This window comes from Coccinella septempunctata, chromosome 7, assembly GCF_907165205.1.
Source record: "Coccinella septempunctata chromosome 7, icCocSept1.1, whole genome shotgun sequence".
In the NCBI taxonomy this organism is placed as follows: Eukaryota; Metazoa; Arthropoda; class Insecta; order Coleoptera; family Coccinellidae; genus Coccinella; species Coccinella septempunctata.
This window is the reverse complement of record NC_058195.1, coordinates 31192298-31262947: the sequence shown is the minus strand read 5'-3', so window position 1 is coordinate 31262947 and position 70650 is coordinate 31192298. Positions and strand designations below refer to the sequence as shown.

General features: G+C 33.6%; 8 protein-coding genes across 8 annotated transcripts in view; 7 read left to right on the top strand and 1 right to left on the bottom strand.

Annotated features, from left to right (window-relative positions):
- Positions 1-2040, top strand: part of LOC123317783 (ubiquitin carboxyl-terminal hydrolase 10-like) — a 4535-nt gene extending 2495 nt beyond the window's left edge. Inside the window, exon 6 of the mRNA XM_044904393.1 lies at positions 1280-2040. Within this exon, the coding sequence (XP_044760328.1) occupies positions 1280-1981 (702 nt within the window). The 3' untranslated portion in view covers positions 1982-2040. The remainder of the gene's footprint in view (positions 1-1279) is intronic.
- Positions 2041-7741: 5701 nt separating this feature from the next.
- LOC123317782 (ubiquitin carboxyl-terminal hydrolase 10-like) lies at positions 7742-12364 on the top strand. Its single transcript, XM_044904392.1, has 6 exons — positions 7742-7844; positions 8073-8196; positions 8296-8835; positions 8991-9189; positions 9249-9489; positions 11489-12364. The coding sequence occupies exons 1-6, from the start codon at positions 7824-7826 to the stop codon at positions 12188-12190; spliced, it is 1827 nt and encodes a 608-aa protein (XP_044760327.1). The 5' UTR covers positions 7742-7823; the 3' UTR covers positions 12191-12364.
- A 5317-nt stretch (positions 12365-17681) lies between these two features.
- LOC123317781 (ubiquitin carboxyl-terminal hydrolase 10-like) lies at positions 17682-22483 on the top strand. The gene is made up of 6 exons (XM_044904391.1): positions 17682-18058; positions 18287-18410; positions 18510-19049; positions 19205-19403; positions 19463-19703; positions 21730-22483. Exons 1-6 carry the CDS (start codon positions 18038-18040, stop codon positions 22429-22431), a joined length of 1827 nt encoding a protein of 608 aa, XP_044760326.1. The 5' UTR covers positions 17682-18037; the 3' UTR covers positions 22432-22483.
- A 5176-nt stretch (positions 22484-27659) lies between these two features.
- On the top strand, positions 27660-32851 carry LOC123317780 (ubiquitin carboxyl-terminal hydrolase 10-like). The gene is made up of 6 exons (XM_044904390.1): positions 27660-28303; positions 28533-28656; positions 28756-29295; positions 29451-29649; positions 29709-29949; positions 31976-32851. The coding sequence occupies exons 1-6, from the start codon at positions 28283-28285 to the stop codon at positions 32675-32677; spliced, it is 1827 nt and encodes a 608-aa protein (XP_044760325.1). The 5' UTR covers positions 27660-28282; the 3' UTR covers positions 32678-32851.
- Positions 32852-38168: 5317 nt separating this feature from the next.
- Positions 38169-43089, top strand: LOC123317779 (ubiquitin carboxyl-terminal hydrolase 10-like). The gene is made up of 6 exons (XM_044904389.1): positions 38169-38545; positions 38774-38897; positions 38997-39533; positions 39689-39887; positions 39947-40187; positions 42214-43089. Exons 1-6 carry the CDS (start codon positions 38525-38527, stop codon positions 42913-42915), a joined length of 1824 nt encoding a protein of 607 aa, XP_044760324.1. The 5' UTR covers positions 38169-38524; the 3' UTR covers positions 42916-43089.
- A 5404-nt stretch (positions 43090-48493) lies between these two features.
- LOC123317778 (ubiquitin carboxyl-terminal hydrolase 10-like) lies at positions 48494-53333 on the top strand. The gene is made up of 6 exons (XM_044904388.1): positions 48494-48786; positions 49015-49138; positions 49238-49777; positions 49933-50131; positions 50191-50431; positions 52458-53333. The coding sequence occupies exons 1-6, from the start codon at positions 48766-48768 to the stop codon at positions 53157-53159; spliced, it is 1827 nt and encodes a 608-aa protein (XP_044760323.1). The 5' UTR covers positions 48494-48765; the 3' UTR covers positions 53160-53333.
- A 5593-nt stretch (positions 53334-58926) lies between these two features.
- On the top strand, positions 58927-63141 carry LOC123317777 (ubiquitin carboxyl-terminal hydrolase 10-like). Its single transcript, XM_044904386.1, has 6 exons — positions 58927-59029; positions 59258-59381; positions 59481-60020; positions 60177-60375; positions 60435-60672; positions 62431-63141. The coding sequence occupies exons 1-6, from the start codon at positions 59009-59011 to the stop codon at positions 63139-63141; spliced, it is 1833 nt and encodes a 610-aa protein (XP_044760321.1). The 5' UTR covers positions 58927-59008.
- Positions 63142-65022: 1881 nt separating this feature from the next.
- LOC123317776 lies at positions 65023-65690 on the bottom strand. Its single transcript, XM_044904385.1, has 3 exons — positions 65649-65690; positions 65298-65421; positions 65023-65198 (listed from the first exon to the last, which is right to left on the bottom strand). Exons 1-3 carry the CDS (start codon positions 65667-65669, stop codon positions 65023-65025), a joined length of 321 nt encoding a protein of 106 aa, XP_044760320.1. The 5' UTR covers positions 65670-65690.
- Positions 65691-70650: the final 4960 nt, after the last annotated feature.

Sequence of the window (70650 nt, the reverse complement as noted above, 5' to 3'; positions counted from 1 at the left end):
TGCAGGGACGTTGTCCTGCAAAAACAAAACACCTTTGGATAGCTTTCCGGGTTTTTTCTCCTCAATTTTTTCCCGTAGAATGGTCAGAAATGTCTAATAGTAATCTCCGGTTATAGTTCTACCCTTATCCAAAAAATCAATCATGGTTACTCCATGCCAATCCCAAAAAACTGAAACAAGAACTTTTCTTGCCGATTTTTGGACGATTTTGGGTCTTGAAGAACCAGAGTTTTGCCATTTCATCGATTTTTGCTTCGTTTCTGGATCGTAGAAATGTACCCAAATCTCATCCATAGTAACAATTAGGTTTAAGAATTCTACATCGTTTTCAAATCGAGCACAGATCGAACGCGATGCTTTTACCCTCGCACGCTTTAGGTCAACATTCAAACATTTGGGGATCCATTTTGCAGCAATTTTTCTCACGTCCAAATTGACGTAAACTATATGATGAACGCGTTCGCATGAAATATTCTGTGCTTCAGATATCCGTTTTAGCCTAATTCGACGGTCTGATAAAATCATGTCATGAACTGCATCGATATTCTCGGAGACTCACACATAAACTGTCTTTCCCGATCGGTCATCATCTTCAATGGAAAATTTACCTCTTTTGAAGCTTGCAGTCCAATTTTTCATGGTCGCATACGGAGGACATTGATCATCAAGGATATTAAGCATATCTTCGTAAATCTGCTTACCCCGTAACCATTTTAAATACACGTACTTGACGATGGCTCGATACTCAAATTTTTCGATTTTCACAATTTCGGTGGACATCTTCTTTCTTTTGATTTATTGCGTAACTCTGGTTTACTTTTTTGACTTCAAACTTCACACTGACACTTCTGATGAGTTATTTTGTTCGTTGCTATGGTAACGCAATAATTTTTTATGCATGGAACTGGTCTATGCTAACTAGATATCAATACATCCTCTTGTATCGACATCGATTCATTCACTCTTTTAATCTGAATATTTAAGAAATACAAACTTCCTCTACCTCCAAAGTGAACTCAACTATAGTCTTTTAAAACTCCTCACAATTAAATTGCAGTTTGAATGAATGCTGAATTGAATTTTGAAAATGAAAATGATGAATTTAAGATCAATATTTTTTAATGACAACAAATAGTTCAATTAAAATTGTGAAACTTAGTCAAGTATTTCCTTCTCTTCTTTTATTATTCGAATGTACGTGGTGTTTGGCATAAGTTCACATTATTACATTCAAAATATTATTGCTTGTCGTATCTCACAACTTTTTTTGTCCTTTCAGATAATCGAATCCTGCAAAACTGAGAACAAAATAGAAATGAATCACGACTCCGAAGACTGGAAACAAATGGGACCAAAGAACAAGCGTAACATCACGAGAAAGGTTCAATTCGACAAAACTCCAATCAGCGACATATTCGGCGGACTCTTGTGCTCAAAGATCCACAAAACGGGAGATGAATCCACAGAAAACATACAGCCGTTCCTGACTCTTCAGCTGAACATCAGGACGGCCAAAACCATCACGGAAGCCCTGGAACAGCTGACGATAAAGAATCAACTTGAAGGAATAACTTCGGCCAAGACGAATCAAAAGGTGGAAGCGTGGCAGCAGGTGCTGATCGAGAAACTGCCGGCTGTTCTTGTCCTCCATCTGCAATGTTTCCGTTACAATGGGAACGGTTGCACGAAGATTATGAAGAAGGTGGAGTTCCCCATCGACCTCCAGGTTGATTCCAAGATCCTGTCGGGAAAACCTAGCAGTTCTTCAGAGAAACAGTACAAGCTTTTCGCTGTCGTTTACCATGAAGGTAAAGAGGCCAGCAAGGGACACTATGTGGCGGACGCGTTCCATTCTGGACATCATACTTGGTTGAGGTTTGACGATGCAAAAGTGAGGTCAGTGTCAGTGGAAAGTGTTTTGAAACCGCATGGAGACAGAGTTCCTTATCTTTTATTTTATAAAAGAGGTGATATAGTTTAAGGTGTATAAATTGAACTATAGAATAATAAATTTGTACATATTAGCGAAAAGGATCGACTAAAATTGTTTTTTGTTATTTTATGAGTAATGTATTGTAAATCTGAAAAATTATAATTATATTTATGATGTTATGTAAATATATACTATATTTAAATAAACAGACTTTATAATATATTTCCTCAGTTTTATTGAGCAGAATTTCCCCGGAATGAACGATTGAAAAAAGCCTAAATTAGCAGTGAATGAAAAAAAAAACATAGACTAAAAGATAATCTATATATTAATAAAAGAGGATCTATGGTTTACTTCAAAATGCTTTATTTGTTGTGTTTATTATTGTAAGGGCAAGGTTTATACAGGGTGTCCCGTAAAGACCACGTCAAACTAAAACGGAAAGTAGATCAGAATGTACTCTACCTGATGTGAAAAAATCGTTCATATGAAAGTCTCACAGTTTTCGAGATATTTGATGTTTTATGAAAATGTTGAATTTTTTCACTTAAACTGCTTTCTCTCTTGCGGAAGCTACAATTAAATACTTTTCGTATCAGTTTTTTTCCGTAAATTTTGTTGAATGATTACTCCAATTCATGCAATGAAAAATACCACGAAATATTATACAGGGATTCTGGAAAAAAAAATTGAAATTCATGTTCTGAAGGAAGTGTTTTTTTGTGCTGAATTCTATCTGACGTGGTATAAAAAAAAGACACTAGACCTTTTCTGCATATTACGTTGAAATGTTGCCTATTCTGTGAGGATTCCGAAAAGGTAAAATACAGGTGATAACCTTCGTCACGAAAAAAGATATTTGAATGTTTATCGAGAATGGAACATTTCTATGAAAAACTGCTTTTCTCACCTTTTCCATAAATACTTTAATTTTGCACTTCCTGCTGAAAATAATCAATCAACAAATCAACAAAATGTTATTAAGATGCTAATTCACTGAATGAGTTTTATTATTTCTTTTTCTTTGCCTAAAGAACTCTCGAACATCGATATGATGTGATGCGATTCAATGATTCACCAGACTTAAATCCTCTGGAATTTTTTACTGGGGTTTTTTGAAAAAAGGAAATTCATTCGAATCCCATAAGAGATGAAGCACACCGCATTCGTATTTCACCAGCCAAAATAGCGGGGAGAAGTTTGTATGGTTTTAAAAAAGGTATTTCTCAATAGATGATGGGCATGTATTAGCGAAGGGGGTGGTCATTTTGAGCATTTGCTCTCATAAGAATCCTGAATTTTTATTATTGATATTTTTATGAAGTTTCTTCACAATAGATTTGTTGATGTTGAAGGTCCTGTGCGTTATTATTATTATATCATTGCAATTAAAGAAAAAAAACAGAATAATTTCATTTTATAAGTAATTTAGGGACTAACTGACATTTTTCAAGCGAATCATTCAATATGTTACAGCAGAATCTGCAAAATGAAAGAATTTGTGGAAAAGGTGACAAAATCAGTTTTTCACAGAAATGCTCCATTCTCGATAAACATTCAAATATCTTTTTTCGTGACGAAGGTTATCACCCGTATTTTACCTTTTCGGAATCCTCACAAAATGTGCAACTTTTCAACGTAATATGCAGAAAAGGTCTAGTGTCTTTTTTTTATACCACGTCAGATAGAATTCAGCACAAAAAAACACTTCCTTCAGAACATGAATTTTAATTTTTTTTTTCAGAATCCCTGTATAATATTTTGTGGTATTTTTCATTGCATAAATTGAGGTAATCATTCAACAAAATTTACGGAAAAAAAACTGATTCGAAAAGTATTTAATTGTAGCTTCCGCAAGAGAGAAAGCATTTTAAGTGAAAAAATTCGACATTTTCATAAAACATCAAATATCTCGAAAACTGTGAAACTTTCATATGAACGATTTTTTCACATCAGTTAGAGCACATTCTGATCTACTTTTCGTTTTCGTTTGACGTGGTCTTTACGGGACACCCTGTATAACAAATTATTCCCAAAAAAAATTGTAGAGTACAGAAAAAAAGGCATTCCTTTTTCTTACGACCAATCGAGCAATCATAGAGTACTTATAGGTTTTCATATGCCACATTGTCACACAATCACGATGAGTTAGTTATTATTATCTACCCTAGAAATAATTTAAATGGCAAAACTAGGTTTGCCGGGTTAGCTAGTCTATATATAATAATAAAAGAGGGTCTATGATTTACTTCAAAATGCTTTATTGTTCAAACGATCGCACCAAATTGGATAATTCTTTATTTGTTGTGTTTATTATTGTTAGGGCAAGGTTTATATAACTAAATATTCTGAAAAAAAATTGTACAGAACAGAAAAAAAGGCATTCCTTTTTCTTACGACCAATCGAGCAATCATAGAGTACTTATAGGTTTTCGTATGCCACATTGTCACACAATCACGATGAGTTAGTTATTATTATCTACCCTAGAAATAATTTAAATGGCAAAACAAGGTTTGCCGGGTCAGCTAGTATGTAATAAACTCCTTAGCCTTCTAATGACCAAGAATTGCGAAAGTTTAAAACTGGAAAAGGAATAAAACTATTGTAAATAGCATATTTCTCAAGAAAATTATCATGAGTTTTCTCTCTCATCAAAAAAATGAATAGTGACAAAAAATTTTATTATCTCATGAATAATGAATATTTTTCTATTATCCATTGTGTTTCATATGTTGGAGGACTTCGAATTGAATCTTAGTGAATATCTTGAATAGAAATGGACAACAAACTTTTTGGAAAAACATTCCCTGTGATTTATTATTGAAAAAGACCCGAAATATTTGAGTTAAAAACTGTTTTTTCTGAAAATCTCAATTTTAATGAAAGTTTACTCTACATTGACTGTATAGTTTTTTTTTTATATTCTCTCGGGAAGGTTTTGAACGAAACAAGACACATTAAATGGAAGTAAAATTCAGGATTTCACCGAATCTTATGTGGAAGAAGAGAAATGAACCATTTTCAAAATACTGAAATGCTGATTTAAAACTTTCGTTCTCCACCGTGGAAAAATGCTGTGTTGCTCTGATGAGGCCAAATGAGGTCGAAACCATGGTCAGCATCTGCTTTTCTTCGGTGGAGCGTACTCCATTTGGGGCCTTGACGATGGCAAATTGGCTAGCTCAATTCAGATCGTAACACTTGTCGATATTCATATCGTCGGGTGGTATGCATCTGAATTTATCCTCAATAATGTTTAAGTTCACCCATATTAACTTTCTTGACCGAAATATTGGGAAATGAATTAAGACTCTTTTATCTGTATAATCCGTTCATTGAAATTTCTTAGAAAATGGGTAGGTAGGTAATAGTTCCGATTAACGGCGGTAAAGGGATACAAACCCTTCGGAGAATGACCATTTTCAAAAGGGATGTGGTGTAATTATGAATATCGATAAGAAATAGAATTCAGAAAAATAATAAAACGTTAAGTCTGAAAAGACATGCTTTTCAAAAGAAATGAGTTATGGAACAATATTGTTTGATTTTATGAAGGGCAAAAGGGTTCCTTCAGAGAAATCGATAATGAAGATGTTAAGCTTACGAGTAATATAGGTACCTGAATAAACTGTTCAATTACGTATCCTTCAGATTAGTTGACTGTTCAAAATCATTTTTCATGATATAATATACAGGGTGTCCAAAAACTATTCGTTAAATATAGAAACGACAACAAAACTAGGAGAATAAACTCTGTAATCTATCCAAGTCATAGATTACCTATGACCTAAAAAACTGCATTTTATTGCTCAATAAGGTTTTTCAACTGCCTTCCAACGAATATCAGGAAAGAGAGAAATTTTGTAGTCTTTTAAAAAACCATATTGTCCTTAATTTTGAGAATAGAACCATATAGCATTGAAGAATTTTTTTCAGCATGTTACAGATTGAGATGAATATGTTTGTTACCTATATATTGTGTTTTTAGATTAGTTCAAATTTTGAATGTGACGTATTTTCTTTTCATTTGTATCTTTGTTGAGCTGCAGTGATGTGAAAATAAAGTTATCTATCTATCTAGTGAATCAAACGTCACACCACGATAGAGTAGACCAAATATTATCGAATGACACCAACATTAGTTCAACGAAAATGCACCGTTTCCAAAATAATCAGCATTTTATTAAAATACCTAAAGTTGTCGATTTTCGAAATATTTTTCTTGATCACAGGGCCAGTTTATGAAGAAGGATATCGATTTTAAATTATATTGAACTAAGATGGCATTTATGCCTCCTTTGGGTCCTTCATTTATTGTAAATTTTTGAGGAATTTTGGTCAATAAACTAAACTGAACTAAGTTTATTGTTTTATCTCCCCTTATTGAAATTATTTCAAGTAGTTGATCAATAACCTAAGTAAATCTAAATTAAAACAATTGTTTTTTTTACATGATTTTCATTACTCAAGATAAACCCCCTCTATAGGGGTGACAATATGGGAAAAAAACGCTATCCTTCCACAAATTGGCCTTGTGATTGAAAATCAGCAACTTTAGGTTAGGTTTATTTCAGAAACGGTACATTTTCGCTCAACTAATGTTGGTGCCATTCAATATTTGATCTACTCTATCGTGGTATGACGTTTGATTCACTAGTTTTTGGACACCCTGTATACCTACCTATTATTTTAAAGTCTTAAGTTTTGATATTCAATTGTTTTTACTACTTAGAAGTATGAGGATTTAAGATTAGTTACCTAATCTTTTCGAACACAAGATATCACCCCCCGTCTTCCAGTTTTTTTAATTTAAACATTACGTACCATGAAAAATACCAAAAAAAAGAATTAAACGCTTGAAACTAAGTTTGACGAAAGTTTTGTAATATGAAAGTGTTCTTCATATTTTCTCTCATAATGCGACGTTTTCGATTAATTTGATGTTGAAAAATTGAAAAGTATCTGTGAATTTTTAAAAATTGGGTACTTTGGCTGATTACAACTCTTTTTAGAAGATATACAGATGTGTCACCAGTAAACTAATAACCCAAATTGAGTTATTAGATCACCTATCTCCTTATGAAAATTCAAAATTACTAAATCTATTCATCAGGGTCGAATCGAAAAAAATGATATGGGAAAAGAGCGTTTTTTTAACTCAAGAATCTACTTATGAAATTATTGTACGAGTTAAAGACTTACCCTGTATAGATTTAAAAAAATATGGAAAACTACAAATTTCACACAATTCAACTATTCATTTTAGGCCTTAAATTGTTTCGAAAAAATTAAGAGTACCTATCCACTAATCCAACAGGCAAAAAAAGTTTAGGGCATACCGTTTGAGTCAAATAGAAAAGAATATGATAAATATTGAAGAATTAGATTTCATTGAAATGATTCCTTTTCTTCGACGAAACTTACATCTTAGAAGAGTTCCGGTATGTTCCATTTTTGAATTTTACGCGATAAAATAATAAAAATGATTTGTGACGAAAACGAAAATACAAAAATTAGATGAAATAAAACTCAATTTTTCTAGAAAAATATCAGTATGCGCTTTTAACTGAAGAAATAGATATTGTAATATCTATTATCAAATATAGAATAACAACATTTGAAATCGAAAAGTAGTCAGATTTCCAAATTGTGCGCAAGGGGGCGGTCCCAACCCCAGGTAGAAGCATGATGCCATTGGTCAGAAACGACGAAATTAGGTAGAAAGGTAGAAACGGTAGCGTGCTGTATAACCTAGCAGTCATTTTTCGGTCAGTCAGTTGAGTTAACCTTAATGGTGTTAAGATTGTTTAGACTGTTTGAATACTCGCAAGTTTTCGAATATTATAAACGAACTTTAAGGTGATATTACAGTGTTGTGATTGATGATTGATGAATTTTCAAGTTATGGATGTAAGTAATTCTTTTTTTTTATCTCTAGTCAGTTGGTTGCTATTCAATAATTTGTTTGTTGTTCAGATTTTCTGTTTCAAACAGGTATGTGTTATTTTTTTATTTGAAAATGATCATGTACCTATATGGTAGTATCTCTAGAAGTTCAAAGATATTTTCAGCACTTTGAATATAACATTATATCAACTTCAATATCTGAAATGACATTAATATTAATTTTATTTTCAGAATATGCAGTTTTTAGATATAACAGGGTTGGAAGTGGACGAGATTCGTCACATAAATTCTTGTCTGTCCGATACCCCTCAAAGAATCTCCTTGCCTTGGACTCTCAAGAAGAAATCTCCCCAAAGTGAGTATTGTGATGTATTTTTCAATAATAATATCCTTGCAAATGTAGTCCAAGAAAGATTTGTTGTAACTAGAAATTTAATAATCGACTTATTTTCAGAAAAATTACACAGAAAACCAAATGCAGCAGTCGAATGTAAGAAGCCATCAGACGTTGATGAAGAAACACTGATCTCATACGACAATGCTATATCTGTTGATACACCCACTTCTAAGACGGATCATTTCATTCCCACACAAGTTTCTACAACGGCTGACAAAGAAACAGTTCCCTCCAATGAAATTGCGGAAGAACTTCGCAATTCACCGAGTGCCCCAATATCGAACCTGATCGAAAGTAATACCGAAGTGATGCCTGTTAAAGTTGAAAATATTGTGGCAACATCCTCGAACAAGACTGAAGAAATGAAGAATAAGCCTGTGAAGGTCCAGACGTGTGATGTGAAAAAAAATGGAGTCAAATCAGATGTTAATGAACCTGTAAACGTATGGGCGAAGAAATCATGGACGAGTCTCTTCAAGAAGGAGGAACCCACGACAAATGGAGAGTTAGTGACTGAACGCAGTGATGAGAAAGTTAAATCGTTGGACACTGTTGAAAAAAGCAGAACTATTGATCCAGCCACTCACAGACTAGCAGGTTAGTTGTTGAAGAGACTTTGATTAAATTTTTTGAGTAGAAAAACGTTTAGGTTTTACATAGTCAGTTGTTTGAGTTGAAGAATCAATTATTTTTGTTGTGATATCAATAAACTTTTTATATATTTGTTACTCAACATTTCATTTTATTTCCAGAATTTCTATCGAACTTCGAAATTGATGGAAAAAGTGCTAATCTACAACCAAGAGGCTTAATCAATAGGAGCAATTATTGCTACATCAATTCGATTTTACAAGCTTTGCTGGCCTGCCCACCTTTATGCAATCTGCTGATAGGACTTTCGAAGAATTTGACGGAGAATGGACACGGCCTACCACCCATCATAAAGAACATGTAAGTTTTATAACAATCCTTCGCTTTGACAGCATCTAAATCAATTTGAAATCTTCCAGGTGCAAATTCATCAATAATTTCGAGAAGCTGCCCGATTCCTACCTAAACCGTATATCGAAAAGGAACAAGAAGAAACAGGGGAGTTTCGACTTCTCCTGCGGCGACTCGATCGAAGCCTCTTCGATCTACACCATCCTGAATGATACCAGAAGCGACTCGTTTCTTGTCGAGGGACGTCAAGAGGACGCTGAGGAATTTTTGGGTCTACTGCTGAACGGACTGAAGGACGAAATGATGAATGTAAGTAGTCGAAATTATTGATTAATCGCATGACTCTTGGTTAAACATGATGAACGAGAACACTTGACTCGGTTTCGCAATTTTTAATTAAGATATTTGTTGATACGCGTGTTTCCGGTTTCATATCATTAAACTCATGTTGAAATCGGAGATAGGCGGAAATTTAATTGATCGTTTACAATTGGTATACTTTGTTTTTTGGCTGAGGATATTTCTAGGAATTTTCAAAGATCTAAACGTTTACCTTTATCACCTTTATGTACAAATTTTACATGATAGAAATCTACGAAGTGGTTGGGAGTTATACAGAGATTAGAGAAACCAGTTGTTGATTCAATCTGCAGAATAGATCTTTACCATTGAAAAATATTCATCTTAAATTCTTCTTATTGGTACATACGAGGATATATTGAAAAATTCTTAGTCTACTATAAAACCAAACAAAATTTCAATGTCAAAATATTTTATTAATCAACATACTCTCCTCTTAATTGGATATGCATTTATTACAAAGAACCTGCAACGTCTCTAGACCTTTCAAAAAGATGTTTCTTCTTGCTCTCAAAACCAGAACTCCACAGCTTTTATAACCTCCTCGTTGAAAGAAAATTTACGACCTTTAAAACGTTCTTTCTGTTGAGGAAAGAGATGATAGTCGGATGGAGCCAAATGTGGTGAATAAAGGGGGTGTTCTAGTAATTCAAACTCTTGATCACGGATTTTTTTCATGGCAACATTAGATTTGTGTGCAGGGACGTTGTCCTGCAAAAACAAAACACCTTTGGATAGCTTTCCGGGTTTTTTCTCCTCAATTTTTTCCCGTAGAATGGTCAGAAATGTCTAATAGTAATCTCCGGTTATAGTTCTACCCTTATCCAAAAAATCAATCATGGTTACTCCATGCCAATCCCAAAAAACTGAAACAAGAACTTTTCTTGCCGATTTTTGGACGATTTTGGGTCTTGAAGTACCAGAGTTTTGCCATTTCATCGATTTTTGCTTCGTTTCTGGATCGTAGAAATGTACCCAAATCTCATCCATAGTAACAATTATGTTTAAGAAGTCTACATCGTTTTCAAATCGAGCACAGATCGAACGCGATGCTTTTACCCTCGCACGCTTTAGGTCAACATTCAAACATTTGGGGATCCATTTTGCAGCAATTTTTCTCACGTCCAAATTGACGTAAACTATATGATGAACGCGTTCGCATGAAATATTCAGTGCTTCAGATATCCGTTTTAGCCTAATTCGACGGTCTGATAAAATCATGTCATGAACTGCATCGATATTCTCGGAGACTCACACATAAACTGTCTTTCCCGATCGGTCATCATCTTCAATGGAAAATTTACCTCTTTTGAAGCTTGCAGTCCAATTTTTCACGGTCGCATACGGAGGACATTGATCATCAAGGATATTAAGCATATCTTCGTAAATCTGCTTACCCCGTAACCATTTTAAATACACGTACTTGACGATGGCTCGATACTCAAATTTTTCGATTTTCACAATTTCGGTGGACATCTTCTTTCTTTTGATTTATTGCGTAACTCTGGTTTACTTTTTTGACTTCAAACTTCACACTGACACTTCTGATGAGTTATTTTGTTCGTTGCTATGGTAACGCAATAATTTTTTATGCATGGAACTGGTCTATGCTAACTAGATATCAATACATCCTCTTCTATCGACATCGATTCATTCACTCTTTTAATCTGAATATTTAAGAAATACAAACTATAGTCTTTTAAAACTCCTCACAATTAAATTGCAGTTTAAATGAATGCTGAATTGAATTTTGAAAATGAAAATGATGAATTTAAGATCAATATTTTTTAATGGCAACAAATAGTTCAATTAAAATTGTGAAACTTAGTCAAGTATTTCCTTCTCTTCTTTTATTATTCGAATGTACGTGGTGTTTGGCATAAGTTCACATTATAACATTCAAAATATTATTGCTTGTCGTATCTCACAACTTTTTTTGTCCTTTCAGATAATCGAATCCTGCAAAACTGAGAACAAAATAGAAATGAATCACGACTCCGAAGACTGGAAACAAATGGGACCAAAGAACAAGCGTAACATCACGAGAAAGGTTCAATTCGACAAAACTCCAATCAGCGACATATTCGGCGGACTCTTGTGCTCAAAGATCCACAAAACGGGAGATGAATCCACAGAAAACATACAGCCGTTCCTGACTCTTCAGCTGAACATCAGGACGGCCAAAACCATCACGGAAGCCCTGGAACAGCTGACGATAAAGAATCAACTTGAAGGAATAACTTCGGCCAAGACGAATCAAAAGGTGGAAGCGTGGCAGCAGGTGCTGATCGAGAAACTGCCGGCTGTTCTTGTCCTCCATCTGCAATGTTTCCGTTACAATGGGAACGGTTGCACGAAGATTATGAAGAAGGTGGAGTTCCCCATCGACCTCCAGGTTGATTCCAAGATCCTGTCGGGAAAACCTAGCAGTTCTTCAGAGAAACAGTACAAGCTTTTCGCTGTCGTTTACCATGAAGGTAAAGAGGCCAGCAAGGGACACTATGTGGCGGACGCGTTCCATTCTGGACATCATACTTGGTTGAGGTTTGACGATGCAAAAGTGAGGTCAGTGTCAGTGGAAAGTGTTTTGAAACCGCATGGAGACAGAGTTCCTTATCTTTTATTTTATAAAAGAGGTGATATAGTTTAAGGTGTATAAATTGAACTATAGAATAATAAATTTGTACATATTAGCGAAAAGGATCGACTAAAATTGTTTTTTGTTATTTTATGAGTAATGTATTGTAAATCTGAAAAATTATAATTATATTTATGATGTTATGTAAATATATACTATATTTTAATAAACAGACTTTATAATATATTTCCTCAGTTTTATTGAGCAGAATTTCCCCGGAATGAACGATTGAAAAAAGCCTAAATTAGCAGTGAATGAAAAAAAAAACATAGACTAAAAGATAATCTATATATTAATAAAAGAGGATCTATGGTTTACTTCAAAATGCTTTATTTGTTGTGTTTATTATTGTAAGGGCAAGGTTTATACAGGGTGTCCCGTAAAGACCACGTCAAACTAAAACGGAAAGTAGATCAGAATGTACTCTACCTGATGTGAAAAAATCGTTCATATGAAAGTCTCACAGTATTCGAGATATTTGATGTTTTATGAAAATGTTGAATTTTTTCACTTAAACTGCTTTCTCTCTTGCGGAAGCTACAATTAAATACTTTTCGTATCAGTTTTTTTCCGTAAATTTTGTTGAATGATTACTCCAATTCATGCAATGAAAAATACCACGAAATATTATACAGGGATTCTGGAAAAAAAAATTGAAATTCATGTTCTGAAGGAAGTGTTTTTTTGTGCTGAATTCTATCTGACGTGGTATAAAAAAAAGACACTAGACCTTTTCTGCATATTACGTTGAAATGTTGCCTATTCTGTGAGGATTCCGAAAAGGTAAAATACAGGTGATAACCTTCGTCACGAAAAAAGATATTTGAATGTTTATCGAGAATGGAACATTTCTATGAAAAACTGCTTTTCTCACCTTTTCCATAAATACTTTAATTTTGCACTTCCTGCTGAAAATAATCAATCAACAAATCAACAAAATGTTATTAAGATGCTAATTCACTGAATGAGTTTTATTATTTCTTTTTCTTTGCCTAAAGAACTCTCGAACATCGATATGCTGTGATGCGATTCAATGATTCACCAGACTTAAATCCTCTGGAATTTTTTACTGGGGTTTTTTGAAAAAAGGAAATTCATTCGAATCCCATAAGAGATGAAGCACACCGCATTCGTATTTCAGCAGCGAAAATAGCGGGGAGAAGTTTGTATGGTTTTAAAAAAGGTATTTCTCAATAGATGATGGGCATGTATTAGCGAAGGGGGTGGTCATTTTGAGCATTTGCTCTCATAAGAATCCTGAATTTTTATTATTGATATTTTTATGAAGTTTCTTCACAATAGATTTGTTGATGTTGAAGGTCCTGTGCGTTATTATTATTATATCATTGCAATTAAAGAAAAAAACAAAATAATTTCATTTTATAAGTAATTTAGGGACTAACTGACATTTTTCAAGCGAATCATTCAATATGTTACAGCAGAATCTGCAAAATGAAAGAATTTGTGGAAAAGGTGACAAAATCAGTTTTTCACAGAAATGCTCCATTCTCGATAAACATTCAAATATCTTTTTTCGTGACGAAGGTTATCACCCGTATTTTACCTTTTCGGAATCCTCACAAAATGGGCAACTTTTCAACGTAATATGCAGAAGAGGTCTAGTGTCTTTTTTTTATACCACGTCAGATAGAATTCAGCACAAAAAAACACTTCCTTCAGAACATGAATTTTAATTTTTTTTTCAGAATCCCTGTATAATATTTTGTGGTATTTTTCATTGCATGAATTGAGGTAATCATTCAACAAAATTTACGGAAAAAAAACTGATTCGAAAAGTATTTAATTGTAGCTTCCGCAAGAGAGAAAGCATTTTAAGTGAAAAAATTCGACATTTTCATAAAACATCAAATATCTCGAAAACTGTGAAACTTTCATATGAACGATTTTTTCACATCAGTTAGAGCACATTCTGATCTACTTTTCGTTTTCGTTTGACGTGGTCTTTACGGGACACCCTGTATAACAAATTATTCCCAAAAAAATTGTAGAGTACAGAAAAAAAGGCATTCCTTTTTCTTACGACCAATCGAGCAATCATAGAGTACTTATAGGTTTTCATATGCCACATTGTCACACAATCACGATGAGTTAGTTATTATTATCTACCCTAGAAATAATTTAAATGGCAAAACTAGGTTTGCCGGGTTAGCTAGTCTATATATAATAATAAAAGAGGGTCTATGATTTACTTCAAAATGCTTTATTGTTCAAACGATCGCACCAAATTGGAGAATTCTTTATTTGTTGTGTTTATTATTGTTAGGGCAAGGTTTATATAACTAAATATTCTGAAAAAAAATTGTACAGAACAGAAAAAAAGGCATTCCTTTTTCTTACGACCAATCGAGCAATCATAGAGTACTTATAGGTTTTCGCATGCCACATTGTCACACAATCACGATGAGTTAGTTATTATTATCTACCCTAGAAATAATTTAAATGGCAAAACAAGGTTTGCCGGGTCAGCTAGTATGTAATAAACTCCTTAGCCTTCTAATGACCAAGAATTGCGAAAGTTTAAAACTGGAAAAGGAATAAAACTATTGTAAATAGCATATTTCTCAAGAAAATTATCATGAGTTTTCTCTCTCATCAAAAAATGAATAGTGACAAAAAATTTTATTATCTCATGAATAATGAATATTTTTCTATTATCCATTGTGTTTCATATGTTGGAGGACTTCGAATTGAATCTTAGTGAATATCTTGAATAGAAATGGACAACAAACTTTTTGGAAAAACATTCCCTGTGATTTATTATTGAAAAAGACCCGAAATATTTGAGTTAAAAACTGTTTTTTCTGAAAATCTCAATTTTAATGAAAGTTTACTCTACATTGACTGTATAACTTTTTTTTTATATTCTCTCGGGAAGGTTTTGAACGAAACAAGACACATTAAATGGAAGTAAAATTAAGGATTTCACCGAATCTTATGTGGAAGAAGAGAAATGAACCATTTTCAAAATACTGAATTGCTGATTTAAAACTTTCGTTCTCCACCGTGGAAAAATGCTGTGTTGCTCTGATGAGGCCAAATGAGGTCGAAACCATGGTCAGCATCTGCTTTTCTTCGGTGTAGCGTACTCCATTTGGGGCCTTGACGATGGCAAATTGGCTAGCTCAATTCAGATCGTAACACTTGTCGATATTCATATCGTCGGGTGGTATGCATCTGAATTTATCCTCAATAATGTTTAAGTTCACCCATATTAACTTTCTTGACCGAAATATTGGGAAATGAATTAAGACTCTTTTATCTGTATAATCCGTTCATTGAAATTTCTTAGAAAATGGGTAGGTAGGTAATAGTTCCGATTAACGGCGGTAAAGGGATACAAACCCTTCGGAGAATGACCATTTTCAAAAGGGATGTGGTGTAATTATGAATATCGATAAGAAATAGAATTCAGAAAAATAATAAAACGTTAAGTCTGAAAAGACATGCTTTTCAAAAGAAATGAGTTATGGAACAATATTGTTTGATTTTATGAAGGGCAAAAGGGTTCCTTCAGAGAAATCGATAATGAAGATGTTAAGCTTACGAGTAATATAGGTACCTGAATAAACTGTTCAATTACGTATCCTTCAGATTAGTTGACTGTTCAAAATCATTTTTCATGATATAATATACAGGGTGTCCAAAAACTATTCCTTAAATATAGAAACGACAACAAAACTAGGAGAATAAACTCTGTAATCTATCCAAGTCATAGATTACCTATGACCTAAAAAACTGCATTTTATTGCTCAATAAGGTTTTTTAACTGCCTTCCAACGAATATCAGGAAAGAGAGAAATTTTGTAGTCTTTTAAAAAACCATATTGTCCTTAATTTTGAGAATAGAACCATATAGCATTGAAGAATTTTTTTCAGCATGTTACAGATTGAGATGAATATGTTTGTTACCTATATATCGTGTTTTTAGATTAGTTCAAATTTTGAATGTGACGTATTTTCTTTTCATTTGTATCTTTGTTGAGCTGCAGTGATGTGAAAATAAAGTTATCTATATATCTATCTATCTAGTGAATCAAACGTCACACCACGATAGAGTAGACCAAATATTATCGAATGACACCAACATTAGTTCAACGAAAATGCACCGTTTCCAAAATAATCAGAATTTTATTAAAATACCTAAAGTTGTCGATTTTCGAAATATTTTTCTTGATCACAGGGCCAGTTTATGAAGAAGGATATCGATTTTAAATTATATTGAACTAAGATGGCATTTATGCCTCCTTTGGGTCCTTCATTTATTGTAAATTTTTGAGGAATTTTGGTCAATAAACTAAACTGAACTAAGTTTATTGTTTTATCTCCCCTTATTGAAATTATTTCAAGTAGTTGATCAATAACCTAAGTAAATCTAAATTAAAACAATTGTTTTTTTTACATGATTTTCATTACTCAAGATAAACCCCCTCTATAGGGGTGATAATATGGGAAAAAAACGCTATCCTTCCACAAATTGGCCTTGTGATTGAAAATCAGCAACTTTAGGTTAGGTTTATTTCAGAAACGGTACATTTTCGCTCAACTAATGTTGGTGCCATTCAATATTTGATCTACTCTATCGTGGTATGACGTTTGATTCACTAGTTTTTGGACACCCTGTATACCTACCTATTATTTTAAAGTCTTAAGTTTTGATATTCAATTGTTTTTACTACTTAGAAGTATGAGGATTTAAGATTAGTTACCTAATCTTTTCGAACACCAGATATCACCCCCCGTCTTCCAGTTTTTTTAATTTAAACATTACGTACCATGAAAAATACCAAAAAAAAAGAATCAAACGCTTGAAACTAAGTTTGACGAAAGTTTTGTAATATGAAAGTGTTCTTCATATTTTCTCTCATAATGCGACGTTTTCGATTAATTTGATGTTGAAAAATTGAAAAGTATCTGTGAATTTTTAAAAATTGGGTACTTTGGCTGATTACAACTCTTTTAAGAAGATATACAGATGTGTCACCAGTAAACTAATAACCCAAATTGAGTTATTAGATCACCTATCTCCTTATGAAAATTCAAAATTACTAAATCTATTCATCAGGGTCGAATCGAAAAAAATGATATGGGAAAAGAGCGTTTTTTCAACTCAAGAATCTACTTATGAAATTATTGTACGAGTTAAAGACTTACCCTGTATAGATTTAAAAAAATATGGAAAACTGCAAATTTCACACAATTCAACTATTCATTTTAGGCCTTAAATTGTTTCAAAAAAATTAAGAGTACCTATCCACTAATCCAACAGGCAAAAAAAGTTTAGGGCATACCGTTTGAGTCAAATAGAAAAGAATATGGTAAATATTGAAGAATTAGATTTCATTGAAATGATTCCTTTTCTTCGACGAAACTTACATCTTAGAAGAGTTCCGGTATGTTCCATTTTTGAATTTTACGCGATAAAATAATAAAAATGATTTGTGACGAAAACGAAAATACAAAAATTAGATGAAATAAAACTCAATTTTTCTAGAAAAATATCAGTATGCGCTTTTAACTGAAGAAATAGATATTGTAATATCTATTATCAAATATAGAATAACAACATTTGAAATCGAAAAGTAGTCAGATTTCCAAATTGTGCGCAAGGGGGCGGTCCCAACCCCAGGTAGAAGCATGATGCCATTGGTCAGAAACGACGAAATTAGGTAGAAAGGTAGAAACGGTAGCGTGCTATATAACCTAGCAGTCATTTTTCGGTCAGTCAGTTGAGTTAACCTTAATGGTGTTAAGATTGTTTAGACTGTTTGAATACTCGCAAGTTTTCGAATATTATAAACGAACTTTAAGGTGATATTACAGTGTTGTGATTGATGATTGATGAATTTTCAAGTTATGGATGTAAGTAATTCTTTTTTTTTAACTCTAGTCAGTTGGTTGCTATTCAATAATTTGTTTGTTGTTCAGATTTTCTGTTTCAAACAGGTATGTGTTATTTTTTTATTTGAAAATGATCATGTACCTATATGGTAGTATCTCTAGAAGTTCAAAGATATTTTCAGCACTTTGAATATATCATTATATCAACTTCAATATCTGAAATGACATTAATATTAATTTTATTTTCAGAATATGCAGTTTTTAGATATAACAGGGTTGGAAGTGGACGAGATTCGTCACATAAATTCTTGTCTGTCCGATACCCCTCAAAGAATCTCCTTGCCTTGGACTCTCAAGAAGAAATCTCCCCAAAGTGAGTATTGTGATGTATTTTTCAATAATAATATCCTTGCAAATGTAGTCCAAGAAAGATTTGTTGTAACTAGAAATTTAATAATCGACTTATTTTCAGAAAAATTACACAGAAAACCAAATGCAGCAGTCGAATGTAAGAAGCCATCAGACATTGATGAAGAAACACTGATCTCATACGACAATGCTATATCTGTTGATACACCCACTTCTAAGACGGATCATTTCATTCCCACACAAGTTTCTACAACGGCTGACAAAGAAACAGTTCCCTCCAATGAAATTGCGGAAGAACTTCGCAATTCACCGAGTGCCCCAATATCGAACCTGATCGAAAGTAATACCGAAGTGATGCCTGTTAAAGTTGAAAATATTGTGGCAACATCCTCGAACAAGACTGAAGAAATGAAGAATAAGCCTGTGAAGGTCCAGACGTGTGATGTGAAAAAAAATGGAGTCAAATCAGATGTTAATGAACCTGTAAACGTATGGGCGAAGAAATCATGGACGAGTCTCTTCAAGAAAGAGGAACCCACGACAAATGGAGAGTTAGTGATTGAACGCAGTGATGAGAAAGTTAAATCGTTGGACACTGTTGAAAAAAGCAGAACTATTGATCCAGCCACTCACAGACTAGCAGGTTAGTTGTTGAAGAGACTTTGATTAAATTTTTTGAGTAGAAAAACGTTTAGGTTTTACATAGTCAGTTGTTTGAGTTGAAAAATCAATTATTTTTGTTGTGATATCAATAAACTTTTTCTATATTTGTTACTCAACATTTCATTTTATTTCCAGAATTTCTATCGAACTTCGAAATTGATGGAAAAAGTGCTAATCTACAACCAAGAGGCTTAATCAATAGGAGCAATTATTGCTACATCAATTCGATTTTACAAGCTTTGCTGGCCTGCCCACCTTTATGCAATCTGCTGATAGGACTTTCGAAGAATTTGACGGAGAATGGACACGGCCTACCACCCATCATAAAGAACATGTAAGTTTTATAACAATCCTTCGCTTTGACAGCATCTAAATCAATTTGAAATCTTCCAGGTGCAAATTCATCAATAATTTCGAGAAGCTGCCCGATTCCTACCTAAACCGTATATCGAAAAGGAACAAGAAGAAACAGGGGAGTTTCGACTTCTCCTGCGGCGACTCGATCGAAGCCTCTTCGATCTACACCATCCTGAATGATACCAGAAGCGACTCGTTTCTTGTCGAGGGACGTCAAGAGGACGCTGAGGAATTTTTGGGTCTACTGCTGAACGGACTGAAGGACGAAATGATGAATGTAAGTAGTCGAAATTATTGATTAATCGCATGACTCTTAGTTAAACATGATGAACGAGAACACTTGACTCGGTTTCGCAATTTTTAATTAAGATATTTGTTGATACGCGTGTTTCCGGTTTCATATCATTAAACTCATGTTGAAATCGGAGATAGGCGGAAATTTAATTGATCGTTTACAATTGGTATACTTTGTTTTTGGGCTGAGGATATTTCTAGGATTTTTCAAACATCTAAACGTTTACCTTTATCACCTTTATGTACAATTTTTACATGATAGAAATCTACGAAGTGGTTGGGAGTTATACAGAGATTAGAGAAACCAGTTGTTGATTTAATCTGCAGAATAGATCTTTACCATTGAAAAATATTCATCTTAAATTCTTCTTATTGGTACATACGAGGATATATTGAAAAATTCTTAGTCTACTATAGAACCAAACAAAATTTCAATGTCAAAATATTTTATTAATCAACATACTCTCCTCTTAATTGGATATGCATTTATTACAAAGAACCTGCAACGTCTCTAGACCTTTCAAAAAGATGTTTCTTCTTGCTCTCAAAACCAGAACTCCACAGCTTTTATAACCTCCTCGTTGAAAGAAAATTTACGACCTTTAAAACGTTCTTTCTGTTGAGGAAAGAGATGATAGTCGGATGGAGCCAAATCTGGTGAATAAAGGGGGTGTTCTAGTAATTCAAACTCTTGATCACGGATTTTTTTCATGGCAACATTAGATTTGTGTGCAGGGACGTTGTCCTGCAAAAACAAAACACCTTTGGATAGCTTTCCGGGTTTTTTCTCCTCAATTTTTTCCCGTAGAATGGTCAGAAATGTCTAATAGTAATCTCCGGTTATAGTTCTACCCTTATCCAAAAAATCAATCATGGTTACTCCATGACAATCCCAAAAAACTGAAACAAGAACTTTTCTTGCCGATTTTTGGACGATTTTGGGTCTTGAAGAACCAGAGTTGTGCCATTTCATCGATTTTTGCTTCGTTTCTGGATCGTAGAAATGTACCCAAATCTCATCCATAGTAACAATTAGGTTTAAGAATTCTACATCGTTTTCAAATCGAGCACAGATCGAACGCGATGCTTTTACCCTCGCACGCTTTAGGTCAACATTCAAACATTTGGGGATCCATTTTGCAGCAATTTTTCTCACGTCCAAATTGACGTAAACTATATGATGAACGCGTTCGCATGAAATATTCAGTGCTTCAGATATCCGTTTTAGCCTAATTCGACGGTCTGATAAAATCATGTCATGAACTGCATCGATATTCTCGGAGACTCACACATAAACTGTCTTTCCCGATCGGTCATCATCTTCAATGGAAAATTTACCTCTTTTGAAGCTTGCAGTACAATTTTTCATGGTCGCATACGGAGGACATTGATCATCAAGGATATTAAGCATATCTTCGTAAATCTGCTTACCCCGTAACCATTTTAAATACACGTACTTGACGATGGCTCGATACTCAAATTTTTCGATTTTCACAATTTCGGTGGACATCTTCTTTCTTTTGATTTATTGCGTAACTCTGGTTTACTTTTTTGACTTCAAACTTCACACTGACACTTCTGATGAGTTATTTTGTTCGTTGCTATGGTAACGCAATAATTTTTTATGCATGGAACTGGTCTATGCTAACTAGATATCAATACATCCTCTTGTATCGACATCGATTCATTCACTCTTTTAATCTGAATATTTAAGAAATACAAACTTCCTCTACCTCCAAAGTGAACTCAACTATAGGCTTTTAAAACTCCTCACAATTAAATTGCAGTTTAAATGAATGCTGAATTGAATTTTGAAAATGAAAATGATGAATTTAAGATCAATATTTTTTAATGGCAACAAATAGTTCAATTGAAATTGTGAAACTTAGTCAAGTATTTCCTTCTCTTCTTTTATTATTCGAATGTACGTGGTGTTTGGCATAAGTTCACATTATTACATTCAAAATATTATTGCTTGTCGTATCTCACAACTTTTTTTGTCCTTTCAGATAATCGAATCCTGCAAAACTGAGAACAAAATAGAAATGAATCACGACTCCGAAGACTGGAAACAAATGGGACCAAAGAACAAGCGTAACATCACGAGAAAGGTTCAATTCGACAAAACTCCAATCAGCGACATATTCGGCGGACTCTTGTGCTCAAAGATCCACAAAACGGGAGATGAATCCACAGAAAACATACAGCCGTTCCTGACTCTTCAGCTGAACATCAGGACGGCCAAAACCATCACGGAAGCCCTGGAACAGCTGACGATAAAGAATCAACTTGAAGGAATAACTTCGGCCAAGACGAATCAAAAGGTGGAAGCGTGGCAGCAGGTGCTGATCGAGAAACTGCCGGCTGTTCTTGTCCTCCATCTGCAATGTTTCCGTTACAATGGGAACGGTTGCACGAAGATTATGAAGAAGGTGGAGTTCCCCATCGACCTCCAGGTTGATTCCAAGATCCTGTCGGGAAAACCTAGCAGTTCTTCAGAGAAACAGTACAAGCTTTTCGCTGTCGTTTACCATGAAGGTAAAGAGGCCAGCAAAGGACACTATGTGGCGGACGCGTTCCATTCTGGACATCATACTTGGTTGAGGTTTGACGATGCAAAAGTGAGGTCAGTGTCAGTGGAAAGTGTTTTGAAACCGCATGGAGACAGAGTTCCTTATCTTTTATTTTATAAAAGAGGTGATATAGTTTAAGGTGTATAAATTGAACTATAGAATAATAAATTTGTACATATTAGCGAAAAGGATCGACTAAAATTGTTTTTTGTTGTTTTATGAGTAATGTATTGTAAATCTGAAAAATTATAATTATATTTATGATGTTATGTAAATATATACTATATTTTAATAAACAGACTTTATAATATATTTCCTCAGTTTTATTGAGCAGAATTTCCCCGGAATGAACGATTGAAAAAAGCCTAAATTAGCAGTGAATGAAAAAAAAAACATAGACTAAAAGATAATCTATATATTAATAAAAGAGGATCTATGGTTTACTTCAAAATGCTTTATTTGTTGTGTTTATTATTGTAAGGGCAAGGTTTATACAGGGTGTCCCGTAAAGACCACGTCAAACTAAAACGGAAAGTAGATCAGAATGTACTCTACCTGATGTGAAAAAATCGTTCATATCAAAGTCTCACAGTTTTCGAGATATTTGATGTTTTATGAAAATGTTGAATTTTTTCACTTAAACTGCTTTCTCTCTTGCGGAAGCTACAATTAAATACTTTTCGTATCAGTTTTTTTCCGTAAATTTTGTTGAATGATTACTCCAATTCATGCAATGAAAAATACCACGAAGTATTATACAGGGATTCTGGAAAAAAAAATTGAAATTCATGTTCTGAAGGAAGTGTTTTTTTGTGCTGAATTCTATCTGACGTGGTATAAAAAAAAGACACTAGACCTTTTCTGCATATTACGTTGAAATGTTGCCTATTCTGTGAGGATTCCGAAAAGGTAAAATACAGGTGATAACCTTCGTCACGAAAAAAGATATTTGAATGTTTATCGAGAATGGAACATTTCTATGAAAAACTGCTTTTCTCACCTTTTCCATAAATACTTTAATTTTGCACTTCCTGCTGAAAATAATCAATCAACAAATCAACAAAATGTTATTAAGATGCTAATTCACTGAATGAGTTTTATTATTTCTTTTCCTTTGCCTAAAGAACTCTCGAACATCGATATGATGTGATGCGATTCAATGATTCACCAGACTTAAATCCTCTGGAATTTTTTACTGGGGTTTTTTGAAAAAAGGAAATTTATTCGAATCCCATAAGAGATGAAGCACACCGCATTCGTATTTCAGCAGCCAAAATAGCGGGGAGAAGTTTGTATGGTTTTAAAAAAGGTATTTCTCAATAGATGATGGGCATGTATTAGCGAAGGGGGTGGTCATTTTGAGCATTTGCTCTCATAAGAATCCTGAATTTTTATTATTGATATTTTTATGAAGTTTCTTCACAATAGATTTGTTGATGTTGAAGGTCCTGTGCGTTATTATTATTATATCATTGCAATTAAAGAAAAAAACAGAATAATTTCATTTTATAAGTAATTTAGGGACTAACTGACATTTTTCAAGCGAATCATTCAATATGTTACAGCAGAATCTGCAAAATGAAAGAATTTGTGGAAAAGGTGACAAAATCAGTTTTTCACAGAAATGCTCCATTCTCGATAAACATTCAAATATCTTTTTTCGTGACGAAGGTTATCACCCGTATTTTACCTTTTCGGAATCCTCACAAAATGGGCAACTTTTCAACGTAATATGCAGAAAAGGTCTAGTGTCTTTTTTTTATACCACGTCAGATAGAATTCAGCACAAAAAAAACACTTCCTTCAGAACATGAATTTTAATTTTTTTTTTCAGAATCCCTGTATAATATTTTGTGGTATTTTTCATTGCATGAATTGAGGTAATCATTCAACAAAATTTACGGAAAAAAAACTGATTCGAAAAGTATTTAATTGCAGCTTCCGCAAGAGAGAAAGCATTTTAAGTGAAAAAATTCGACATTTTCATAAAACATCAAATATCTCGAAAACTGTGAAACTTTCATATGAACGATTTTTTCACATCAGCTAGAGCACATTCTGATCTACTTTTCGTTTTCGTTTGACGTGGTCTTTACGGGACACCCTGTATAACAAATTATTCCCAAAAAAAATTGTAGAGTACAGAAAAAAAGGCATTCCTTTTTCTTACGACCAATCGAGCAATCATAGAGTACTTATAGGTTTTCATATGCCACATTGTCACACAATCACGATGAGTTAGTTATTATTATCTACCCTAGAAATAATTTAAATGGCAAAACTAGGTTTGCCGGGTTAGCTAGTCTATATATAATAATAAAAGAGGGTCTATGATTTACTTCAAAATGCTTTATTGTTCAAACGATCGCACCAAATTGGACAATTCTTTATTTGTTGTGTTTATTATTGTTAGGGCAAGGTTTATATAACTAAATATTCTGAAAAAAAATTGTACAGAACAGAAAAAAAGGCATTCCTTTTTCTTACGACCAATCGAGCAATCATAGAGTACTTATAGGTTTTCGTATGCCACATTGTCACACAATCACGATGAGTTAGTTATTATTATCTACCCTAGAAATAATTTAAATGGCAAAACAAGGTTTGCCGGGTCAGCTAGTATGTAATAAACTCCTTAGCCTTCTAATGACCAAGAATTGCGAAAGTTTAAAACTGGAAAAGGAATAAAACTATTGTAAATAGCATATTTCTCAAGAAAATCATCATGAGATTTCTCTCTCATCAAGAAAATGAATAGTGACAAAAAATTTTATTATCTTATGAATAATGAATATTTTTCTATTATCCATTGTGTTTCATATGTTGGAGGACTTCGAATTGAATCTTAGTGAATATCTTGAATAGAAATGGACAACAAACTTTTTGGAAAAACATTCCCTGTGATTTATTATTGAAAAAGACCCGAAATATTTGAGTTAAAAACTGTTTTTTCTGAAAATCTCAATTTTAATGAAAGTTTACTCTACATTGACTGTATAACTTTTTTTTTATATTCTCTCGGGAAGGTTTTGAACGAAACAAGACACATTAAATGGAAGTAAAATTCAGGATTTCACCGAATCTTATGTGGAAGAAGAGAAATGAACCATTTTCAAAATTCTGAAATGCTGATTTAAAACTTTCGTTCTCCACCGTGGAAAAATGCTGTGTTGCTCTGATGAGGCCAAATGAGGTCGAAATCATGGTCAGCATCTGCTTTTCTTCGGTGGAGCGTACTCCATTTGGGGCCTTGACGATGGCAAATTGGCTAGCTCAATTCAGATCGTAACACTTGTCGATATTCATATCGTCGGGTGGTATGCATCTGAATTTATCCTCAATAATGTTTAAGTTCACCCATATTAACTTTCTTGACCGAAATATTGGGAAATGAATTAAGACTCTTTTATCTGTATAATCCGTTCATTGAAATTTCTTAGAAAATGGGTAGGTAGGTAATAGTTCCGATTAACGGCGGTAAAGGGATACAAACCCTTCGGAGAATGACCATTTTCAAAAGGGATGTGGTGTAATTATGAATATCGATAAGAAATAGAATTCAGAAAAATAATAAAACGTTAAGTCTGAAAAGACATGCTTTTCAAAAGAAATGAGTTATGGAACAATATTGTTTGATTTTATGAGGGGCAAAAGGGTTCCTTCAGAGAAATCGATAATGAAGATGTTAAGCTTACGAGTAATATAGGTACCTGAATAAACTGTTCAATTACGTATCCTTCAGATTAGTTGACTGTTCAAAATCATTTTTCATGATATAATATACAGGGTGTCCAAAAACTATTCGTTAAATATAGAAACGACAACAAAACTAGGAGAATAAACTCTGTAATCTATCCAAGTCATAGATTACCTATGACCTAAAAAACTGCATTTTATTGCTCAATAAGGTTTTTCAACTGCCTTCCAACGAATATCAGGAAAGAGAGAAATTTTGTAGTCTTTTAAAAAACCATATTGTCCTTAATTTTGAGAATAGAACCATATAGCATTGAAGAATTTTTTTCAGCATGTTACAGATTGAGATGAATATGTTTGTTACCTATATATTGTGTTTTTAGATTAGTTCAAATTTTGAATGTGACGTATTTTCTTTTCATTTGTATCTTTGTTGAGCTGCAGTGATGTGAAAATAAAGTTATCTATATATCTATCTATCTAGTGAATCAAACGTCACAGCACGATAGAGTAGACCAAATATTATCGAATGACACCAACATTAGTTCAACGAAAATGCACCGTTTCCAAAATAATCGGAATTTTATTAAAATACCTAAAGTTGTCGATTTTCGAAATATTTTTCTTGATCACAGGGCCAGTTTATGAAAAAGGATATCGATTTTAAATTATATTGAACTAAGATGGCATTTATGCCTCCTTTGGGTCCTTCATTTATTGTAAATTTTTGAGGAATTTTGGTCAATAAACTAAACTGAACTAAGTTTATTGTTTAATCTCCCCTTATTGAAATTATTTCAAGTAGTTGATCAATAACCTAAGTAAATCTAAATTAAAACAATTGTTTTTTTTACATGATTTTCATTACTCAAGATAAACCCCCTCTATAGGGGTGATAATATGGGAAAAAAACGCTATCCTTCCACAAATTGGCCTTGTGATTGAAAATCAGCAACTTTAGGTTAGGTTTATTTCAGAAACGGTACATTTTCGCTCAACTAATGTTCGTGCCATTCAATATTTGATCTACTCTATCGTGGTATGACGTTTGATTCACTAGTTTTTGGACACCCTGTATACCTACCTATTATTTTAAAGTCTTAAGTTTTGATATTCAATTGTTTTTACTACTTAGAAGTATGAGGATTTAAGATTAGTTACCTAATCTTTTCGAACACAAGATATCACCCCCCGTCTTCCAGTTTTTTTAATTTAAACATTACGTACCATGAAAAATACCAAAAAAAAAGAATCAAACGCTTGAAACTAAGTTTGACGAAAGTTTTGTAATATGAAAGTGTTCTTCATATTTTCTCTCATAATGCGACGTTTTCGATTAATTTGATGTTGAAAAATTGAAAAGTATCTGTGAATTTTTAAAAATTGGGTACTTTGGCTGATTACAACTCTTTTTAGAAGATATACAGATGTGTCACCAGTAAACTAATAACCCAAATTGAGTTATTAGATCACCTATCTCCTTATGAAAATTCAAAATTACTAAATCTATTCATCAGGGTCGAATCGAAAAAAATGATATGGGAAAAGAGCGTTTTTTCAACTCAAGAATCTACTTATGAAATTATTGTACGAGTTAAAGACTTACCCTGTATAGAATTAAAAAAATATGGAAAACTGCAAATTTCACACAATTCAACTATTCATTTTAGGCCTTAAATTGTTTCAAAAAAATTAAGAGTACCTATCCACTAATCCAACAGGCAAAAAAAGTTTAGGGCATACCGTTTGAGTCAAATAGAAAAGAATATGATAAATATTGAAGAATTAGATTTCATTGAAATGATTCCTTTTCTTCGACGAAACTTACATCTTAGAAGAGTTCCGGTATGTTCCATTTTTGAATTTTACGCGATAAAATAATAAAAATGATTTGTGACGAAAACGAAAATACAAAAATTAGATGAAATAAAACTCAATTTTTCTAGAAAAATATCAGTATGCGCTTTTAACTGAAGAAATAGATATTGTAATATCTATTATCAAATATAGAATAACAACATTTGAAATCGAAAAGTAGTCAGATTTCCAAATTGTGCGCAAGGGGGCGGTCCCAACCCCAGGTAGAAGCATGATGCCATTGGTCAGAAACGACGAAATTAGGTAGAAAGGTAGAAACGGTAGCGTGCTATATAACCTAGCAGTCATTTTTCGGTCAGTCAGTTGAGTTAACCTTAATGGTGTTAAGATTGTTTAGACTGTTTGAATACTCGCAAGTTTTCGAATATTATAAACGAACTTTAAGGTGATATTACAGTGTTGTGATTGATGATTGATGAATTTTCAAGTTATGGATGTAAGTAATTCTTTTTTTTTTATCTCTAGTCAGTTGGTTGCTATTCAATAATTTGTTTGTTGTTCAGATTTTCTGTTTCAAACAGGTATGTGTTATTTTTTTATTTGAAAATGATCATGTACCTATATGGTAGTATCTCTAGAAGTTCAAAGATATTTTCAGCACTTTGAATATAACATTATATCAACTTCAATATCTGAAATGACATTAATATTAATTTTATTTTCAGAATATGCAGTTTTTAGATATAACAGGGTTGGAAGTGGACGAGATTCGTCACATAAATTCTTGTCTGTCCGATACCCCTCAAAGAATCTCCTTGCCTTGGACTCTCAAGAAGAAATCTCCCCAAAGTGAGTATTGTGATGTATTTTTCAATAATAATATCCTTGCAAATGTAGTCCAAGAAAGATTTGTTGTAACTAGAAATTTAATAATCGACTTATTTTCAGAAAAATTACACAGAAAACCAAATGCAGCAGTCGAATGTAAGAAGCCATCAGACGTTGATGAAGAAACACTGATCTCATACGACAATGCTATATCTGTTGATACACCCACTTCTAAGACGGATCATTTCATTCCCACACAAGTTTCTACAACGGCTGACAAAGAAACAGTTCCCTCCAATGAAATTGCGGAAGAACTTCGCAATTCACCGAGTGCCCCAATATCGAACCTGATCGAAAGTAATACCGAAGTGATGCCTGTTAAAGTTGAAAATATTGTGGCAACATCCTCGAACAAGACTGAAGAAATGAAGAATAAGCCTGTGAATGTCCAGACGTGTGATGTGAAAAAAAATGGAGTCAAATCAGATGTTAATGAACCTGTAAACGTATGGGCGAAGAAATCATGGACGAGTCTCTTCAAGAAAGAGGAACCCACGACAAATGGAGAGTTAGTGACTGAACGCAGTGATGAGAAAGTTAAATCGTTGGACACTGTTGAAAAAAGCAGAACTATTGATCCAGCCACTCACAGACTAGCAGGTTAGTTGTTGAAGAGACTTTGATTAAATTTTTTGAGTAGAAAAACGTTTAGGTTTTACATAGTCAGTTGTTTGAGTTGAAGAATCAATTATTTTTGTTGTGATATCAATAAACTTTTTCTATATTTGTTACTCAACATTTCATTTTATTTCCAGAATTTCTATCGAACTTCGAAATTGATGGAAAAAGTGCTAATCTACAACCAAGAGGCTTAATCAATAGGAGCAATTATTGCTACATCAATTCGATTTTACAAGCTTTGCTGGCCTGCCCACCTTTATGCAATCTGCTGATAGGACTTTCGAAGAATTTGACGGAGAATGGACACGGCCTACCACCCATCATAAAGAACATGTAAGTTTTATAACAATCCTTCGCTTTGACAGCATCTAAATCAATTTGAAATCTTCCAGGTGCAAATTCATCAATAATTTCGAGAAGCTGCCCGATTCCTACCTAAACCGTATATCGAAAAGGAACAAGAAGAAACAGGGGAGTTTCGACTTCTCCTGCGGCGACTCGATCGAAGCCTCTTCGATCTACACCATCCTGAATGATACCAGAAGCGACTCGTTTCTTGTCGAGGGACGTCAAGAGGACGCTGAGGAATTTTTGGGTCTACTGCTGAACGGACTGAAGGACGAAATGATGAATGTAAGTAGTCGAAATTATTGATTAATCGCATGACTCTTGGTTAAACATGATGAACGAGAACACTTGACTCGGTTTCGCAATTTTTAATTAAGATATTTGTTGATACGCGTGTTTCCGGTTTCATATCATTAAACTCATGTTGAAATCGGAGATAGGCGGAAATTTAATTGATCGTTTACAATTGGTATACTTTGTTTTTGGGCTGAGGATATTTCTAGGATTTTTCAAAGATCTAAACGTTTACCTTTATCACCTTTATGTACAAATTTTACATGATAGAAATCTACGAAGTGGTTGGGAGTTATACAGAGATTAGAGAAACCAGTTGTTGATTCAATCTGCAGAATAGATCTTTACCATTGAAAAATATTCATCTTAAATTCTTCTTATTGGTACATACGAGGATATATTGAAAAATTCTTAGTCTACTATAGAACCAAACAAAATATCAATGTCAAAATATTTTATTAATCAACATACTCTCCTCTTAATTGGATATGCATTTATTACAAAGAACCTGCAACGTCTCTAGACCTTTCAAAAAGATGTTTCTTCTTGCTCTCAAAACCAGAACTCCACAGCTTTTATAACCTCCTCGTTGAAAGAAAATTTACGACCTTTAAAACGTTCTTTCTGTTGAGGAAAGAGATGATAGTCGGATGGAGCCAAATCTGGTGAATAAAGGGGGTGTTCTAGTAATTCAAACTCTTGATCACGGATTTTTTTCATGGCAACATTAGATTTGTGTGCAGGGACGTTGTCCTGCAAAAACAAAACACCTTTGGATAGCTTTCCGGGTTTTTTCTCCTCAATTTTTTCCCGTAGAATGGTCAGAAATGTCTAATAGTAATCTCCGGTTATAGTTCTACCCTTATCCAAAAAATCAATCATGGTTACTCCATGCCAATCCCAAAAAACTGAAACAAGAACTTTTCTTGCCGATTTTTGGACGATTTTGGGTCTTGAAGAACCAGAGTTTTGCCATTTCATCGATTTTTGCTTCGTTTCTGGATCGTAGAAATGTACCCAAATCTCATCCATAGTAACAATTAGGTTTAAGAATTCTACATCGTTTTCAAATCGAGCACAGATCGAACGCGATGCTTTTACCCTCGCACGCTTTAGGTCAACATTCAAACATTTGGGGATCCATTTTGCAGCAATTTTTCTCACGTCCAAATTGACGTAAACTATATGATGAACGCGTTCGCATGAAATATTCAGTGCTTCAGATATCCGTTTTAGCCTAATTCGACGGTCTGATAAAATCATGTCATGAACTGCATCGATATTCTCGGAGACTCACACATAAACTGTCTTTCCCGATCGGTCATCATCTTCAATGGAAAATTTACCTCTTTTGAAGCTTGCAGTCCAATTTTTCACGGTCGCATACGGAGGACATTGATCATCAAGGATATTAAGCATATCTTCGTAAATCTGCTTACCCCGTAACCATTTTAAATACACGTACTTGACGATGGCTCGATACTCAAATTTTTCGATTTTCACAATTTCGGTGGACATCTTCTTTCTTTTGATTTATTGCGTAACTCTGGTTTACTTTTTTGACTTCAAACTTCACACTGACACTTCTGATGAGTTATTTTGTTCGTTGCTATGGTAACGCAATAATTTTTTATGCATGGAACTGGTCTATGCTAACTAGATATCAATACATCCTCTTGTATCGACATCGATTCATTCACTCTTTTAATCTGAATATTTAAGAAATACAAACTTCCTCTACCTCCAAAGTGAACTCAACTATAGTCTTTTAAAACTCCTCACAATTAAATTGCAGTTTAAATGAATGCTGAATTGAATTTTGAAAATGAAAATGATGAATTTAAGATCAATATTTTTTAATGGCAACAAATAGTTCAATTAAAATTGTGAAACTTAGTCAAGTATTTCCTTCTCTTCTTTTATTATTCGAATGTACGTGGTGTTTGGCATAAGTTCACATTATTACATTCAAAATATTATTGCTTGTCGTATCTCACAACTTTTTTTGTCCTTTCAGATAATCGAATCCTGCAAAACTGAGAACAAAATAGAAATGAATCACGACTCCGAAGACTGGAAACAAATGGGACCAAAGAACAAGCGTAACATCACGAGAAAGGTTCAATTCGACAAAACTCCAATCAGCGACATATTCGGCGGACTCTTGTGCTCAAAGATCTACAAAACGGGAGATGAATCCACAGAAAACATACAGCCGTTCCTGACTCTTCAGCTGAACATCAGGACGGCCAAAACCATCACGGAAGCCCTGGAACAGCTGACGATAAAGAATCAACTTGAAGGAATAACTTCGGCCAAGACGAATCAAAAGGTGGAAGCGTGGCAGCAGGTGCTGATCGAGAAACTGCCGGCTGTTCTTGTCCTCCATCTGCAATGTTTCCGTTACAATGGGAACGGTTGCACGAAGATTATGAAGAAGGTGGAGTTCCCCATCGACCTCCAGGTTGATTCCAAGATCCTGTCGGGAAAACCTAGCAGTTCTTCAGAGAAACAGTACAAGCTTTTCGCTGTCGTTTACCATGAAGGTAAAGAGGCCAGCAAGGGACACTATGTGGCGGACGCGTTCCATTCTGGACATCATACTTGGTTGAGGTTTGACGATGCAAAAGTGAGGTCAGTGTCAGTGGAAAGTGTTTTGAAACCGCATGGAGACAGAGTTCCTTATCTTTTATTTTATAAAAGAGGTGATATAGTTTAAGGTGTATAAATTGAACTATAGAATAATAAATTTGTACATATTAGCGAAAAGGATCGACTAAAATTGTTTTTTGTTATTTTATGAGTAATGTATTGTAAATCTGAAAAATTATAATTATATTTATGATGTTATGTAAGTATATACTATATTTTAATAAACAGACTTTATAATATATTTCCTCAGTTTTATTGAGCAGAATTTCCCCGGAATGAACGATTGAAAAAAGCCTAAATTAGCAGTGAATGAAAAAAAAAACATAGACTAAAAGATAATCTATATATTAATAAAAGAGGATCTATGGTTTACTTCAAAATGCTTTATTTGTTGTGTTTATTATTGTAAGGGCAAGGTTTATACAGGGTGTCCCGTAAAGACCACGTCAAACTAAAACGGAAAGTAGATCAGAATGTACTCTACCTGATGTGAAAAAATCGTTCATATGAAAGTCTCACAGTTTTCGAGATATTTGATGTTTTATGAAAATGTTGAATTTTTTCACTTAAACTGCTTTCTCTCTTGCGGAAGCTACAATTAAATACTTTTCGTATCAGTTTTTTTCCGTAAATTTTGTTGAATGATTACTCCAATTCATGCAATGAAAAATACCACGAAATATTATACAGGGATTCTGGAAAAAAAAATTGAAATTCATGTTCTGAAGGAAGTGTTTTTTTGTGCTGAATTCTATCTGACGTGGTATAAAAAAAAGACACTAGACCTTTTCTGCATATTACGTTGAAATGTTGCCTATTCTGTGAGGATTCCGAAAAGGTAAAATACAGGTGATAACCTTCGTCACGAAAAAAGATATTTGAATGTTTATCGAGAATGGAACATTTCTATGAAAAACTGCTTTTCTCACCTTTTCCATAAATACTTTAATTTTGCACTTCCTGCTGAAAATAATCAATCAACAAATCAACAAAATGTTATTAAGATGCTAATTCACTGAATGAGTTTTATTATTTCTTTTTCTTTGCCTAAAGAACTCTCGAACATCGATATGATGTGATGCGATTCAATGATTCACCAGACTTAAATCCTCTGGAATTTTTTACTGGGGTTTTTTGAAAAAAGGAAATTCATTCGAATCCCATAAGAGATGAAGCACACCGCATTCGTATTTCAGCAGCCAAAATAGCGGGGAGAAGTTTGTATGGTTTTAAAAAAGGTATTTCTCAATAGATGATGGGCATGTATTAGCGAAGGGGGTGGTCATTTTGAGCATTTGCTCTCATAAGAATCCTGAATTTTTATTATTGATATTTTTATGAAGTTTCTTCACAATAGATTTGTTGATGTTGAAGGTCCTGTGCGTTATTATTATTATATCATTGCAATTAAAGAAAAAAACAAAATAATTTCATTTTATAAGTAATTTAGGGACTAACTGACATTTTTCAAGCGAATCATTCAATATGTTACAGCAGAATCTGCAAAATGAAAGAATTTGTGGAAAAGGTGACAAAATCAGTTTTTCACAGAAATGCTCCATTCTCGATAAACATTCAAATATCTTTTTTCGTGACGAAGGTTATCACCCGTATTTTACCTTTTCGGAATCCTCACAAAATGGGCAACTTTTCAACGTAATATGCAGAAGAGGTCTAGTGTCTTTTTTTTATACCACGTCAGATAGAATTCAGCACAAAAAAACACTTCCTTCAGAACATGAATTTTAATTTTTTTTTTCAGAATCCCTGTATAATATTTTGTGGTATTTTTCATTGCATGAATTGAGGTAATCATTCAACAAAATTTACGGAAAAAAAACTGATTCGAAAAGTATTTAATTGTAGCTTCCGCAAGAGTGAAAGCATTTTAAGTGAAAAAATTCGACATTTTCATAAAACATCAAATATCTCGAAAACTGTGAAACTTTCATATGAACGATTTTTTCACATCAGTTAGAGCACATTCTGATCTACTTTTCGTTTTCGTTTGACGTGGTCTTTACGGGACACCCTGTATAACAAATTATTCCCAAAAAAATTGTAGAGTACAGAAAAAAAGGCATTCCTTTTTCTTACGACCAATCGAGCAATCATAGAGTACTTATAGGTTTTCATATGCCACATTGTCACACAATCACGATGAGTTAGTTATTATTATCTACCCTAGAAATAATTTAAATGGCAAAACTAGGTTTGCCGGGTTAGCTAGTCTATATATAATAATAAAAGAGGGTCTATGATTTACTTCAAAATGCTTTATTGTTCAAACGATCGCACCAAATTGGACAATTCTTTATTTGTTGTGTTTATTATTGTTAGGGCAAGGTTTATATAACTAAATATTCTGAAAAAAAATTGTACAGAACAGAAAAAAAGGCATTCCTTTTTCTTACGACCAATCGAGCAATCATAGAGTACTTATAGGTTTTCGCATGCCACATTGTCACACAATCACGATGAGTTAGTTATTATTATCTACCCTAGAAATAATTTAAATGGCAAAACAAGGTTTGCCGGGTCAGCTAGTATGTAATAAACTCCTTAGCCTTCTAATGACCAAGAATTGCGAAAGTTTAAAACTGGAAAAGGAATAAAACTATTGTAAATAGCATATTTCTCAAGAAAATTATCATGAGTTTTCTCTCTCATCAAAAAATGAATAGTGACAAAAAATTTTATTATCTCATGAATAATGAATATTTTTCAATTATCCATTGTGTTTCATATGTTGGAGGACTTCGAATTGAATCTTAGTGAATATCTTGAATAGAAATGGACAACAAACTTTTTGGAAAAACATTCCCTGTGATTTATTATTGAAAAAGACCCGAAATATTTGAGTTAAAAACTGTTTTTTCTGAAAATCTCAATTTTAATGAAAGTTTACTCTACATTGACTGTATAACTTTTTTTTTATATTCTCTCGGGAAGGTTTTGAACGAAACAAGACACATTAAATGGAAGTAAAATTCAGGATTTCACCGAATCTTATGTGGAAGAAGAGAAATGAACCATTTTCAAAATACTGAAATGCTGATTTAAAACTTTCGTTCTCCACCGTGGAAAAATGCTGTGTTGCTCTGATGAGGCCAAATGAGGTCGAAACCATGGTCAGCATCTGCTTTTCTTCGGTGGAGCGTACTCCATTTGGGGCCTTGACGATGGCAAATTGGCTAGCTCAATTCAGATCGTAACACTTGTCGATATTCATATCGTCGGGTGGTATGCATCTGAATTTATCCTCAATAATGTTTAAGTTCACCCCTATTAACTTTCTTGACCGAAATATTGGGAAATGAATTAAGACTCTTTTATCTGTATAATCCGTTCATTGAAATTTCTTAGAAAATGGGTAGGTAGGTAATAGTTCCGATTAACGGCGGTAAAGGGATACAAACCCTTCGGAGAATGACCATTTTCAAAAGGGATGTGGTGTAATTATGAATATCGATAAGAAATAGAATTCAGAAAAATAATAAAACGTTAAGTCTGAAAAGACATGCTTTTCAAAAGAAATGAGTTATGGAACAATATTGTTTGATTTTATGAAGGGCAAAAGGGTTCCTTCAGAGAAATCGATAATGAAGATGTTAAGCTTACGAGTAATATAGGTACCTGAATAAACTGTTCAATTACGTATCCTTCAGATTAGTTGACTGTTCAAAATCATTTTTCATGATATAATATACAGGGTGTCCAAAAACTATTCCTTAAATATAGAAACGACAACAAAACTAGGAGAATAAACTCTGTAATCTATCCAAGTCATAGATTACCTATGACCTAAAAAACTGCATTTTATTGCTCAATAAGGTTTTTTAACTGCCTTCCAACGAATATCAGGAAAGAGAGAAATTTTGTAGTCTTTTAAAAAACCATATTGTCCTTAATTTTGAGAATAGAACCATATAGCATTGAAGAATTTTTTTCAGCATGTTACAGATTGAGATGAATATGTTTGTTACCTATATATCGTGTTTTTAGATTAGTTCAAATTTTGAATGTGACGTATTTTCTTTTCATTTGTATCTTTGTTGAGCTGCAGTGATGTGAAAATAAAGTTATCTATATATCTATCTATCTAGTGAATCAAACGTCACACCACGATAGAGTAGACCAAATATTATCGAATGACACCAACATTAGTTCAACGAAAATGCACCGTTTCCAAAATAATCAGAATTTTATTAAAATACCTAAAGTTGTCGATTTTCGAAATATTTTTCTTGATCACAGGGCCAGTTTATGAAGAAGGATATCGATTTTAAATTATATTGAACTAAGATGGCATTTATGCCTCCTTTGGGTCCTTCATTTATTGTAAATTTTTGAGGAATTTTGGTCAATAAACTAAACTGAACTAAGTTTATTGTTTTATCTCCCCTTATTGAAATTATTTCAAGTAGTTGATCAATAACCTAAGTAAATCTAAATTAAAACAATTGTTTTTTTTACATGATTTTCATTACTCAAGATAAACCCCCTCTATAGGGGTGATAATATGGGAAAAAAACGCTATCCTTCCACAAATTGGCCTTGTGATTGAAAATCAGCAACTTTAGGTTAGGTTTATTTCAGAAACGGTACATTTTCGCTCAACTAATGTTGGTGCCATTCAATATTTGATCTACTCTATCGTGGTATGACGTTTGATTCACTAGTTTTTGGACACCCTGTATACCTACCTATTATTTTAAAGTCTTAAGTTTTGATATTCAATTGTTTTTACTACTTAGAAGTATGAGGATTTAAGATTAGTTACCTAATCTTTTCGAACACAAGATATCACCCCCCGTCTTCCAGTTTTTTTAATTTAAACATTACGTACCATGAAAAATACCAAAAAAAAGAATCAAACGCTTGAAACTAAGTTTGACGAAAGTTTTGTAATATGAAAGTGTTCTTCATATTTTCTCTCATAATGCGACGTTTTCGATTAATTTGATGTTGAAAAATTGAAAAGTATCTGTGAATTTTTAAAAATTGGGTACTTTGGCTGATTACAACTCTTTTAAGAAGATATACAGATGTGTCACCAGTAAACTAATAACCCAAATTGAGTTATTAGATCACCTATCTCCTTATGAAAATTCAAAATTACTAAATCTATTCATCAGGGTCGAATCGAAAAAAATGATATGGGAAAAGAGCGTTTTTTCAACTCAAGAATCTACTTATGAAATTATTGTACGAGTTAAAGACTTCCCCTGTATAGATTTAAAAAAATATGGAAAACTGCAAATTTCACACAATTCAACTATTCATTTTAGGCCTTAAATTGTTTCAAAAAAATTAAGAGTACCTATCCACTAATCCAACAGGCAAAAAAAGTTTAGGGCATACCGTTTGAGTCAAATAGAAAAGAATATGGTAAATATTGAAGAATTAGATTTCATTGAAATGATTCCTTTTCTTCGACGAAACTTACATCTTAGAAGAGTTCCGGTATGTTCCATTTTTGAATTTTACGCGATAAAATAATAAAAATGATTTGTGACGAAAACGAAAATACAAAAATTAGATGAAATAAAACTCAATTTTTCTAGAAAAATATCAGTATGCGCTTTTAACTGAAGAAATAGATATTGTAATATCTATTATCAAATATAGAATAACAACATTTGAAATCGAAAAGTAGTCAGATTTCCAAATTGTGCGCAAGGGGGCGGTCCCAACCCCAGGTAGAAGCATGATGCCATTGGTCAGAAACGACGAAATTAGGTAGAAAGGTAGAAACGGTAGCGTGCTATATAACCTAGCAGTCATTTTTCGGTCAGTCAGTTGAGTTAACCTTAATGGTGTTAAGATTGTTTAGACTGTTTGAATACTCGCAAGTTTTCGAATATTATAAACGAACTTTAAGGTGATATTACAGTGTTGTGATTGATGATTGATGAATTTTCAAGTTATGGATGTAAGTAATTCTTTTTTTTTAACTCTAGTCAGTTGGTTGCTATTCAATAATTTGTTTGTTGTTCAGATTTTCTGTTTCAAACAGGTATGTGTTATTTTTTTATTTGAAAATGATCATGTACCTATATGGTAGTATCTCTAGAAGTTCAAAGATATTTTCAGCACTTTGAATATAACATTATATCAACTTCAATATCTGAAATGACATTAATATTAATTTTATTTTCAGAATATGCAGTTTTTAGATATAACAGGGTTGGAAGTGGACGAGATTCGTCACATAAATTCTTGTCTGTCCGATACCCCTCAAAGAATCTCCTTGCCTTGGACTCTCAAGAAGAAATCTCCCCAAAGTGAGTATTGTGATGTATTTTTCAATAATAATATCCTTGCAAATGTAGTCCAAGAAAGATTTGTTGTAACTAGAAATTTAATAATCGACTTATTTTCAGAAAAATTACACAGAAAACCAAATGCAGCAGTCGAATGTAAGAAGCCATCAGACATTGATGAAGAAACACTGATCTCATACAATGCTATATCTGTTGATACACCCACTTCTAAGACGGATCATTTCATTCCCACACAAGTTTCTACAACGGCTGACAAAGAAACAGTTCCCTCCAATGAAATTGCGGAAGAACTTCGCAATTCACCGAGTGCCCCAATATCGAACCTGATCGAAAGTAATACCGAAGTGATGCCTGTTAAAGTTGAAAATATTGTGGCAACATCCTCGAACAAGACTGAAGAAATGAAGAATAAGCCTGTGAAGGTCCAGACGTGTGATGTGAAAAAAAATGGAGTCAAATCAGATGTTAATGAACCTGTAAACGTATGGGCGAAGAAATCATGGACGAGTCTCTTCAAGAAAGAGGAACCCACGACAAATGGAGAGTTAGTGACTGAACGCAGTGATGAGAAAGTTAAATCGTTGGACACTGTTGAAAAAAGCAGAACTATTGATCCAGCCACTCACAGACTAGCAGGTTAGTTGTTGAAGAGACTTTGATTAAATTTTTTGAGTAGAAAAACGTTTAGGTTTTACATAGTCAGTTGTTTGAGTTGAAAAATCAATTATTTTTGTTGTGATATCAATAAACTTTTTCTATATTTGTTACTCAACATTTCATTTTATTTCCAGAATTTCTATCGAACTTCGAAATTGATGGAAAAAGTGCTAATCTACAACCAAGAGGCTTAATCAATAGGAGCAATTATTGCTACATCAATTCGATTTTACAAGCTTTGCTGGCCTGCCCACCTTTATGCAATCTGCTGATAGGACTTTCGAAGAATTTGACGGAGAATGGACACGGCCTACCACCCATCATAAAGAACATGTAAGTTTTATAACAATCCTTCGCTTTGACAGCATCTAAATCAATTTGAAATCTTCCAGGTGCAAATTCATCAATAATTTCGAGAAGCTGCCCGATTCCTACCTAAACCGTATATCGAAAAGGAACAAGAAGAAACAGGGGAGTTTCGACTTCTCCTGCGGCGACTCGATCGAAGCCTCTTCGATCTACACCATCCTGAATGATACCAGAAGCGACTCGTTTCTTGTCGAGGGACGTCAAGAGGACGCTGAGGAATTTTTGGGTCTACTGCTGAACGGACTGAAGGACGAAATGATGAATGTAAGTAGTCGAAATTATTGATTAATCGCATGACTCTTGGTTAAACATGATGAACGAGAACACTTGACTCGGTTTCGCAATTTTTAATTAAGATATTTGTTGATACAAGTGTTTCCGGTTTCATATCATTAAACTCATGTTGAAATCGGAGATAGGCGGAAATTTAATTGATCGTTTACAATTGGTATACTTTGTTTTTGGGCTGAGGATATTTCTAGGATTTTTCAAACATCTAAACGTTTACCTTTATCACCTTTATGTACAATTTTTACATGATAGAAATCTACGAAGTGGTTGGGAGTTATACAGAGATTAGAGAAACCAGTTGTTGATTTAATCTGCAGAATAGATCTTCACCATTGAAAAATATTCATCTTAAATTCTTCTTATTGGTACATACGAGGATATATTGAAAAATTCTTAGTCTACTATAGAACCAAACAAAATTTCAATGTCAAAATATTTTATTAATCAACATACTCTCCTCTTAATTGGATATGCATTTATTACAAAGAACCTGCAACGTCTCTAGACCTTTCAAAAAGATGTTTCTTCTTGCTCTCAAAACCAGAACTCCACAGCTTTTATAACCTCCTCGTTGAAAGAAAATTTACGACCTTTTAAACGTTCTTTCTGTTGAGGAAAGAGATGATAGTCGGATGGAGCCAAATCTGGTGAATAAAGGGGGTGTTCTAGTAATTCAAACTCTTGATCACGGATTTTTTTCATGGCAACATTAGATTTGTGTGCAGGGGCGTTGTCCTGCGAAAACAAAACACCTTTGGATAGCTTTCCGGGTTTTTTCTCCTCAATTTTTTCCCGTAGAATGGTCAGAAATGTCTAATAGTAATCTCCGGTTATAGTTCTACCCTTATCCAAAAAATCAATCATGGTTACTCCATGCCAATCCCAAAAAACTGAAACAAGAACTTTTCTTGCCGATTTTTGGACGATTTTGGGTCTTGAAGAACCAGAGTTTTGCCATTTCATCGATTTTTGCTTCGTTTCTGGATCGTAGAAATGTACCCAAATCTCATCCATAGTAACAATTATGTTTAAGAAGTCTACATCGTTTTCAAATCGAGCACAGATCGAACGCGATGCTTTTACCCTCGCACGCTTTAGGTCAACATTCAAACATTTGGGGATCCATTTTGCAGCAATTTTTCTCACGTCCAAATTGACGTAAACTATATGATGAACGCGTTCGCATGAAATATTCAGTGCTTCAGATATCCGTTTTAGCCTAATTCGACGGTCTGATAAAATCATGTCATGAACTGCATCGATATTCTCGGAGACTCACACATAAACTGTCTTTCCCGATCGGTCATCATCTTCAATGGAAAATTTACCTCTTTTGAAGCTTGCAGTCCAATTTTTCACGGTCGCATACGGAGGACATTGATCATCAAGGATATTAAGCATATCTTCGTAAATCTGCTTACCCCGTAACCATTTTAAATACACGTACTTGACGATGGCTCGATACTCAAATTTTTCGATTTTCACAATTTCGGTGGACATCTTCTTTCTTTTGATTTATTGCGTAACTCTGGTTTACTTTTTTGACTTCAAACTTCACACTGACACTTCTGATGAGTTATTTTGTTCGTTGCTATGGTAACGCAATAATTTTTTATGCATGGAACTGGTCTATGCTAACTAGATATCAATACATCCTCTTGTATCGACATCGATTCATTCACTCTTTTAATCTGAATATTTAAGAAATACAAACTTCCTCTACCTCCAAAGTGAACTCAACTATAGTCTTTTAAAACTCCTCACAATTAAATTGCAGTTTAAATGAATGCTGAATTGAATTTTGAAAATGAAAATGATGAATTTAAGATCAATATTTTTTAATGGCAACAAATAGTTCAATTAAGATTGTGAAACTTAGTCAAGTATTTCCTTCTCTTCTTTTATTATTCGAATGTACGTGGTGTTTGGCATAAGTTCACATTATTACATTCAAAATATTATTGCTTGTCGTATCTCACAACTTTTTTTGTCCTTTCAGATAATCGAATCCTGCAAAACTGAGAACAAAATAGAAATGAATCACGACTCCGAAGACTGGAAACAAATGGGACCAAAGAACAAGCGTAACATCACGAGAAAGGTTCAATTCGACAAAACTCCAATCAGCGACATATTCGGCGGACTCTTGTGCTCAAAGATCCACAAAACGGGAGATGAATCCACAGAAAACATACAGCCGTTCCTGACTCTTCAGCTGAACATCAGGACGGCCAAAACCATCACGGAAGCCCTGGAACAGCTGACGATAAAGAATCAACTTGAAGGAATAACTTCGGCCAAGACGAATCAAAAGGTGGAAGCGTGGCAGCAGGTGCTGATCGAGAAACTGCCGGCTGTTCTTGTCCTCCATCTGCAATGTTTCCGTTACAATGGGAACGGTTGCACGAAGATTATGAAGAAGGTGGAGTTCCCCATCGACCTCCAGGTTGATTCCAAGATCCTGTCGGGAAAACCTAGCAGTTCTTCAGAGAAACAGTACAAGCTTTTCGCTGTCGTTTACCATGAAGGTAAAGAGGCCAGCAAGGGACACTATGTGGCGGACGCGTTCCATTCTGGACATCATACTTGGTTGAGGTTTGACGATGCAAAAGTGAGGTCAGTGTCAGTGGAAAGTGTTTTGAAACCGCATGGAGACAGAGTTCCTTATCTTTTATTTTATAAAAGAGGTGATATAGTTTAAGGTGTATAAATTGAACTATAGAATAATAAATTTGTACATATTAGCGAAAAGGATCGACTAAAATTGTTTTTTGTTATTTTATGAGTAATGTATTGTAAATCTGAAAAATTATAATTATATTTATGATGTTATGTAAGTATATACTATATTTTAATAAACAGACTTTATAATATATTTCCTCAGTTTTATTGAGCAGAATTTCCCCGGAATGAACGATTGAAAAAAGCCTAAATTAGCAGTGAATGAAAAAAAAAACATAGACTAAAAGATAATCTATATATTAATAAAAGAGGATCTATGGTTTACTTCAAAATGCTTTATTTGTTGTGTTTATTATTGTAAGGGCAAGGTTTATACAGGGTGTCCCGTAAAGACCACGTCAAACTAAAACGGAAAGTAGATCAGAATGTACTCTACCTGATGTGAAAAAATCGTTCGTATGACAGTGTCACAGTTTTCGAGATATTTGATGTTTTATGAAAATGTTGAATTTTTTCACTTAAACTGCTTTCTCTCTTGCGGAAGATACAATTAAATACTTTTCGTATCAGTTTTTTTCCGTAAATTTTGTTGAATGATTACTCCAATTCATGCAATGAAAAATACCACGAAATATTATACAGGGATTCTGGAAAAAAAAATTGAAATTCATGTTCTGAAGGAAGTGTTTTTTTGTGCTGAATTCTATCTGACGTGGTATAAAAAAAAGACACTAGACCTTTTCTGCATATTACGTTGAAATGTTGCCTATTCTGTGAGGATTCCGAAAAGGTAAAATACAGGTGATAACCTTCGTCACGAAAAAAGATATTTGAATGTTTATCGAGAATGGAACATTTCTATGAAAAACTGCTTTTCTCACCTTTTCCATAAATACTTTAATTTTGCACTTCCTGCTGAAAATAATCAATCAACAAATCAACAAAATGTTATTAAGATGCTAATTCACTGAATGAGTTTTATTATTTCTTTTTCTTTGCCTAAAGAACTCTCGAACATCGATATGATGTGATGCGATTCAATGATTCACCAGACTTAAATCCTCTGGAATTTTTTACTGGGGTTTTTTGAAAAAAGGAAATTTATTCGAATCCCATAAGAGATGAAGCACACCGCATTCGTATTTCAGCAGCCAAAATAGCGGGGAGAAGTTTGTATGGTTTTAAAAAAGGTATTTCTCAATAGATGATGGGCATGTATTAGCGAAGGGGGTGGTCATTTTGAGCATTTGCTCTCATAAGAATCCTGAATTTTTATTATTGATATTTTTATGAAGTTTCTTCACAATAGATTTGTTGATGTTGAAGGTCCTGTGCGTTATTATTATTATATCATTGCAATTGAAGAAAAAAACAGAATAATTTCATTTTATAAGTAATTTAGGGACTAACTGACATTTTTCAAGCGAATCATTCAATATGTTACAGCAGAATCTGCAAAATGAAAGAATTTGTGGAAAAGGTGACAAAATCAGTTTTTCACAGAAATGCTCCATTCTCGATAAACATTCAAATATCTTTTTTCGTGACGAAGGTTATCACCCGTATTTTACCTTTTCGGAATCCTCACAAAATGGGCAACTTTTCAACGTAATATGCAGAAAAGGTCTAGTGTCTTTTTTTTATACCACGTCAGATAGAATTCAGCACAAAAAAACACTTCCTTCAGAACATGAATTTTAATTTTTTTTTTCAGAATCCCTGTATAATATTTTGTGGTATTTTTCATTGCATGAATTGAGGTAATCATTCAACAAAATTTACGGAAAAAAAACTGATTCGAAAAGTATTTAATTGTAGCTTCCGCAAGAGAGAAAGCATTTTAAGTGAAAAAATTCGACATTTTCATAAAACATCAAATATCTCGAAAACTGTGAAACTTTCATATGAACGATTTTTTCACATCAGTTAGAGCACATTCTGATCTACTTTTCGTTTTCGTTTGACGTGGTCTTTACGGGACACCCTGTATAACAAATTATTCCCAAAAAAAATTGTAGAGTACAGAAAAAAAGGCATTCCTTTTTCTTAGGACCAATCGAGCAATCATAGAGTACTTATAGGTTTTCATATGCCACATTGTCACACAATCACGATGAGTTAGTTATTATTATCTACCCTAGAAATAATTTAAATGGCAAAACTAGGTTTGCCGGGTTAGCTAGTCTATATATAATAATAAAAGAGGGTCTATGATTTACTTCAAAATGCTTTATTGTTCAAACGATCGCACCAAATTGGACAATTCTTTATTTGTTGTGTTTATTATTGTTAGGGCAAGGTTTATATAACTAAATATTCTGAAAAAAAATTGTACAGAACAGAAAAAAAGGCATTCCTTTTTCTTACGACCAATCGAGCAATCATAGAGTACTTATAGGTTTTCGTATGCCACATTGTCACACAATCACGATGAGTTAGTTATTATTATCTACCCTAGAAATAATTTAAATGGCAAAACAAGGTTTGATGGGTCAGCTAGTATGTAATAAACTCCTTAGCCTTCTAATGACCAAGAATTGCGAAAGTTTAAAACTGGAAAAGGAATAAAACTATTGTAAATAGCATATTTCTCAAGAAAATTATCATGAGTTTTCTCTCTCATCAAGAAAATGAATAGTGACAAAAAATTTTATTATCTCATGAATAATGAATATTTTTCTATTATCCATTGTGTTTCATATGTTGGAGGACTTCGAATTGAATCTTAGTGAATATCTTGAATAGAAATGGACAACAAACTTTTTGGAAAAACATTCCCTGTGATTTATTATTGAAAAAGACCCGAAATATTTGAGTTAAAAACTGTTTTTTCTGAAAATCTCAATTTTAATGAAAGTTTACTCTACATTGACTGTATAACTTTTTTTTTATATTCTCTCGGGAAGGTTTTGAACGAAACAAGACACATTAAATGGAAGTAAAATTCAGGATTTCACCGAATCTTATGTGGAAGAAGAGAAATGAACCATTTTCAAAATACTGAAATGCTGATTTAAAACTTTCGTTCTCCACCGTGGAAAAATGCTGTGTTGCTCTGATGAGGCCAAATGAGGTCGAAACCATGGTCAGCATCTGCTTTTCTTCGGTGGAGCGTACTCCATTTGGGGCCTTGACGATGGCAAATTGGCTAGCTCAATTCAGATCGTAACACTTGTCGATATTCATATCGTCGGGTGGTATGCATCTGAATTTATCCTCAATAATGTTTAAGTTCACCCATATTAACTTTCTTGACCGAAATATTGGGAAATGAATTAAGACTCTTTTATCTGTATAATCCGTTCATTGAAATTTCTTAGAAAATGGGTAGGTAGGTAATAGTTCCGATTAACGGCGGTAAAGGGATACAAACCCTTCGGAGAATGACCATTTTCAAAAGGGATGTGGTGTAATTATGAATATCGATAAGAAATAGAATTCAGAAAAATAATAAAACGTTAAGTCTGAAAAGACATGCTTTTCAAAAGAAATGAGTTATGGAACAATATTGTTTGATTTTATGAAGGGCAAAAGGGTTCCTTCAGAGAAATCGATAATGAAGATGTTGAGCTTACGAGTAATATAGGTACCTGAATAAACTGTTCAATTACGTATCCTTCAGATTAGTTGACTGTTCAAAATCATTTTTCATGATATAATATACAGGGTGTCCAAAAACTATTCGTTAAATATAGAAACGACAACAAAACTAGGAGAATAAACTCTGTAATCTATCCAAGTCATAGATTACCTATGACCTAAAAAACTGCATTTTATTGCTCAATAAGGTTTTTTAACTGCCTTCCAACGAATATCAGGAAAGAGAGAAATTTTGTAGTCTTTCAAAAAACCATATTGTCCTTAATTTTGAGAATAGAACCATATAGCATTGAAGAATTTTTTTCAGCATGTTACAGATTGAGATGAATATGTTTGTTACCTATATATTGTGTTTTTAGATTAGTTCAAATTTTGAATGTGACGTATTTTCTTTTCATTTGTATCTTTGTTGAGCTGCAGTGATGTGAAAATAAAGTTATCTATATATCTATCTATCTAGTGAATCAAACGTCACACCACGATAGAGTAGACCAAATATTATCGAATGACACCAACATTAGTTCAACGAAAATGCACCGTTTCCAAAATAATCAGAATTTTATTAAAATACCTAAAGTTGTCGATTTTCGAAATATTTTTCTTGATCACAGGGCCAGTTTATGAAGAAGGATATCGATTTTAAATTATATTGAACTAAGATGGCATTTATGCCTCCTTTGGGTCCTTCATTTATTGTAAATTTTTGAGGAATTTTGGTCAATAAACTAAACTGAACTAAGTTTATTGTTTTATCTCCCCTTATTGAAATTATTTCAAGTAGTTGATCAATAACCTAAGTAAATCTAAATTAAAACAATTGTTTTTTTTACATGATTTTCATTACTCAAGATAAACCCCCTCTATAGGGGTGATAATATGGGAAAAAAACGCTATCCTTCCACAAATTGGCCTTGTGATTGAAAATCAGCAACTTTAGGTTAGGTTTATTTCAGAAACGGTACATTTTCGCTCAACTAATGTTGGTGCCATTCAATATTTGATCTACTCTATCGTGGTATGACGTTTGATTCACTAGTTTTTGGACACCCTGTATACCTACCTATTATTTTAAAGTCTTAAGTTTTGATATTCAATTGTTTTTACTACTTAGAAGTATGAGGATTCAAGATTAGTTACCTAATCTTTTCGAACACAAGATATCACCCCCCGTCTTCCAGTTTTTTTAATTTAAACATTACGTACCATGAAAAATACCAAAAAAAAAGAATCAAACGCTTGAAACTAAGTTTGACGAAAGTTTTGTAATATGAAAGTGTTCTTCATATTTTCTCTCATAATGCGACGTTTTCGATTAATTTGATGTTGAAAAATTGAAAAGTATCTGTGAATTTTCAAAAATTGGGTACTTTGGCTGATTACAACTCTTTTTAGAAGATATACAGATGTGTCACCAGTAAACTAATAACCCAAATTGAGTTATTAGATCACCTATCTCCTTATGAAAATTCAAAATTACTAAATCTATTCATCAGGGTCGAATCGAAAAAAATGATATGGGAAAAGAGCGTTTTTTTAACTCAAGAATCTACTTATGAAATTATTGTACGAGTTAAAGACTTACCCTGTATAGATTTAAAAAAATATGGAAAACTGCAAATTTCACACAATTCAACTATTCATTTTAGGCCTTAAATTGTTTCGAAAAAATTAAGAGTACCTATCCACTAATCCAACAGGCAAAAAAAGTTTAGGGCATACCGTTTGAGTCAAATAGAAAAGAATATGATAAATATTGAAGAATTAGATTTCATTGAAATGATTCCTTTTCTTCGACGAAACTTACATCTTAGAAGAGTTCCGGTATGTTCCATTTTTGAATTTTACGCGATAAAATAATAAAAATGATTTGTGACGAAAACGAAAATACAAAAATTAGATGAAATAAAACTCAATTTTTCTAGGAAAATATCAGTATGCGCTTTTAACTGAAGAAATAGATATTGTAATATCTATTATCAAATATAGAATAACAACATTTGAAATCGAAAAGTAGTCAGATTTCCAAATTGTGCGCAAGGGGGCGGTCCCAACCCCAGGTAGAAGCATGATGCCATTGGTCAGAAACGACGAAATTAGGTAGAAAGGTAGAAACGGTAGCGTGCTATATAACCTAGCAGTCATTTTTCGGTCAGTCAGTTGAGTTAACCTTAATGGTGTTAAGATTGTTTAGACTGTTTGAATACTCGCAAGTTTTCGAATATTATAAACGAACTTTAAGGTGATATTACAGTGTTGTGATTGATGATTGATGAATTTTCAAGTTATGGATGTAAGTAATTCTTTTTTTTTATCTCTAGTCAGTTGGTTGCTATTCAATAATTTGTTTGTTGTTCAGATTTTCTGTTTCAAACAGGTATGTGTTATTTTTTTATTTGAAAATGATCATGTACCTATATGGTAGTATCTCTAGAAGTTCAAAGATATTTTCAGCACTTTGAATATAACATTATATCAACTTCAATATCTGAAATGACATTAATATTAATTTTATCTTCAGAATATGCAGTTTTTAGATATAACAGGGTTGGAAGTGGACGAGATTCGTCACATAAATTCTTGTCTGTCCGATACCCCTCAAAGAATCTCCTTGCCTTGGACTCTCAAGAAGAAATCTCCCCAAAGTGAGTATTGTGATGTATTTTTCAATAATAATATCCTTGCAAATGTAGTCCAAGAAAGATTTGTTGTAACTAGAAATTTAATAATCGACTTATTTTCAGAAAAATTACACAGAAAACCAAATGCAGCAGTCGAATGTAAGAAGCCATCAGACGTTGATGAAGAAACACTGATCTCATACGACAATGCTATATCTGTTGATACAACCACTTCTAAGACGGATCATTTCATTCCCACACAAGTTTCTACAACGGCTGACAAAGAAACAGTTCCCTCCAATGAAATTGCGGAAGAACTTCGCAATTCACCGAGTGCCCCAATATCGAACCTGATCGAAAGTAATACCGAAGTGATGCCTGTTAAAGTTGAAAATATTGTGGCAACATCCTCGAACAAGACTGAAGAAATGAAGAATAAGCCTGTGAAGGTCCAGACGTGTGATGTGAAAAAAAATGGAGTCAAATCAGATGTTAATGAACCTGTAAACGTATGGGCGAAGAAATCATGGACGAGTCTCTTCAAGAAAGAGGAACCCACGACAAATGGAGAGTTAGTGACTGAACGCAGTGATGAGAAAGTTAAATCGTTGGACACTGTTGAAAAAAGCAGAACTATTGATCCAGCCACTCACAGACTAGCAGGTTAGTTGTTGAAGAGACTTTGATTAAATTTTTTGAGTAGAAAAACGTTTAGGTTTTACATAGTCAGTTGTTTGAGTTGAAGAATCAATTATTTTTGTTGTGATATCAATAAACTTTTTCTATATTTGTTACTCAACATTTCAATTTATTTCCAGAATTTCTATCGAACTTCGAAATTGATGGAAAAAGTGCTAATCTACAACCAAGAGGCTTAATCAATAGGAGCAATTATTGCTACATCAATTCGATTTTACAAGCTTTGCTGGCCTGCCCACCTTTATGCAATCTGCTGATAGGACTTTCGAAGAATTTGACGGAGAATGGACACGGCCTACCACCCATCATAAAGAACATGTAAGTTTTATAACAATCCTTCGCTTTGACAGCATCTAAATCAATTTGAAATCTTCCAGGTGCAAATTCATCAATAATTTCGAGAAGCTGCCCGATTCCTACCTAAACCGTATATCGAAAAGGAACAAGAAGAAACAGGGGAGTTTCGACTTCTCCTGCGGCGACTCGATCGAAGCCTCTTCGATCTACACCATCCTGAATGATACCAGAAGCGACTCGTTTCTTGTCGAGGGACGTCAAGAGGACGCTGAGGAATTTTTGGGTCTACTGCTGAACGGACTGAAGGACGAAATGATGAATGTAAGTAGTCGAAATTATTGATTAATCGCATGACTCTTGGTTAAACATGATGAACTAAAACACTTGACTCGGTTTCGCAATTTTTAATTAAGATATTTGTTGATACGCGTGTTTCCGGTTTCATATCATTAAACTCATGTTGAAATCGGAGATAGGCGGAAATTTAATTGATCGTTTACAATTGGTATACTTTGTTTTTGGGCTGAGGATATTTCTAGGAATTTTCAAAGATCTAAACGTTTACCTTTATCACCTTTATGTACAAATTTTACATGATAGAAATCTACGAAGTGGTTGGGAGTTATACAGAGATTAGAGAAACCAGTTGTTGATTCAATCTGCAGAATAGATCTTTACCATTGAAAAATATTCATCTTAAATTCTTCTTATTGGTACATACGAGGATATATTGAAAAATTCTTAGTCTACTATAGAACCAAACAAAATTTCAATGTCAAAATATTTTATTAATCAACATACTCTCCTCTTAATTGGATATGCATTTATTACAAAGAACCTGCAACGTCTCTAGACCTTTCAAAAAGATGTTTCTTCTTGCTCTCAAAACCAGAACTCCACAGCTTTTATAACCTCCTCGTTGAAAGAAAATTTACGACCTTTAAAACGTTCTTTCTGTTGAGGAAAGAGATGATAGTCGGATGGAGCCAAATCTGGTGAATAAAGGGGGTATTCTAGTAATTCAAACTCTTGATCACGGATTTTTTTCATGGCAACATTAGATTTGTGTGCAGGGACGTTGTCCTGCAAAAACAAAACACCTTTGGATAGCTTTCCGGGTTTTTTCTCCTCAATTTTTTCCCGTAGAATGGTCAGAAATGTCTAATAGTAATCTCCGGTTATAGTTCTACCCTTATCCAAAAAATCAATCATGGTTACTCCATGCCAATCCCAAAAAACTGAAACAAGAACTTTTCTTGCCGATTTTTGGACGATTTTGGGTCTTGAAGAACCAGAGTTTTGCCATTTCATCGATTTTTGCTTCGTTTCTGGATCGTAGAAATGTACCCAAATCTCATCCATAGTAACAATTAGGTTTAAGAATTCTACATCGTTTTCAAATCGAGCACAGATCGAACGCGATGCTTTTACCCTCGCACGCTTTAGGTCAACATTCAAACATTTGGGGATCCATTTTGCAGCAATTTTTCTCACGACCAAATTGACGTAAACTATATGATGAACGCGTTCGCATGAAATATTCAGTGCTTCAGATATCCGTTTCAGCCTAATTCGACGGTCTGATAAAATCATGTCATGAACTGCATCGATATTCTCGGAGACTCACACATAAACTGTCTTTCCCGATCGGTCATCATCTTCAATGGAAAATTTACCTCTTTTGAAGCTTGCAGTCCAATTTTTCACGGTCGCATACGGAGGACATTGATCATCAAGGATATTAAGCATATCTTCGTAAATCTGCTTACCCCGTAACCATTTTAAATACACGTACTTGACGATGACTCGATACTCAAATTTTTCGATTTTCACAATTTCGGTGGACATCTTCTTTCTTTTGATTTATTGCGTAACTCTGGTTTACTTTTTTGACTTCAAACTTCACACTGACACTTCTGATGAGTTATTTTGTTCGTTGCTATGGTAACGCAATAATTTTTTATGCATGGAACTGGTCTATGCTAACTAGATATCAATACATCCTCTTGTATCGACATCGATTCATTCACTCTTTTAATCTGAATATTTAAGAAATACAAACTTCCTCTACCTCCAAAGTGAACTCAACTATAGTCTTTTAAAACTCCTCACAATTAAATTGCAGTTTAAATGAATGCTGAATTGAATTTTGAAAATGAAAATGATGAATTTAAGATCAATATTTTTTAATGGCAACAAATAGTTCAATTAAAATTGTGAAACTTAGTCAAGTATTTCCTTCTCTTCTTTTATTATTCGAATGTACGTGGTGTTTGGCATAAGTTCACATTATTACATTCAAAATATTATTGCTTGTCGTATCTCACAACTTTTTTTGTCCTTTCAGATAATCGAATCCTGCAAAACTGAGAACAAAATAGAAATGAATCACGACTCCGAAGACTGGAAACAAATGGGACCAAAGAACAAGCGTAACATCACGAGAAAGGTTCAATTCGACAAAACTCCAATCAGCGACATATTCGGCGGACTCTTGTGCTCAAAGATCCACAAAACGGGAGATGAATCCACAGAAAACATACAGCCGTTCCTGACTCTTCAGCTGAACATCAGGACGGCCAAAACCATCACGGAAGCCCTGGAACAGCTGACGATAAAGAATCAACTTGAAGGAATAACTTCGGCCAAGACGAATCAAAAGGTGGAAGCGTGGCAGCAGGTGCTGATCGAGAAACTGCCGGCTGTTCTTGTCCTCCATCTGCAATGTTTCCGTTACAATGGGAACGGTTGCACGAAGATTATGAAGAAGGTGGAGTTCCCCATCGACCTCCAGGTTGATTCCAAGATCCTGTCGGGAAAACCTAGCAGTTCTTCAGAGAAACAGTACAAGCTTTTCGCTGTCGTTTACCATGAAGGTAAAGAGGCCAGCAAGGGACACTATGTGGCGGACGCGTTCCATTCTGGACATCATACTTGGTTGAGGTTTGACGATGCAAAAGTGAGGTCAGTGTCAGTGGAAAGTGTTTTGAAACCGCATGGAGACAGAGTTCCTTATCTTTTATTTTATAAAAGAGGTGATATAGTTTAAGGTGTATAAATTGAACTATAGAATAATAAATTTGTACATATTAGCGAAAAGGATCGACTAAAATTGTTTTTTGTTATTTTATGAGTAATGTATTGTAAATCTGAAAAATTATAATTATATTTATGATGTTATGTAAATATATACTATATTTTAATAAACAGACTTTATAATATATTTCCTCAGTTTTATTGAGCAGAATTTCCCCGGAATGAACGATTGAAAAAAGCCTAAATTAGCAGTGAATGAAAAAAAAAACATAGACTAAAAGATAATCTATATATTAATAAAAGAGGATCTATGGTTTACTTCAAAATGCTTTATTTGTTGTGTTTATTATTGTAAGGGCAAGGTTTATACAGGGTGTCCCGTAAAGACCACGTCAAACTAAAACGGAAAGTAGATCAGAATGTACTCTACCTGATGTGAAAAAATCGTTCATATGAAAGTCTCACAGTTTTCGAGATATTTGATGTTTTATGAAAATGTTGAATTTTTTCACTTAAACTGCTTTCTCTCTTGCGGAAGCTACAATTAAATACTTTTCGTATCAGTTTTTTTCCGTAAATTTTGTTGAATGATTACTCCAATTCATGCAATGAAAAATACCACGAAATATTATACAGGGATTCTGGAAAAAAAAATTGAAATTCATGTTCTGAAGGAAGTGTTTTTTTGTGCTGAATTCTATCTGACGTGGTATAAAAAAAAGACACTAGACCTTTTCTGCATATTACGTTGAAATGTTGCCTATTCTGTGAGGATTCCGAAAAGGTAAAATACAGGTGATAACCTTCGTCACGAAAAAAGATATTTGAATGTTTATCGAGAATGGAACATTTCTATGAAAAACTGCTTTTCTCACCTTTTCCATAAATACTTTAATTTTGCACTTCCTGCTGAAAATAATCAATCAACAAATCAACAAAATGTTATTAAGATGCTAATTCACTGAATGAGTTTTATTATTTCTTTTTCTTTGCCTAAAGAACTCTCGAACATCGATATGATGTGATGCGATTCAATGATTCACCAGACTTAAATCCTCTGGAATTTTTTACTGGGGTTTTTTGAAAAAAGGAAATTTATTCGAATCCCATAAGAGATGAAGCACACCGCATTCGTATTTCAGCAGCCAAAATAGCGGGGAGAAGTTTGTATGGTTTTAAAAAAGGTATTTCTCAATAGATGATGGGCATGTATTAGCGAAGGGGGTGGTCATTTTGAGCATTTGCTCTCATAAGAATCCTGAATTTTTATTATTGATATTTTTATGAAGTTTCTTCACAATAGATTTGTTGATGTTGAAGGTCCTGTGCGTTATTATTATTATATCATTGCAATTAAAGAAAAAAACAGAATAATTTCATTTTATAAGTAATTTAGGGACTAACTGACATTTTTCAAGCGAATCATTCAATATGTTACAGCAGAATCTGCAAAATGAAAGAATTTGTGGAAAAGGTGACAAAATCAGTTTTTCACAGAAATGCTCCATTCTCGATAAACATTCAAATATCTTTTTTCGTGACGAAGGTTATCACCCGTATTTTACCTTTTCGGAATCCTCACAAAATGGGCAACTTTTCAACGTAATATGCAGAAAAGGTCTAGTGTCTTTTTTTTATACCACGTCAGATAGAATTCAGCACAAAAAAACACTTCCTTCAGAACATGAATTTTAATTTTTTTTTTCAGAATCCCTGTATAATATTTTGTGGTATTTTTCATTGCATGAATTGAGGTAATCATTCAACAAAATTTACGGAAAAAAAACTGATTCGAAAAGTATTTAATTGTAGCTTCCGCAAGAGAGAAAGCATTTTAAGTGAAAAAATTCGACATTTTCATAAAACATCAAATATCTCGAAAACTGTGAAACTTTCATATGAACGATTTTTGCACATCAGTTAGAGCACATTCTGATCTACTTTTCGTTTTCGTTTGACGTGGTCTTTACGGGACACCCTGTATAACAAATTATTCCCAAAAAAAATTGTAGAGTACAGAAAAAAAGGCATTCCTTTTTCTTACGACCAATCGAGCAATCATAGAGTACTTATAGGTTTTCATATGCCACATTGTCACACAATCACGATGAGTTAGTTATTATTATCTACCCTAGAAATAATTTAAATGGCAAAACTAGGTTTGCCGGGTTAGCTAGTCTATATATAATAATAAAAGAGGGTCTATGATTTACTTCAAAATGCTTTATTGTTCAAACGATCGCACCAAATTGGACAATTCTTTATTTGTTGTGTTTATTATTGTTAGGGCAAGGTTTATATAACTAAATATTCTGAAAAAAAATTGTACAGAACAGAAAAAAAGGCATTCCTTTTTCTTACGACCAATCGAGCAATCATAGAGTACTTATAGGTTTTCGTATGCCACATTGTCACACAATCACGATGAGTTAGTTATTATTATCTACCCTAGAAATAATTTAAATGGCAAAACAAGGTTTGCCGGGTCAGCTAGTATGTAATAAACTCCTTAGCCTTCTAATGACCAAGAATTGCGAAAGTTTAAAACTGGAAAAGGAATAAAACTATTGTAAATAGCATATTTCTCAAGAAAATTATCATGAGTTTTCTCTCTCATCAAGAAAATGAATAGTGACAAAAAATTTTATTATCTCATGAATAATGAATATTTTTCTATTATCCATTGTGTTTCATATGTTGGAGGACTTCGAATTGAATCTTAGTGAATATCTTGAATAGAAATGGACAACAAACTTTTTGGAAAAACATTCCCTGTGATTTATTATTGAAAAAGACCCGAAATATTTGAGTTAAAAACTGTTTTTTCTGAAAATCTCAATTTTAATGAAAGTTTACTCTACATTGACTGTATAACTTTTTTTTTATATTCTCTCGGGAAGGTTTTGAACGAAACAAGACACATTAAATGGAAGTAAAATTCAGGATTTCACCGAATCTTATGTGGAAGAAGAGAAATGAACCATTTTCAAAATACTGAAATGCTGATTTAAAACTTTCGTTCTCCACCGTGGAAAAATGCTGTGTTGCTCTGATGAGGCCAAATGAGGTCGAAACCATGGTCAGCATCTGCTTTTCTTCGGTGGAGCGTACTCCATTTGGGGCCTTGACGATGGCAAATTGGCTAGCTCAATTCAGATCGTAACACTTGTCGATATTCATATCGTCGGGTGGTATGCATCTGAATTTATCCTCAATAATGTTTAAGTTCACCCATATTAACTTTCTTGACCGAAATATTGGGAAATGAATTAAGACTCTTTTATCTGTATAATCCGTTCATTGAAATTTCTTAGAAAATGGGTAGGTAGGTAATAGTTCCGATTAACGGCGGTAAAGGGATACAAACCCTTCGGAGAATGACCATTTTCAAAAGGGATGTGGTGTAATTATGAATATCGATAAGAAATAGAATTCAGAAAAATAATAAAACGTTGAGTCTGAAAAGACATGCTTTTCAAAAGAAATGAGTTATGGAACAATATTGTTTGATTTTATGAAGGGCAAAAGGGTTCCTTCAGAGAAATCGATAATGAAGATGTTAAGCTTACGAGTAATATAGGTACCTGAATAAACTGTTCAATTACGTATCCTTCAGATTAGTTGACTGTTCAAAATCATTTTTCATGATATAATATACAGGGTGTCCAAAAACTATTCGTTAAATATAGAAACGACAACAAAACTAGGAGAATAAACTCTGTAATCTATCCAAGTCATAGATTACCTATGACCTAAAAAACTGCATTTTATTGCTCAATAAGGTTTTTTAACTGCCTTCCAACGAATATCAGGAGAGAGAGAAATTTTGTAGTCTTTTAAAAAACCATATTGTCCTTAATTTTGAGAATAGAACCATATAGCATTGAAGAATTTTTTTCAGCATGTTACAGATTGAGATGAATATGTTTGTTACCTATATATTGTGTTTTTAGATTAGTTCAAATTTTGAATGTGACGTATTTTCTTTTCATTTGTATCTTTGTTGAGCTGCAGTGATGTGAAAATAAAGTTATCTATATATCTATCTATCTAGTGAATCAAACGTCACACCACGATAGAGTAGACCAAATATTATCGAATGACACCAACATTAGTTCAACGAAAATGCACCGTTTCCAAAATAATCAGAATTTTATTAAAATACCTAAAGTTGTCGATTTTCGAAATATTTTTCTTGATCACAGGGCCAGTTTATGAAGAAGGATATCGATTTTAAATTATATTGAACTAAGATGGCATTTATGCCTCCTTTGGGTCCTTCATTTATTGTAAATTTTTGAGGAATTTTGGTCAATAAACTAAACTGAACTAAGTTTATTGTTTTATCTCCCCTTATTGAAATTATTTCAAGTAGTTGATCAATAACCTAAGTAAATCTAAATTAAAACAATTGTTTTTTTTACATGATTTTCATTACTCAAGATAAACCCCCTCTATAGGGGTGATAATATGGGAAAAAAACGCTATCCTTCCACAAATTGGCCTTGTGATTGAAAATCAGCAACTTTAGGTTAGGTTTATTTCAGAAACGGTACATTTTCGCTCAACTAATGTTGGTGCCATTCAATATTTGATCTACTCTATCGTGGTATGACGTTTGATTCACTAGTTTTTGGACACCCTGTATACCTACCTATTATTTTAAAGTCTTAAGTTTTGATATTCAATTGTTTTTACTACTTAGAAGTATGAGGATTTAAGATTAGTTACCTAATCTTTTCGAACACAAGATATCACCCCCCGTCTTCCAGTTTTTTTAATTTAAACATTACGTACCATGAAAAATACCAAAAAAAAGAATCAAACGCTTGAAACTAAGTTTGACGAAAGTTTTGTAATATGAAAGTGTTCTTCATATTTTCTCTCATAATGCGACGTTTTCGATTAATTTGATGTTGAAAAATTGAAAAGTATCTGTGAATTTTTAAAAATTGGGTACTTTGGCTGATTACAACTCTTCTTAGAAGATATACAGATGTGTCACCAGTAAACTAATAACCCAAATTGAGTTATTAGATCACCTATCTCCATATGAAAATTCAAAATTACTAAATCTATTCATCAGGGTCGAATCGAAAAAAATGATATGGGAAAAGAGCGTTTTTTTAACTCAAGAATCTACTTATGAAATTATTGTACGAGTTAAAGACTTACCCTGTATAGAATTAAAAAAATATGGAAAACTGCAAATTTCACACAATTCAACTATTCATTTTAGGCCTTAAATTGTTTCAAAAAAATTAAGAGTACCTATCCACTAATCCAACAGGCAAAAAAAGTTTAGGGCATACCGTTTGAGTCAAATAGAAAAGAATATGATAAATATTGAAGAATTAGATTTCATTGAAATGATTCCTTTTCTTCGACGAAACTTACATCTTAGAAGAGTTCCGGTATGTTCCATTTTTGAATTTTACGCGATAAAATAATAAAAATGATTTGTGACGAAAACGAAAATACAAAAATTAGATGAAATAAAACTCAATTTTTCTAGAAAAATATCAGTATGCGCTTTTAACTGAAGAAATAGATATTGTAATATCTATTATCAAATATAGAATAACAACATTTGAAATCGAAAAGTAGTCAGATTTCCAAATTGTGCGCAAGGGGGCGGTCCCAACCCCAGGTAGAAGCATGATGCCATTGGTCAGAAACGACGAAATTAGGTAGAAAGGTAGAAACGGTAGCGTGCTATATAACCTAGCAGTCATTTTTCGGTCAGTCAGTTGAGTTAACCTCAATGGTGTTAAGATTGTTTAGACTGTTTGAATACTCGCAAGTTTTCGAATATTATAAACGAACTTTAAGGTGATATTACAGTGTTGTGATTGATGATTGATGAATTTTCAAGTTATGGATGTAAGTAATTCTTTTTTTTAATCTCTAGTCAGTTGGTTGCTATTCAATAATTTGTTTGTTGTTCAGATTTTCTGTTTCAAACAGGTATGTGTTATTTTTTTATTCGAAAATGATCATGTACCTATATGGTAGTATCTCTAGAAGTTCAAAGATATTTTCAGCACTTTGAATATAACATTATATCAACTTCAATATCTGAAATGACATTAATATTAATTTTATCTTCAGAATATGCAGTTTTTAGATATAACAGGGTTGGAAGTGGACGAGATTCGTCACATAAATTCTTGTCTGTCCGATACCCCTCAAAGAATCTCCTTGCCTTGGACTCTCAAGAAGAAATCTCCCCAAAGTGAGTATTGTGATGTATTTCTCAATAATAATATCCTTGCAAATGTAGTCCAAGAAAGATTTGATGTAACTAGAAATTTAATAATCGACTTATTTTCAGAAAAATTACACAGAAAACCAAATGCAGCAGTCGAATGTAAGAAGCCATCAGACGTTGATGAAGAAACACTGATCTCATACGACAATGCTATATCTGTTGATACACCCACTCCTAAGACGGATCATTTCATTCCCACACAAGTTTCTACAACGGCTGACAAAGAAACAGTTCCCTCCAATGAAATTGCGGAAGAACTTCGCAATTCACCGAGTGCCCCAATATCGAACCTGATCGAAAGTAATACCGAAGTGATGCCTGTTAAAGTTGAAAATATTGTGGCAACATCCTCGAACAAGACTGAAGAAATGAAGAATAAGCCTGTGAAGGTCCAGACGTGTGATGTGAAAAAAAATGGAGTCAAATCAGATGTTAATGAACCTGTAAACGTATGGGCGAAGAAATCATGGACGAGTCTCTTCAAGAAAGAGGAACCCACGACAAATGGAGAGTTAGTGACTGAACGCAGTGATGAGAAATTTAAATCGTTGGACACTGTTGAAAAAAGCAGAACTATTGATCCAGCCACTCACAGACTAGCAGGTTAGTTGTTGAAGAGACTTTGATTAAATTTTTTGAGTAGAAAAACGTTTTAGGTTTTACATAGTCAGTTGTTTGAGTTGAAGAATCAATTATTTTTGTTGTGATATCAATAAACTTTTTCTATATTTGTTACTCAACATTTCATTTTATTTCCAGAATTTCTATCGAACTTCGAAATTGATGGAAAAAGTGCTAATCTACAACCAAGAGGCTTAATCAATAGGAGCAATTATTGCTACATCAATTCGATTTTACAAGCCTTGCTGGCCTGCCCACCTTTATGCAATCTGCTGATAGGACTTTCGAAGAATTTGACGGAGAATGGACACGGCCTACCACCCATCATAAAGAACATGTAAGTTTTATAACAATCCTTCGCTTTGACAGCATCTAAATCAATTTGAAATCTTCCAGGTGCAAATTCATCAATAAATTCGAGAAGCTGCCCGATTCCTACCTAAACCGTATATCGAAAAGGAACAAGAAGAAACAGGGGAGTTTCGACTCCTGCGGCGACTCGATCGAAGCCTCTTCGATCTACACCATCCTGAATGATACCAGAAGCGACTCGTTTCTTGTCGAGGGACGTCAAGAGGACGCTGAGGAATTTTTGGGTCTACTGCTGAACGGACTGAAGGACGAAATGATGAATGTAAGTAGTCGAAATTATTGATTAATCGCATGACTCTTGGTTAAACATGATGAACGAGAACACTTGACTCGGTTTCGCAATTTTTAATTAAGATATTTGTTGATACGCGTGTTTCCGGTTTCATATCATTAAACTCATGTTGAAATCGGAGATAGGCGGAAATTTAATTGATCGTTTACAATTGGTATACTTTGTTTTTGGGCTGAGGTTATTTCTAGGATTTTTCAAACATCTAAACGTTTACCTTTATCACCTTTATGTACAATTTTTACATGATAGAAATCTACGAAGTGGTTGGGAGTTATACAGAGATTAGAGAAACCAGTTGTTGATTTAATCTGCAGAATAGATCTTCACCATTGAAAAATATTCATCTTAAATTCTTCTTATTGGTACATACGAGGATATATTGAAAAATTCTTAGTCTACTATAGAACCAAACAAAATTTCAATGTCAAAATATTTTATTAATCAACATACTCTCCTCTTAATTGGATATGCATTTATTACAAAGAACCTGCAACGTCTCTAGACCTTTCAAAAAGATGTTTCTTCTTGCTCTCAAAACCAGAACTCCACAGCTTTTATAACCTCCTCGTTGAAAGAAAATTTACGACCTTTTAAACGTTCTTTCTGTTGAGGAAAGAGATGATAGTCGGATGGAGCCAAATCTGGTGAATAAAGGGGGTGTTCTAGTAATTCAAACTCTTGATCACGGATTTTTTTCATGGCAAAATTTACGACCTTTTAAACATTCATAGTAACAATTAGGTTTAAGAAGTCTACATCGTTTTCAAATCGAGCACAGATCGAACGCGATGCTTTTACCCTCGCACGCTTTAGGTCAACATTCAAACATTTGGGGATCCATTTTGCAGCAATTTTTCTCACGTCCAAATTGACGTAAACTATATGATGAACGCGTTCGCATGAAATATTCAGTGCTTCAGATATCCGTTTTAGCCTAATTCGACGGTCTGATAAAATCATGTCATGAACTGCATCGATATTCTCGGAGACTCACACATAAACTGTCTTTCCCGATCGGTCATCATCTTCAATGGAAAATTTACCTCTTTTGAAGCTTGCAGTCCAATTTTTCACGGTCGCATACGGAGGACATTGATCATCAAGGATATTAAGCATATCTTCGTAAATCTGCTTACCCCGTAACCATTTTAAATACACGTACTTGACGATGGCTCGATACTCAAATTTTTCGATTTTCACAATTTCGGTGGACATCTTCTTTCTTTTGATTTATTGCGTAACTCTGGTTTACGTTTTTGACTTCACACTGACACTTCTGATGAGTTATTTTGTTCGTTGCTATGGTAACGCAATAATTTTTTATGCATGGAACTGGTCTATGCTAACTAGATATCAATACATCCTCTTGTATCGACATCGATTCATTCACTATTTTAATCTGAATATTTAAGAAATACAAACTTCCTCTACCTCCAAAGTGAACTCAACTATAGTCTTTTAAAACTCCTCACAATTAAATTGCAGTTTAAATGAATGCTGAATTGAATTTTGAAAATGAAAATGATGTTATATGTACCAATAAGAAGAATTTAAGATCAATATTTCTTAATGGCAACAAATAGTTCAATTAAAATTGTGAAACTTAGTCAAGTATTTCCTTCTCTTCTTTTATTATTCGAATGTACGTGGTGTTTGGCATAAGTTCACATTATTACATTCAAAATATTATTGCTTGTCGTATCTCACAACTTTTTTTTGTCCTTTCAGATAATCGAATCCTGCAAAACTGAGAACAAAATAGAAATGAATCACGACTCCGAAGACTGGAAACAAATGGGACCAAAGAACAAGCGTAACATCACGAGAAAGGTTCAATTCGACAAAACTCCAATCAGCGACATATTCGGCGGACTCTTGTGCTCAAAGATCCACAAAACGGGAGATGAATACACAGAAAACATACAGCCGTTCCTGACTCTTCAGCTGAACATCAGGACGGCCAAAACCATCACGGAAGCCCTGGAACAGCTGAAGATAAAGAATCAACTTGAAGGAATAACTTCGGCCAAGACGAATCAAAAGGTGGAAGCGTGGCAGCAGGTGCTAATCGAGAAACTGCCGGCTGTTCTTGTCCTCCATCTGCAATGTTTCCGTTACAATTGGAACGGTTGCACGAAGATTATGAAGAAGGTGGAGTTCCCCATCGACCTCCAGGTTGATTCCAAGATCCTGTCGGGTAAACCTAGCAGTTCTTCGGAGAAACAGTACAAGCTTTTCGCTGTCGTTTACCATGAAGGTAAAGAGGCCAGCAAGGGACACTATGTGGCGGACGCGTTCCATTCTGGACATCATACTTGGTTGAGGTTTGACGATGCAAAAGTGAGGTCAGTGTCAGTGGAAAGTGTTTTGAAACCGCATGGAGCCAGAGTTCCTTATCTTTTATTTTATAAAAGAGGTGATATAGTTCAAGGTGTATAAATTGAACTATAGAATAATAAATTTGTACATATTAGCGAAAAGGATCGACTAAAATTGTTTTTTGTTATTTTATGAGTAATGTATTGTAAATCTGAAAAATTATAATTATATTTATGATGTTATGTAAATATATACTATATTTTAATAAACAGACTTTATAATATATTTCCTCAGTTTTATTGAGCAGAATTTCCCCGGAATGAACGATTGAAAAAAGCCTAAATTAGCAGTGAATGAAAAAAAAACATAGACTAAAAGATAATCTATATATTAATAAAAGAGGATCTATGGTTTACTTCAAAATGCTTTATTGTTCAAACGATCGCACCAAATCGGACAATTCTTTATTTGTTGTGTTTATTATTGTAAGGGCAAGGTTTATACAGGGTGTCCCGTAAAGACCACGTCAAACGAAAACGGAAAGTAGATCAGAATGTACTCTACCTGATGTGAAAAAATCGTTCATATGAAAGTCTCACAGTTTTCGAGATATTTGATGTTTTATGAAAATGTTGAATTTTTTCACTTAAACTGCTTTCTCTCTTGCGGAAGCTACAATTAAATACTTTTCGTATCAGTTTTTTTCCGTAAATTTTGTTGAATGATTACTCCAATTCATGCAATGAAAAATACCACGAAATATCATACAGGGATTCTGGAAAAAAAAATTGAAATTCATGTTCTGAAGGAAGTGTTTTTTTGTGCTGAATTCTATCTGACGTGGTATAAAAAAAAGACACTAGACCTTTTCTGCATATTACGTTGAAAAGTTGCCTATTTTGTGAGGATTCCGAAAAGGTAAAATAGAGGTGATAACCTTCGTCACGAAAAAAGATATTTGAATGTTTATCGAGAATGGAACATTTCTATGAAAAACTGCTTTTCTCACCTTTTCCATAAATACTTTAATTTTGCACTTCCTGCTGAAAATAATCAATCAACAAATCAACAAAATGTTATTAAGATGCTAATTCACTGAATGAGTTTTATTATTTCTTTTTCTTTGCCTAAAGAACTCTCGAACATCGATATGATGTGATGCGATTCAATGATTCACCAGACTTAAATCCTCTGGAATTTTTTACTGGGGTTTTTTGAAAAAAGGAAATTTATTCGAATCCTATAAGAGATGAAGCACACCGCATTCGTATTTCAGCAGCCAAAATAGCGGGGAGAAGTTTGTATGGTTTTAAAAAAGTATTTCTCAATAGATGATGGGCATGTATTAGCGAAGGGGGTGGTCATTTTGAGCATTTGCTCTCATAAGAATCCTGAATTTTTATTATTGATATTTTTATGAAGTTTCTTCACAATAGATTTGTTGATGTTGAAGGTCCTGTGCGTTATTATTATTATATCATTGCAATTAAAGAAAAAAACAGAATAATTTCATTTTATAAGTAATTTAGGGACTAACTGACATTTTTCAAGAGAATCTTTCAATATGTTACAGCAGAATCTGCAAAATGAAAGAATTTGTGGAAAAGGTGACAAAATCAGTTTTTCACAGAAATGATCCATTCTCGATAAACATTCAAATATCTTTTTTCGTGACGAAGGTTATCACCCGCATTTTACCTTTTCGGAATCCTCACAAAATGGGCAACTTTTCAACGTAATATGCAGAAAAGGTCTAGTGTCTTTTTTTTATACCACGTCAGATAGAATTCAGCACAAAAAAACACTTCCTTCAGAACATGAATTTAAATTTTTTTTTTTCAGAATCTCTGTATAATATTTTGTGGTATTTTTCATTGCATGAATTGAGGTAATCATTCAACAAAATTTACGGAAAAAAAACTGATTCGAAAAGTATTTAATTGTAGCTTCCGCAAGAGAGAAAGCAGTTTAAGTGAAAAAATTCAACATTTTCATAAAACATCAAATATCTGTTTCTTTGTCAGCCGTTGTAGAAACTTGTGTGGGAATGAAATGATCCGTCTTAGAAGTGGGTGTATCAACAGATATAGCATTGTCGTGTGAGATCAGTGTTTCTTCATCAACGTCTGATGACTTCTTACATTCGACTGCTGCATTTGGTTTTCTGTGTAATTTTTCTGAAAATAAGTTGATTATTAAATTTCTAGTTACATCAAATCTTTCTTGGACTACATTTGCAAGGATATTATTATTGAAAAATACATCACAATACTCACTTTGGGGAGATTTCTTCTTGAGAGTCCAAGGCAAGGAGATTCTTTTAGGGGTATCGGACAGACAAGAATTTATGTGACGAATCTCGTCCACTTCCAACCCTGTTATATCTAAAAACTGCATATTCTGGAAATAAAATTAATATTAATTTCATTTCAGATATTGAAGTTGATATAATGTTATATTCAAAGTGCTGAAAATATCTTTGAACTTCTAGAGATACTACCATATAGGTACATGATCATTTTCAAATAAAAAAATAACACATACCTGTTTGAAACAGAAAATCTGAACAACAAACAAATTATTAAATAGCAACCAACTGACTAGAGATAAAAAAAAGAATAACTTACATCCATAACTTGAAAATTCATCAATCATCAATCACAACACTGTAATATCACCTTAGAGTTCGTTTATAATATTCGAAAACTTGCGAGTATTCAAACAGTCTAAACAATCTTAACACCATTCAGGTTAACTCAACTCTGAGACCGAAAAATGACTGCTAGGTTATATAGCACGCTACCGTTTCTCCCAATTTCTACCTAATTTCGTCGTTTCTGACCAATGGCATCATGCTTCTACCTGCGGTTGGGACCGCCCTCTTGCGCACAATTTGGAAATCTGACTAATTTTCGATTTCAAATGTTGTTATTCTATATTTGATTATAGATATTACAATATCTATTTCTTCAGTTAAAAGCGCATACTGATATTTTTCTAGAAAAATTGAGTTTTAATAATCAATATAATTAATACTATAACGTTGATAAAAAATGATCACCGAATCGTATCAAATTTTTTGCCACGTTGAAGTGTCGGTGGAGGGTATGGGAAATTTGAAATGGCGAGCGCCGAAGGCGCGTGGCCGGGTAGAGCGGTAAATGGAACGCAAGAGTAAGAATCGAGCTTTCCGAAAATGCCTAGATCGTATTTTTACCCCGTCTAAAAGTGTCCGAAAATTGCGTGAGAAAATCGCGAAATTCACGATTTTCGCGAAAAGGTGCCAAAGTTATTTGATTAGCTTGAGAGATCCGCGGTAGCTCGACAGCCGGGATGGGTGTCGAACTAAGCTCGAAGGACCCGAAATTAAAATAGGCCTGTTTTTTTTCCCGGAGTCCGAACGATATTACCTAAAAAAGCGTAAGAATTTCGAAAATTTTTGACGTCTACGAAAATTTGATAAATTAATTTCCAAGAGCATGGAGGTAATTTCCATCACGTTTGACGTTTCGAAAGGGGTTTTTGCAGTTTTCGGAAACTCGAGTCGATTATTATATGAATAATGCCAAAATAGGGAAGATAAATGCTAGAGAATCATTCTCCATATCCTGTTGCATCTCCAGGTACCCATATTTCGGCTCGATATGTACAGGTAAGTTTGCAATTTTCGATATTACGAAACCACCTCGGTTAAGCACCGTTCAGATCCTTCGTTTTGGCCCTGAATATTTTCAGTCATTTCGTGATTTTTAGCGTTGAAATTGCCAGGATAAATTTATATTAAGAAAGTCGAGGTCACTATTCAGCCAAAACTAACTTAAAATTTTATAATTTCCATAATTTTTCAATTCGTATAACGTGTTTTCCTGTCATTCGAGTAGAAGTGTCTAGGGAGCCTTAGGCCAGTTTCATTTGACTGTTGACAGACCGTGAAAAAAATTGATGTAAATTTTTAAGGTTTAATTATTATTGAAATTAAAGGATATATTTACTACATTTCTCCCCGTACAATAGCATAGCAGTGATAGCACTTCGAAGCTCACATCACAGATGAATTTTTCCCCATAATCCGAAAGTTAGGTTATTATTGAATTTCCAGATATGAAAGACAGTTCTTGGACGTGAATCTGTATCAAAATCAGATGTAATAACTGAAGGTTTATTTTGTCACTAACAATACTTATTTTTCAGGCACATATAAATTCATCATATCAAGAAATGTATGAAATTCACAAATGTCAAATATCATCTCTCGGAAAGTCTCATTTTAAATAAAAAAAGCTTTTTCAGGGGTAAGCTTCTAAGCAATTGTTTCAGAAGAGTTAGTATTTGAAGTATATGATCCATTTGTCAAGTTTACATAATGGATTTCAGATTAAATTACATGCAAACTCACAGAATGAGAAACATCCTTAATCTTGGTGTATGAACATAAGAATTTCTAGATAACAAACGGTTCTTGGGGGTGAGTCTGCACAGAAAATCGACCAGGAGATTCTATATTTTATAATTGAAATTTATTTTCAGGCATATATAAATTTATCAGATCAAGAAATGTATAATATCATCTCTCGGACAGTGTTATTTGGTAAAAAAAAAGTTTTTTCAGAGTAAGTTCATAAAGCAATTCGTTCAGGAGAGTTTCCATGTGAAGTAGATGATCTATTTCTCTTCTTTTCAACTGAGTACATCAGATTTCTGACAACGTTCAAGCAATTGGGTAGTGTATGGAGATGATTTTCTTAGTCTAGATCTATGGCAAAATACGTTTTGAGATAAGTTATTCTGTTGGAATTATATAATGATTATTGAAACACAATCTATGAGTGAGCTTTTGCGTTAAAATTCTATGTTTATAGACATTTGTCGAGTTTTCTCATTCAAGGTAAGATTTTTCTCTTATCGTAGAGAGAGGGACTCTGTAGGTTTCTGTTCGAAATGAACTGAATTAAATGTTATAATACTTGAAATCTTCATAATTAGGCTTCTTTTCAATTCCATATAACAGATTTTGGCCAATTTTCAAGCTTTTTGATTAGTGTACAAGGATTATTCTATTCGCTCATTCCAGATAATAGGAGAAATGTTTTCAATTAACTCATTCAAGTGGAATAATAAAATGATTATTGGGATGATAAAAAGATTATTGAAACACAATCTATGAGTAAGGTTTTACGTAAAAATTCTATATTTATATAGACTTTCGCCAAGTTTTCGTCATTTGAGGTTAGTTTTTTTTCTTATCGTAGATGAAGGAATTTTGTAGATTTTTGTTCAAAATGAACTGAATTAAATATTATGATGCTTGAAATTTTTTTAATTAGGCTTCTTTCCCATTCCATATAACAGATTTTGGCCAATTTTTAAGCTTTTTGATTATTGTACGAGGATTATTGTATTTAATCATTCCAGATAAAAGGAAAAATGTTTTAGAATAACTTATTCGAGTGGAATGATATAATGATTATTGGAATACAATGGCAGGGTGTGTTTTTTGCGTTAAAATTCTACTTTTATAGACTTTTGGCCAGTTATTCTCATTTCAGGTTAGTTTTTTGTTTCATCGTAGAGAAAGAACTTTGTGAGTTTCAATTCAAGATGAACTGAATGCATGGAATCTCCGTTATAAGGCTTCTGTCCAACTGAATATAACTGATTTTTGCCAATTTTTGAGCAGTGTATGAGATTATTTGTTTTCTTTCGCTAAATTTGCGACAATGCCTGTATATATCGAACGGTGTGAGTTATGTGTGATACTCAGTATTGTATAGTATTCGCGTATCATTAAGTGCGAGGGCCGTAGGCCCGAGCTACGGGCGGAAGGCGAATCGCGAGGGCCGAAGGCCCGAGCTACGGACAAAAGGCGAATCTGTCCATGAAGGCGAATCTACCTACAAGGTGGATCTCCTGGCTATACTGATCTGCCAAAAAAGGTAGATCTATCAATAAAGGTAGATCTATGGGCTTACTAGTTAATACTATAACGTTGATAAAAAATGATCACCGAATCGTATCAAATTTTTTGCCATGTTGAAGTGTTGGGGGAGGGTATGGGAAATTTGAAATGGTGAGCGCCGAAGGCGCGTGGCTGGGTAGAGCGGTACATGGAACGCTAGAAGAAGAATCGAGCTCTCCGAAAATGCCTAGATCGTATTTTTACCCCGTCTAAAAGTGTCCGAAAATTGCGTGAGAAAATCGCGAAATTCACGATTTTCGCGAAAAGGTGCCAAAGTTATTTGATTAGCTTGAGAGATCCGCGGTAGCTCGAGAGCCGGGATGGGTGTCGAACTAAGCTCGAAGGACCCGAAATTAAAATAGGCCTGTTTTTTTTCCCGGAGTCCGAACGAAATTTCCCAAAAAAGCGTAAGAAATTTGAAAATTTTTGACGTCTACGAAAATTTGATAAATTAATTTCCAAGAGCATAGAGGTAATTCGTTCACGTTTGACGTTTCGAAAGGGGTTTTTGCAGTTTTCGGAAACTCGAGTCGATTATTATATAAATAATGCCAAAATAGGGAAGATAAATGCTAGAGAATCATTCTCCATATCCTGTAGCATCTACAGGTACCCATATTTCGGCTCAATATGTACAGGTAAGTTTGCAATTTTCGATATTACGAAACCACCTCAGTTAAGCACCGTTCATAACCTTCGTTTTGGCCCTGAATATTTTCAGTAATTTCGTGATTTTTAGCGTTGAAATTGCCAAAATAAATTTATATTAGGAATGTCGAGGTCACTATTCAGCCAAAACTAACTTAAAATTTTAAAATTTCCATTATTTTTCAATTCCTATAACGTGTTTTCCTGTCATTTTGGTAACACTGTTGAGGTAGCCTTAGGCCAGTTTCATTTTACTGTTGACAGACCGTAAAAAAATTGATTCAAATTTTCAAGGTTTAATTATTATTGGAATTATTAGAGGATATATTTAATATATTTACTTCATTTTTCTCCGTACGATAGCACTTCGGAGCTAACATCACAGTTGAATTTTTTCCCTTAATGGGAAAGTTAGGTTATTATTGAATTCTTAGATATAAAACACAGTTCTTGGACGTGAATCTGTATGAGAGATCGGATATTATAACTGATAGTATATTTTGTAACTAATAATACTTATTTTTTTCAGGCATATATAAATTTATCAGATACAGAAATGAAAAAATCCTAGAATGGCAATTATCATCCCTCGGAGAGACTGTATTAGGAATAAAAAACCTTCTTCAGGGGTAAAGTCCTGGAGCAGTTCGTTCAGGAGAGCTTCTATTTGAAATATATGATCTATTTTTCAAGTTTACATAATGTATTTCATATTAAATTACATACAAACTCATAGAATGACAAATATGTTTACTTGGTGTATAAATATGAGAATTTATAGATAACAACCTGTTCTTGGGGGTAAGTCTGTGTATAAAATCAACCAGGATATTTTATATTTAATAATTAATATTCATTTTCAGGCACACATGAATTTGTCAAATCATGAAATGTAAAGCAATGTCAAAAAAGCATGTATCGTTGAGAGTTTATTGAAATAAGAAAGGTTCTTCATGGCTAAGCTTCTAGAGCAATTCGTTCAGGAGAGTCTTTATTTGAAGTATATGATCTATTTTTCAAGTTCA

What these genes read in the sequence shown, in the direction of transcription:
- LOC123317782 (XM_044904392.1), top strand. Translation starts at nt 7,824, where the DNA reads ATGAATTTTCAAGTTATGGAT. An exon ending in AGCCACTCACAGACTAGCAG is followed by an intron (nt 8,836 to 8,990) that starts GTTAGTTGTTGA and finishes TTTTATTTCCAG; the next exon opens with AATTTCTATCGAACTTCGAA. An exon ending in CCACCCATCATAAAGAACAT is followed by an intron (nt 9,190 to 9,248) that starts GTAAGTTTTATA and finishes GAAATCTTCCAG; the next exon opens with GTGCAAATTCATCAATAATT.
- LOC123317781 (XM_044904391.1), top strand. Translation starts at nt 18,038, where the DNA reads ATGAATTTTCAAGTTATGGAT. An exon ending in TGAATTTTCAAGTTATGGAT is followed by an intron (nt 18,059 to 18,286) that starts GTAAGTAATTCT and finishes TTTTATTTTCAG; the next exon opens with AATATGCAGTTTTTAGATAT. An exon ending in CCACCCATCATAAAGAACAT is followed by an intron (nt 19,404 to 19,462) that starts GTAAGTTTTATA and finishes GAAATCTTCCAG; the next exon opens with GTGCAAATTCATCAATAATT.
- LOC123317780 (XM_044904390.1), top strand. Translation starts at nt 28,283, where the DNA reads ATGAATTTTCAAGTTATGGAT. An exon ending in CAAGAAGAAATCTCCCCAAA is followed by an intron (nt 28,657 to 28,755) that starts GTGAGTATTGTG and finishes ACTTATTTTCAG; the next exon opens with AAAAATTACACAGAAAACCA. An exon ending in AGCCACTCACAGACTAGCAG is followed by an intron (nt 29,296 to 29,450) that starts GTTAGTTGTTGA and finishes TTTTATTTCCAG; the next exon opens with AATTTCTATCGAACTTCGAA.
- LOC123317779 (XM_044904389.1), top strand. Translation starts at nt 38,525, where the DNA reads ATGAATTTTCAAGTTATGGAT. An exon ending in TGAATTTTCAAGTTATGGAT is followed by an intron (nt 38,546 to 38,773) that starts GTAAGTAATTCT and finishes TTTTATTTTCAG; the next exon opens with AATATGCAGTTTTTAGATAT. An exon ending in CCACCCATCATAAAGAACAT is followed by an intron (nt 39,888 to 39,946) that starts GTAAGTTTTATA and finishes GAAATCTTCCAG; the next exon opens with GTGCAAATTCATCAATAATT.
- LOC123317778 (XM_044904388.1), top strand. Translation starts at nt 48,766, where the DNA reads ATGAATTTTCAAGTTATGGAT. An exon ending in TGAATTTTCAAGTTATGGAT is followed by an intron (nt 48,787 to 49,014) that starts GTAAGTAATTCT and finishes TTTTATCTTCAG; the next exon opens with AATATGCAGTTTTTAGATAT. An exon ending in TGAAGGACGAAATGATGAAT is followed by an intron (nt 50,432 to 52,457) that starts GTAAGTAGTCGA and finishes TTGTCCTTTCAG; the next exon opens with ATAATCGAATCCTGCAAAAC.
- LOC123317777 (XM_044904386.1), top strand. Translation starts at nt 59,009, where the DNA reads ATGAATTTTCAAGTTATGGAT. An exon ending in CAAGAAGAAATCTCCCCAAA is followed by an intron (nt 59,382 to 59,480) that starts GTGAGTATTGTG and finishes ACTTATTTTCAG; the next exon opens with AAAAATTACACAGAAAACCA. An exon ending in TGAAGGACGAAATGATGAAT is followed by an intron (nt 60,673 to 62,430) that starts GTAAGTAGTCGA and finishes TTGTCCTTTCAG; the next exon opens with ATAATCGAATCCTGCAAAAC.
- LOC123317776 (XM_044904385.1), bottom strand. Translation starts at nt 65,669, where the DNA reads ATGAATTTTCAAGTTATGGAT. An exon ending in TGAATTTTCAAGTTATGGAT is followed by an intron (nt 65,422 to 65,648) that starts GTAAGTTATTCT and finishes TTTTATTTCCAG; the next exon opens with AATATGCAGTTTTTAGATAT. An exon ending in CAAGAAGAAATCTCCCCAAA is followed by an intron (nt 65,199 to 65,297) that starts GTGAGTATTGTG and finishes ACTTATTTTCAG; the next exon opens with AAAAATTACACAGAAAACCA.